Source organism: Corythoichthys intestinalis, chromosome 21 (assembly GCF_030265065.1).
Source record: "Corythoichthys intestinalis isolate RoL2023-P3 chromosome 21, ASM3026506v1, whole genome shotgun sequence".
Classification (NCBI taxonomy): Eukaryota; Metazoa; Chordata; class Actinopteri; order Syngnathiformes; family Syngnathidae; genus Corythoichthys; species Corythoichthys intestinalis.
In genome coordinates, this window is record NC_080415.1 from 12,856,847 (window position 1) to 12,928,935 (window position 72,089).

Below are 72,089 nucleotides of genomic sequence, written 5' to 3' on the forward strand. Positions count from 1 at the left end.
ATCCCGAGAGCAGATCGCAAGATGCTAAAAGAAGTCTTCAAATACCATAAAATGTCATCACAGGACCTAGAGCAGGCTCTTGCGACTGTAGATGTGAAAGTGCATGCCTCTACAATCAGAAAGAGACTTCACAAGTTTACCCTTCATAGGAGATGTGCAAGGGGGAAAACCTTAGCTCTCCAAAAAGAACATGAAGGCCAGACTGAAGTTTGCCAGAGTGAATGTGACCATGGGTGTCCAAACCTGTCCTCAAGGGCCGCTGTGGGTCCTGGTTTTTGGCACAGGCAGTTTAACCAATGAAGTTTGTGCCAAAACGAGCAGCACCTGACTGCAATCAACGGATTACACTTGTGAGATACCAGATTGGTGAAAGGTTGTCCTCATGATGGGTTTGAATAAAAACCCACACCCACTGCGGCCCTATGTGGAATAGTTTGGACACCACTGATGTAGACAAAGACCAGGACTTCTGGAATAATGTTCTTTGAAAAATAGAATTATTTGGACAACAGAACAGAGGACATTTGGCGTAAACCCAATACAGAATTCCAGGAAAAGATCCTCATACTAACTGTGAAGCATGGAGGTAGAATTGTCATGGTTTGGGGATGCTTTGCTACAGCAGGACCTGGCTAGCTCACCATCATAGACTCCACCATGAATTCTATCGTGTATGAGATGGTGCTTGAGGAACATGTGAGATCATCTGTTAAAAAGTTAAAGCTGAAGCGAAACTGGACTTTGCAACATGACAATGACCCGAAACAAACCAGTAAATTCACCAAGGACTGGCTGAAAAGTAAGAAATGTAGAGTCCTGGAATGGCCTAGTCAAAGCCCAGGTGTTAATCCAATTGAGATGCTGTGGGGTGACTTGAAATGGGCTGTACATGCAAGAAACCCATCAAACATCTCACAGCTGAAAGTATTCTCCATTGAGAAGCTTCTTCAGACTGATGTCAAAGACTGGTAGACGGCGACAAAAAGTGTGTCACTGAAGTTATTTCAGCCAAAGGGGTTAACACCAGCTATTAAGTGGTAGGGTGTCCTAACTTTTTCCTCAGATAGAATATGCATTTTTGTTGATATATTTGGTTTAATGAGCAAAACAATGTTAATTTTTGTTGTTTACCGGAAATTATTTTTTATTTTCCAGAGACAAGGAAAAACAAGATCAGACATTCATATGTGAACATTTCTTAATGAAGAAGTGAATATTCAGTGGGGTGTCCTAATTTTTTCACATGACTGTATATGTATACAAACTAGGCCTGAACGATATATCGTTTGGACATTGTCATTGCGATGTGTGAATGCACAATACTCACATCGTAACAATGTGCAATATATACAGTATTTATATTTATATACTATATTAGTGATGCACGATAATACATTTTTCAACCGATACCGATAACCGATAATTTCCTCCTCATTCCTACCGATAACCGATAATGTCAAGCCGATAATTCTATTAAAAGATTTATGTAAAATTTTAAGCAAAAGAAAATATTACTGTGCAAAAATATAATTTATTGCTCTTTTTTTTTTTTCAACATAAAATATGAACAAGTCGTCAATTCCAACATTTAAATAATGACATTGTCTGACATTGTGTAATGGTAAACTTTTGGCAACAATTACTTACAGAGTAAATACCTAAATTGCACAAAAATGCCTTTAAAAGTAAGCCATTCCTAACATAACATTAATACACTGCAAAACACACTTCCTTAAAACTAGTCAGTTTTAAGTGTAAATCTATTGGAAATGAGTGAAATTATCTGCCAGCGCTTCAGGTGTATTTCTCTCAGATTTCTTGGAAGAAAAATAGCTAGCTGAAAATAATCTTAACAGCCTTATTTTAAGCAATACATTATTATACTTAATCCTAAAAAAACTTGGAAGAAGAAAAGATTTTGAATATTTGTGGCTACAGAATATTATTGTTATTTCATTACAACAGGAATGTGCATATTTAAATTAATAAGTGTTAATAAGTGCCAATAAGTTTAGATTATCTACTGTGACTGTAATTGAGCAGACAAATAAGTTAAATTAATTTGAAAAGTGATTGCTAATGTTATATGCTTTGTTGCACACTGTGAAAATGATTAACTCAAAAGAGCGAAATGTCATGTACCCATTCTGCAGCGCTTTGTTTACATTTGCGGCACTCACGAGTCGCGACATTTGCTTTACAGCAGCTAAACTGATAAACGGCAGTACTATTTGGATGCAGTTGGAGCTCGCATCTCCGTGCGTGTTGTTTTGTGCCTGAGTTTTGTTAAGCCGAAAATAAAGGCAGCATTACAAAGTCATCTGACCGCTCGTCATTTTACATACTGAATGCATTATTGACGGGCTGACTTCGTTTTCTCCATGTTTAAATTATCATCTAACCACTGTGCCGTCATGATAAGCTTGCTTACTGGACATCACTTTTCCAAATATAGTGGTGAAAATATGATTGGCATGTTTTTCATGAAGAATGGTGGTCGTATAAACTGCCTTTTATATTTTTTCTTTGGCTCTCGGGTCATTTCGGTAAAAAAAAAAAATCGTGTCTCGTCTCGGCGGCGGCTACGTTCGTACCGGATAATCCGCCCGCACCGGCCGGTTTGCCGCGGCGTATTCGGGGCCTGGCTCTGCTCACACGCCGTGAGGGAACGCTCGAGAAACCGGGGTGTTCGCCGGAGGTCCTGAAGCCGGGGAACCGGGCTCTGCCCGCCCCGCCAATGGCGAGGCGGCGGCGGCCTGCCGGACCGGCCAGAGCGGCGGGCTCCGTCGGAAGACGGCTACTTGCCGACTATCGGTCTCCAGTCGTGCTGGTGTTTAGCCTTAGATGCGAGTTTACCACCCGCCTTGGGCTGCTTTCCCAAACAACCCGACTCTGTATCGTCACAAGCCCCTAGTTTAACTTAGTGTTTACAATAGCTTTAGCATTCCCGCTAGCAGCAGCAGCCTGGTATTCGTTCCAAAAATCTTTGTGATGCAGTTTTAAATGGATGCTGGGTTAGTGGTTTTGAATGAGGACGCTTTCTTTCGGCCTCGTGGAACTTCTGCGGTACATGTTTCGCAAATGGCGAGAGCGTCGTTTTTTTAGTAACAGCCGCCATAATATTAAACTATTTCTTGTCATGTAACTCCGCCTCCTCAACCCCTCCTTCCTCAGGGGCTTCAGAGAGGGGAGGGGTTGAGGAGGCGGCATGCTGAATTCTTCGGTTGTGCACATTTGGAGGCTAAATCAAGGATATAATTATCGGATTGCATTATCGGTTGAATTTTTTATTATCTGGATAATCTGTGTGACGTCATAATTGCCATTATCGGCCGATAATCATCGGCCACCGATATTATCGTGTATCTTTATACTATATATGCTGTATATATATGTATATGGCGGAAAACACAGACAAGACTGAGGGGCCGTTTACATGGTGACTCTCCGAGAAGACGAAACATTTCAAATGTGCATCTACATGGTTTCGTTTCCATTCGAACAATGTTGCAATTCCGCATGAAAACGATGTAGTATTCATGCCAGGCCCTAGGGGGCAGTACAGATTTACAAGGTGACACCGAATGATGCACTTTGATCCCAACAACCTCCTCAGCCTAGAAGAAAACAATCGAAGCAGTGGCATTTTCCTTTTGCTCCAAAAGGCACAAAAATGGAAACATTAAACATATTTAAATGTAAAAATATTATTAAAACAATAAATAAAAGCCGGCGTTCCGCCATTTGCAGTTTTTAATGTTAAATAGCACCGCTGTACACGCCCAATGTGACGTGTACGAGTGCTGACGTTATCGTCGCGGGTCCGGCGCGGCAGTAGCCTTTGATACGCATGCGAAGCAAGCCCCCCTCATTCCCCCGCAATCGAATTCTTCCACTTTCGAGGCAGGATTCAGAATTTTGCGTCTTCGCCTTCCGTCTCCGCCGACACCATATGCACGCGAGGCGAGTCCGCAACTCAGTCATTGTGTCTTTGTGTCGCAGAGTCGCCATGTAAACTGCCCCTGAAAAAGCAGTTTCTGCTCTTGCAACCCTCTTTAAAATAAACTGCTGTATTTTAAGCCGAAAAAAACAGTTGTGTTTGAAAGAACAATATGTCTGTATGCTGCCATAGCATATTCATGGCACATTAAGCCACCGAACTATTTTTAATTTGTCCGTTTTACCCTCAAAACCCCCGTTTACAGACATCACCCAACCGCTTTTGTTTCAACCCAGCCATATAACGTAGGTAATTAATTATATTTATGATTGAAAATGTCATTTTTAGCTTAGAATCATTAATTGATGTCTAATATTTTGTTTAAAAAAGAAAACGACTTCAAAAAAATTTTAAACTTTTAAACAAATGACGTCACAATGAAAAAATGGTGTCTGTAAAAAAGTCACAGATATCTACCTCTTAACTATCACTTAATTGTATTTTTGTTTTGTTTTGTTATTATTGTATTTTCTCAGATATTTTAGATGATAAATCATCGATCCAAACAAATAAAATTTGTCAAACAACTTTTAAACGGGTAAATATATGAAAAAGAACATCTCAACCACTCCTTGATGTCTGCGATTTCTGAATAGCGACCCTTGTTATATTAACATGTTTCACCCATAAAATCCCCCAAAAATCCAGCTGTGGCCATTCCCAGCTGTGTCTTGACACTCAGTGATACATGCTACATGGAATTATTGGATCAAAACAAGGTAGGTAGGTGATAATATTTCGTTAAAGTCATAGTGTCTTTAATTCTGCTCTCGCGTACTCTCACCTCCAGATAAGGTTTTGGTGTTTAAAATGTATTTTTAAAATTTATTTAAAACCATCTCTAAAAGTCTGGATGTTCATCAATCGACAGTCAGATAAGTTGTCTACAAATGGAGAGACTTTGGCACTGTTGCTGTTCTCTGAAGGAATGGCCGTCCACCAAAGATGGCGCCAAGAGTTCAGCGCAGAATACTCAGAGAGGTAAAAAAAGAACCCTAGAGTGTCTGCAAGAGAATTACAGAAATCACTGGCACGGTCCAATATCTATGTGCCCGTATCAACTATATGTAAAACTATGGCCAAGAATGGTGTTCATGGAAGACTCCACGGAGGAAGCCACTGGTGTCTAAAAAAAACATTGCTGCTCGTTTAATGTTTGCAAAAAGGGACTTGGACATCCACAGTTTTGGCAAAATATTTTTATGGACTGATGAAACCAAAGTTGAATTGTTTGGGAGTAACACACAATGTCATGTGTGGAGGAAAAATGGACTCACCAACATCTACACCTCTTCCCCATCGTGAAGCATGGTGGAGGGAGCATCATGATTTGGGGCTGTTTCCTGCCTCAGAGCTTGGATAACTTGCAATCATTAATGGAAGAATGAATTCAAAAGTTCATCAAGATGTTTTGCAGGAAAACCTGAGGCTGTCTGTCAGACAGTCGAAGCTAAAAAGAGAATGGATGCTGCAACAAGACAATGATCCAAAACACAGAAGTAATTCAACTTCAGAATGGTTTCAGAAGAACAAAATACACGTTCTGGAGTGGCCAAGTAAAAGTCCAGACTTGAACCCTAATGAGTTGCTGTGGCATTACCTAAAGACAGCGATTCATGCCAAGATTAGTCCTGATCGATGTGCCAGACTGATCTGCAGCTACAGGAAGCGTCTGGTCGAAGTTATTATAGGGCACAAAATATTAAATGTGATGGTTCACTTACTTATTTTTACCCTTCTGTCATTGTTGGCCTACGATCTTAAAATATGAAAACCATTGAATGATTAGGTTGTTTTATTTGAAGCAGACTTTGTTTTTTTCATCTGAGTGATTTTGACAAAGATCAGATCGCATTTGATGGTGATTTTATGCAGAAATGTGAGAAATTCCAAAATGTTCAGATGCTTTTTCATACCACTGTATTTGAAAATAAAACAATAAGTAAGATTCCAGCACAATCATGTGGATTTTGGTTATTAAAGCTAAGCATAAAAAGAAAGAATGAAAGACAAGATGATAACAACAACAAAAAACTGATGGAAACAAAGCACCACCGTCTGATTATTGAGACAAAAATTACTGCAACTGCTCAAATGTTTTCATTTGCGTAAGGTAGGCACATTGATCTTTCACATAGTATCAGGCATTGACGTCTTTGTTCTGGCACATCACAAAGCAAAAGGACTGTTTGTATTTGGAAGCTTTAAAACTTTCTAGACTTAATATTAGTCAGATTTGTGTTTTGGAGGATCAGAGCGGCTCTTTGGACGTGAATAACAAAGCTTCCTAACGCTACTGCTTCCCCCACCCCTCGTCTGCCCACGACAGCTTTTTGATTGATTTTTCATTCGTCCCAGATATTTCATTTCATTCCTGTCGCAGCTTTTTAAATGATTAAACAGCAGGACTCGCTTTTTTATGTCTTTCTGTGGCTTTCATGTCTTTTAAAACTGTGTGTTTATGACGATGATCAAGAGTTTGCAGTGCAACTCAACTCAAGTCTTATTTATCCATTTTTGCCCAATACAATGCTTTAATCGACGGGTGTTCATTAGGAGATGAATATGCAAAGTAATTTAGATATTAATAGATCCATCAGCCAAGCTTAAGTGTGGCATTTATAAACGTCCTTTAACCTGTGCAATACCGTTTTTTATTTATTATTTTTAAAGCCGTATTGAAATGCTGATGAGAGTTCTAATGAAGTGCTAAAAAACAAACACGCTAACAATACATTTTAAGTGGTGCTTAATTAAATCAGATGTATAAATAAATGTTTATTTATGGATGTAATGTTTCATACGCGCTCATGAGTAATTAGCCGCAGCTTTCCAGTCTTTCAGTTAATCACAACGACGGCGCGCATGTGGGAATTCAGATTTTATCTCGGTGTTTGTACAAGCACGGCGCTTCAGTGATTTATTGATGCATCGCTTGTATTAGATGAGAGCCAAAAATGTTTTGAAAGAAGACGGTGGCATCTGTTTGCCGTGACTGAAATTGGAGGTTTACCGAATGATTAGATTAGTAAATAACTAGGAAGTGAAACCGATACTTATGTAAAAGGTTCGAACAGTTGAAACGCTCAATCATGTGACATGACTATAATTTCGAGTAATTTAACCCTTAAACGCCGTGGGAAGCGCCCATGTGTCCCCCGCAAATGTCACATTTGAAGCCACGTCACGTTGTAATTCCGTCCGAAAGTGCGAAGTTGCGTTCACTCTCGTTTTTACTTGAAGTCAATCGACCAAGTCAAACGAGGAATAATGTCATTTGAATTTTAGAGTTTTACTGCCCTCATAAATAAACAATAAAACACTGGTCATGTGTTTATCTCCGTATTTCCATCATTTCTTGTCCTTTTTCAATACGGAAAGCTACATTTCCCAGGAGCCATTATTTGTGAGGTCACAAAGGACAAACGTAATGTGAACTTGGAGTGGGAACCTCTTGGTACCTCACGATAACGATGATCTGACGATATGGCGATACAACGATTATCGATACATAGGTCAGGAAATCATTCTAGGATATTGTAAAAACAACTAATTAACAGAAAAACAAGCTTCTGCTGTGAATTGGAATGAGTTTGTCACAAGTAAACGTCCAATCCATTTGAAGTGGGAGGGTGGCAGCGAATGAATTCATTCGCTGCCATCCCTCCCACTTCAAACGGCTTAGATGATATATATATATATATATATATATATATATATATATATATATATATATATATATATAGATTAGGGCTGTCAAACGATTAAAATTTTTAATCAAGTTAATTACAGCTTAAAAATTAATTAATCGTAAATAATCACAATTAATCACAATTCAAACCATCTATAAAATATGCCATATTTTTCTGTAAATTATATATATATTCTGTAAAATGAATGGTACATAAGGACTGTATTTGTTTATTATAGAGCTGAAACGAATAACGAGTAACTCGAGTTTAAAAACTGATCCGAGTAATTTTATTCACCTCGAGTAATCATTTATTTTGACAGCTCTAAGCATCACGTTTTGCTCGGACTACTTTTAATGCGGGACAACGCGCTGATGTCACGTGCGTAGAGGAAAAAGAAAAAAAAAAAAAAAAACTTACTGCAGCCGACAGCCGCTACAAACGACGCCGACGTTGCTAAATACTAGCCCGCACGATGCTACGTTGGTAGCAGGTAGCGTCTGATGAGTCTCAGAGATCACATGTATGTTGAACTAGATGCGAAATGACAGACTCGGCCCCGTCTGGGCAGCGTTAGTAAACAGCCGCCATCTTAAAGCAGTAGAGCGCTGGCGCTAATAAAGCGCGCTAAGCGCTAATAAATAAGATTAATGTTACTATCACTAGCTCACATAACGGTAGCCCTGCGGAGGGCTAGGTTTCTATTAATTATGACCACTGTCGATGCGTGGCTAACGTGTCTTGCATACAGGCTTTAACATAACATAGTGATGTGGAGGGATGAGGGTGTAAAATAAAAACTCAATAATGCTAACTATCAATTTTAGCTCAGTAGTCATTGCTGGATAAAACACCAAGTAGCACTGGTCCCTAATGTGCTCCAATACAGCCTGTATCATACATTTATTTTGAACACTGCAAAAACTCAAAATCCTAACAGGACTTAAAGTTTAGACTAACTTAAAACTTAACTAGAACTTAAAAATGTCTTGTCACAAATAGAAATTCAATTGAAACACGTGGGAAAAAATCCTAACTTTTAAGTGATGTGTGTTATCAAGCGTAACGGCATTTTTAGGTATATATATATATATATATATATATATATACAGTATATATATATTTTTTTTAATAAGATCTAAAGGTTTTTTGAGTGAAAGCAGTGAATTAATCTTTTTTTTTTTATTCTAGTTACAGTGGGGAGAACAAGTATTTGATACACTGCCAATGGGTTTTCCCATTGGCAGTGTATCAAATACTTGTTCTCCCCACTGTACATCTGAGATGCAATTGTTTGCTGTTTTTAACAATATACATCGAAAATAAAGACATTGATTGACTGAAAATGGTTCAAGATTAGATGAAATGTCTTGTTTTCTCACGTATATTTATGATTGCTCTTCACCTTAAAATATATTTGTTTTATACGATTACTCGATTAATCGATAGAACTTTCAGTCGATTACTCGATTACTAAAATATTCGATAGCTGCAGCCCTAGTTTATTATAACAATAAATCAACAAGATGGCATTAACATTATCAACATTCTGTTAAAGCGATCCATGGATAGAAAGACTTGTAGTTCTTAAAAGATAAATGTTAGTACAAGTTATAGAAATTTTATATTAAAACCCCTCTTAATGTTTTCGTTTTAATAAAATTTGTAAAATTTTCAATCAAAAAATAAACTAGTAGCCCGCCATTGTTGATGTCAATAATTACTTACACAATGCTCATGGGTGCTGAAGCCTATAAAATCAGTCGCACCCAAGCGCCAGCAGAGGGCGGCAAAACTCCATAAAACACAATTAACAAGTTGGCATTTCACTCTACTGTCATTTAAATCTGTCTGAGCGGGACATGTGTGTTAATTGCGTCAAATGTTTTAACGTGATTAATAAAAAAAAAAAAAATTACCGCCCGTTAACGCGATAATTTTGACAGCCCTAATATAGATATATAGAACATATAAAAAGAACTAGATGCGAGAGGACAGGCTTGCCGTTTAGTAGTTGCCGCGTTGTAAACAGCCGCCATCTTAAAGAAGTAGACTTCTCTAGAAGGCTCTGTTGTAGCGAACCTAATTAACTTTTTATCTGAAATACTCCTAAATCAGCAAAATCTTGACTTGAATCTATCTTTAAATAATGAAACCGTTTTAAAACTTTGACATATTGTAAGTAGACAGAAGGGAAATTATGGAATAACGGGAGCAATTTTATCAACTTTAACGGTTGATTCACATCATTAAATTAATTGAATGAAGTTTAAAGCTGCTGATACAGAATGGGGACTTCAGTATTTTATTTAATGTTTTTAACTGTTAGCTTGATACTTAAATATTAGTTTGGGTTAGCCTAATAGGATTTTTAAACTATTTCGGAACTAATGTACAAAACATTAAAAGGGGGGGTTTGGGTGACATCAATAATCGATTTATAATCAAATCGGAGCCTCTGAATCGTAATCGAATAGTTAGGTACCCAAAGATTCCCACCTCTACTCATAGCTATCGCTTGATTGTATTTTTTTTGTTTGTTTCTGTCGCATTTTTCTAATATGTTAGATGATAAACAATCGATCATATCAAAGAAACGTGGAAAAAAAAGTTTAAAAAGGTAAATATATGAAAAAGAAAATCTCAACCACTCCTTGATGTCTGCGATTTCTGCATCGCGACCCTCGTTATCGTACCATGTTTCACCCATAAAATCCCCCAAAAATCCAGCTGTGGCCATTCACAGCGGTGTCTTGACACTCGGTGATGCATGCTACATGGAGTTTTTGGATCGAAACAAGGTCAGTACGCAATAATATCTGGTTAAAGTCATGGCTTCTGTAATTCTGCTCTCACCTCCAGATAGGGTTTTGCTGTTTAAATGTTTTTTTTTTTTTTTTTTTTTTTTGTAAATGACCTCCTGTTCAAAATGTTTCTTCCCCCAGAAAATTGAGATTTTAAGCTTTCCAATGATGTATCACACGTACATATCGGACAATTTTGAAAATTGGTTAAATAGGAGGTCTCAGAGCGGAACTTTAAGTCACCCGAGTGTTTTCCGCCATAAATATTATCAAGCTTCAAAACGGTTTGCTGAGCATGTTTAATTGTCAATAGGTCATCAATATTACACATTTTGAAGATATGGAGGATTTTTTTGTCTTTGGGTCCAAAATGCCTATTCTAGGTGTCCTGAAAAATAGGGACACAACCAGGCCATTGTGAATACTTTTTTTCTTTGAAATATAAAGGCAATATCAAAGGCATGCAAAATGGGAAACCGAAGTAACAATCCAAACATATCTTAAAAGAATGCTAAAACACTCCCAATAATGTTTTTTTTTTTTTTTCATACTTGCTAAAATGAGGTCAACTGAGGTGCTCTTGAGTTATAATGTTATGTTACAACTGTTTTGCATTGAGAATATTTTTAGGAGATTTGTAGGGTAGCCACGAGTGAACTTCCAAAGAAAACCTCTTCAAGGCAGGATTAATGTGGCAGATTCAATTTGGGAACACAGGAGTCTGTTTCAATCCAACACACAAAAAAGGGGAAACGTCCGTGTTAGAGGTTGATTCGTGGTGGCCCCCTCGTGGGTGGTCCAACTGGGATAGGTGTTATGACTGGAAATCTTTCATCCAAACACCAGGTCACCCAAGAAAGGAGCAACTGCTTTCAATGTGGTTGGTTCGCGGGGGTAAACAACTGCTTTTGCGGGAAATTGTGGGCACGAGTGTCAACGCCCGAGAGTATCTGGAATGTCAAGCCCGTAAAATAAAGCCTCACACACAGTAGGTAAACCGAGAAGGCCTTTGTGATAGTGATTATGGCAGCATATGTTAGAGAAAATGCGGTGGAAAAATGGAGGAAGTTGCGGGGGCTCCAGACGCATAAGAGCCACAATAAGGCCCCAGCTGTTGCGACTTGACTGATGAACATGAGCTGCTCCGCGCCAACAGTGGAAGGTAGTGAGTCAACTGTGCCAAACGTCCCTACGGTGCATCCGTTCTGTCTTGGTACCCAGTTGGCACTTGATGCCACAGGAGGCCTGATGTTGTCAAGTAGCCTGCCAGAACCCCCTGAGATTGTTTACAACACGCAAGTATGCCAGATTGCGACACGTAAAACACCAAAGGTTAGGCTCAGTCGACCTACTTTGCAAAGAAGATTGCGAAAAAAGAAAAAAAACTACTTCTAATAGACTGACGAATGGAATTGTGACCGCCCCTACCAGGGAATTGTTGAAGGTTACGAGGCGTCGCTTGTAAAAATAATACATCGAGAGGAAGTGCAAATTCCAGGTGACGGGAGCTCATTTGGTTCCCCGGAACCTATGAATTCATAATGCCCCTCACATGGGCTGTTGTACACATCAAGAGCGGAAAATTAGGTAGACTCTCTTTCTTTCTTTAGAATAATCTTACATTTCACTTTTCCATGAATCTTTTACACAACAATGTCAATTCAACTAATTATGAACACCCATAACGCATTGTGAAGCTTTCCCCATGCCAAATGAGCTGAACTCAAGGTGTATTCATCCATCCATTGTCACGGGTGCTGGAGACTATCCCAGCTGACTTCATGTGAAAGGCGGACTACATCTTAAACTGCTTGCCAGTCAGTGATAGGGCACACAGAAAGACTGAAACCATTTCTATTCACAATTACCATGCCACTGAGTGTGAATCAATCCCACACTGCTTGTACTGAAGTAAGGCGAATATGTCATTATGAATGACTTAGGTGCATTACTCTAGGAGAAAATTAAACATTTTACAACAATCAGACTTTTTTTAATTTACCAGCATGGTTCCATCATGGCAGGTTAATACCATGTGTGGCATACACTGCTGGCCAAAACCATTGGCACCCCTGCAATTCAGTCAGAAAATACTCAATTTCTCCCAGGAAATGATTGCAATTACAAATGCTTTGGTAGTAATAGCTTCATTTATTTTGCTTGCAATGAAAAAGCACAGAATGGGGGGAAAAAATAACACTAGTAATTATCATTTTACACAAAACTCCAAAAATGGGCCAGACAAAAGTATTGGCACCCTTTGAAAAAATGTGCTGCTTCTCTAATTTTCGAAATTAACAGCACCTGTTACTTACCTGTGGGACATAATGGGTGGTGCCAATAACTAAATCACATGTGCAGCCAGTTAAAATGGATTAAAGCTGATTAAACTTCTGTCCTATGTCCTTGTGTATACCACCAGAAAGAAGACCAAAAAACTGTCTGAGGACTTGAGAAGCAAAATTGTGAGGAAGCATGGGCAATTTCAAGGCTACAAGTCCATCTCCAAAGACCTGAATGTTCTTGTGTCTACCGTGCGGAGTGTCATCAATAAGTGTAAAGCCCATGGCACAGTGGCTAACCTCCCTTGATGTGGACGGAAAAGAAAAATTGATGAGAGATTTCAACGAAAGATTGAGGATAAAGAACCTCGACTAACATCTAACAAGTTCAAGCTGTCCTGCAGTCCAAGGGTACAACTGTGTCAACCCGTACTATCCGTCGGCATCTGAATTAAAAGGGACTCTATGGTAGGACTCCAGGAAGACCCCGCTTCTGACCCAGAGACATAAAAAAGCCAGGCTGGAGTTTGCCAAACCTTACCTAAGAAAGCCAAAAACGTTTTGGAAGAATGTTCTCTGGTCAGATGAGACAAAACAAGGCCTTCAATGAAAAGAACATGGTCCCCACAGTCCAGTACTTCTCAAATAGTGGGGCGCGCCCCCCCCAGGGGGACGCAGAGCGATGCCAGGGGTGGCACGTGTGACCTCGGGGAACATTTTTTTTTTTTTTTTTTCCGTACTAGAATAACGTGTACTTGCACATCCACTCAGTGGGTGGCAGTGGCGCTCTCATTTTCAAAGTGTGCGCAGTATTTTTGAAGTAAGCAAGAGCACACGGATCCATGGAAGAGACTCATGAAGAGCTGGAGAGCTGTGCGCCGTTTTCTAAAGCCGTTTTCCGGCCGGACTCATGCAGCGACCCACTGTCTTCCCCGGTTCTCACGTGTCTGCCGAGAAGTGCCATTTTCGGCTTGGGATCGTCACGACAACCGCCCTTACCTACGGTTCTCCCTCGGCCGCCGAGAATGCGCTTTTTTCGGGCCGTTTGCCTTTTGGCTTCGACATTTAATACAGTGGTAGACGAGGAAAGACCACTGTTTACTGTGTCTAAAAATGATTATAGCGGACAGCCAGAAGCCAAATCAATTTAGACGCCACTTAAAGACATTAGACCCCAATGTCATTTACAAGCCGCTTGATTGTTTTTTCAGCGAAAAAGTGCCGAATATTGCCAACAATCGTCCCGCTTTGTCTGTGTGATATCAGTAAACCAGTGAGCACTGTTAGCATGCTCAGTGCAAAATAACCCCACATCATTGCAAACTGGAGGTTATACTGGGAGCAGCGAAAATAAAAACTGTCCTTCTGTCCAAAGACACTTTTTTTTTCTTCTTCTTCTTCGATTCAGTTTTGTTTTTTTGGTCAAATTTTTTGGCATATTGTCCTCATGAGTTAATGTTTCTAATCAATTTGAATGTTATTATTTACTGATTTTATTTTTCAGTATCACATTTTTGTTTTGTTTTTTTTAATTCAAGCAAACTGATGCGCGTTGTCTTTTCTGTTACAAACAAAACAATGTTAATAAAGTTATACTTTATAAGTTGATCTCTGTTATTTTCTCTAATAGAAAAAAAAGGATACAATGTGAGGCAGAGGCGTACTTATAATATTAATATTATAGACAAATGATACTATTTACAGTGGCGGCAGAGTTTGGGGGGGCACGAAACATTTACGTCTTCCTTGGGGGGGGCGTAACAGAAAATAATTGAGAAGCACTGCCACAGTCAAACATAGCAGAGGTTCCCTGATTTTTTGGGGTTGCTTTGCTGCCTCTGACACTGGACTGCTTGACCGTGTGCATGGCATTATGAAGTCTGAAGACTACCAACAAATTTTGCAGCATAATGTTGGGCCCAGTGTGAGAAACTTCGGTCTCCCTCAGAGGTCATGAGTCTTCCAGCAGGACAATGACCCAAAACACACTTCAAAAAGCACTAGAAAATGGTTTGAGAGAAAGCACTGGAGACCTCTAATGTGGCCAGCAATGAGTCCAGACCTGAATCCCATAGAACACCTGTGGGTAGAGATCTGAAAATAGCAGTTTGGAGAAGGCACTCTTCAAATCTCAGAGACCTGGAGCAGTTGGCCAAAGAAGAATGGCCTAAAATTCCAGCAGAGCATTGTAAGAAACTCACTGATGGATACCGGACGCCGTTGTCCACAGTTATTTTGTCTAAAGGTTGTTCTACCAAGTATTAGGCTGAGAGTGTCAATACTTTTGTCTGGCCCATTTGAGGAGTTTTGTGTAAAATGATAATGATTTTTTCTTTTCATTCTCTTTTGTGTTTTTTCATTGCAAGCCAAATAAATGAAGATATTACTACCAAAGTAGTTGTAATTGCAACCATTTTCTGGGAGAAATTGAGCATTATCTGACAGAATTTCAGAGGTGCCAACACTTTTGGCCAGCAGTGTATGGCTTTCAGAGTCACAAGATGGCATATTTTTTAGTCTTGCAACATGTTTTTTTCACTTTCTCTGTCGCTTCCATATGCGCCGTTCTTCCTTTTCCCTCCTACCTCCCTCAATGTCCTCACTTGGGTCAACAGCTGGTATAGCTTGCAAGCGGCACGCACATGAACAAATACAGTTTGTAAGCGTGACGTTGGCGAGGATCGAGAGCGAAAGTTTCCGTGTTGGAGTGAGCTCATCTGTGTCTAAATGTCAGAGGGGCTCATGTTTACCGGGATACTCTCCGCTTGTCACTCCCAATCTACCTGTGACAAAAGGAATTGTTGATCCTCATCCCTTGCTGAACAGAAGATATGAAACCATATTGAAAAATACAGTCTGTTTTACTCAGTCGTACAGATTGCAAAAGTTTTACTGTGATCCATTCAAATTTCTTGACATGCTTTCAATGTCAAGTAAATTTGGTCCAAATTTGAGAGTAATACTGACATAATATCTAAGGCAGGTTTTTGTATATTTGAAGCACACTTGGGAATGAACATAATCACCTTGGGACAGTAGTCTCCAACCTTTTTTGCACCACGGAACGGCCATGTGTGGCTGAAAATTACAGTTAATACAAAATAACACGACAACAAACATTAAGTGTAGGGAAAATGTAACTCACCATATACTGAATCGACCTTTTTTAACAGCAGCCTCTCCTAAAACTTGATGGCAAATATCATTGGTCGAAGGCATAATGAGTTCTTCTCCAAACGTGAAAGGTTTCTTTGCTTTAACAATACAGTTCGCCACGAGGTATGATGCTCTCAGTCAGGGGCGCTGGAAGTCATTCACAGCAGGGGGTGCTGAGGATCTTATTTTGTTTTTCCCGTCAAAGACAGCCGTTTCAGTCCAAATTTGTCATGCTCGCACTTTTTCTCCATACAATACGTTCACAATGGCAGTACACACGCATGCTGGATGGCTGAAATGCTACTACAAGGTTACTACAAAGACAGCATTCTATATCATCTACAGTGTGTGTTGGAGTTTTTTTATTGGAAATAAAACTTTTACTCGCTGGGCACAATTATAAACTATCACAATCATCTTCATTTTCAACCTCGAATTAAATTTTAGAAAATTGCAGTCCCCCCCCCCCCCCCCCAAAAAAAAAAAAAAAAAAAAAGAATCACTTATGTGTTTTTAGTGCCATATTAACGCCTCCTCTGTTAACAGTTAACATTTCCTTTCTAATAGGGCCTTATTCAACATAACCTGGTAGCAAACAAATTGTCAGGTGGTGACTATGTTATTAGCAATAAAAGAAAAAAACATTTTCAACATATATGTTAAAACCCCAAAGTTAAAGATGCTATTGTTTCAATATGTTTTATTAATTGATTTATTTAAAAAAAAATAATAATAATAACCTACCTTTACTACCTACTACTTTTTTCCCTCCCCAACACCAGGGGGTGCTGCACCCTCAGCACCCCACTGCTCTCAGTGCATTCGCTTTTGTTGCTTTTTTTGCTAGCTTTTAGCCGCACATTATGCAGAATGAACTTGGTTGTTAGTAGAGGTCGACCGTTACTTAAAAAAAATGTTCGGCCGGTTGCCGATATCCAAAGTCATTTTTCTAAGCCGATATTTGAGGCCAATAAATTTTCTTTTTAAAAGCAGGTAGGTTATGAAAGGAAATATTTAAAAATTAAATTGCTTCAACAGCTTCAAATTTGCAATGATGGCCTGAGACTTAAAGGATTAATGTGGTCTAGTGCTACCAAACCAAACAGTATATTATTTTCAAATGACTAAACCCACCAGGACGTCATGACGAGATGTAAACAAGTGAGAGTTAAAGACGATGCTCGCCGTGTTAAAGCTAATGCTAACGTGAATGCTACACTAACGCTACTAGTTATAGAGTGTAAGGATCACTCAGTAAGCACCTTAAAGGCTAAAGCAACATTTCATATTCTCTCATGCAACCTAAAAACAAAAAATCTTACAATATTTACAAAATAGGCAAGCCTGAAGCTTCCTGTTGCAGCCTGTAGATGCCTGATCAAAATCCTTTTTTATCGGCTTATTTTTTTTTGTTAATTGGCCGATGGCTGACGTTGGGAAAGAGTCCATTTATCGCCCTGATATATTGGCCGGCCGATTGATCGGTCAACCTCAAGTTGTAGGCTCCTTTTCTGGCTAAGCAGGTGGCCTTTCCCCTGTAAAAAAAATTGTCTAATGACGGCTGATTTTCATCTATCTTCACTAACGTGTTGGCTTATCATTTCCGGGAACAAATCTGATGCACCTCTATCATTATTGAGGACAAGCGCACATAGATATGATAAATAGATGCTAGTTCCAATTGATTATAATGACTAATCCGAGCAGAACGACCGGAAGTACCCCGTCCACCATTGCTGAGGTGTCCAGCCTGCAGTACACAGTCAACAGCAGCTAACATTACTGTTTACATTGAGTGATGCTGGGCTGCTATGGGTGTGCAAACACCCCAGTCATGGCGGCCAACCACTAGAGGGCGGCGTACACAAATCTCTACTCGGATTAGTCAATAGAGTACACAGGCATATTGATGTGTCAAGATGCATAGGCCAGATTGCGGTCGTTAACAAATTATTTGTTATTTCTCTGCAGCCCAGTAGCAAATGTGCCATTGTGGTTGGGGATACCTGCCTTAGGATATTCGCTTAAAATTCTGGCAAATTTCCTGTCTGTTTAGTCAAGGGTTCATGTCTCATCATTTAGCGTCAATCTTTCTCATTTTCAGATTGGTCTTGATTTTTGTATATATTCAACAAACTAAACGGACCCCTTGCTATGCTCAAGACAAGCAAGAACAGGGAGAGTGGTGACTCAAGCCTGCTTGATATTCAGCAGGCTGACGTTTAACGCCACAACATCCTGCGCCTGATATAGTTGCTACTCTGCGGTGGGAGTGCCTTTAAACGGTTCGTCTTTCCGCGTTAAGATCACGTTCAGTGAGAGGAGAAAGCAAGACCCATTGACCCGTCCCCCATTCTCCCGCTTGCAGAGTGAGGCACACCCCGGTCCAGAGCCAGACAGTCAGTCTGGCCTGAACATTGCGGTTGGCCTGCCTGACTATATATGGAGTTAAAATAGCAGGGTTGCGCCTGCAATCCCCCTTGTAAGGGCTTTGGAGACACAGACCTCAAAACCGAGTTAAACCTTAAAACAGCAAGTAAAAAAAAACCTATGTGGAGATGATTGCAGTGCAGAACAATACGAGAATGCCTGAAAAAGACAAAGTATTGAAATTCTGCTTTGTCTCTGGTTTATCTAACAAAAGATCATGAGTTGTTCCTTCTTGTAAAATCCCTAAGGGAAAAAAAAACTGAAGAATAGCTGTTGGTAAGAAGCAAAAATTCAGCTGCTTGTTTTGTGAGTACGTAACAAAAGAGCCCAAAATAACATCAGAAGGTGAGGTCTTTAAATTCCCCATCATTTGGAAATCTTACAAACGATACCTAGGATTATCCCTGAAAAAAATAAATAAATTAACAAAAGATTAACAGGTTTGTCTTGACGCACGATCCCTAAATGTTAGCTCTATAAAAAAGACAAGGTTACAAGAAAGCATTGGTGGGATGCCTGGTTTTATGAAAATCTAACAGAAGATACCTGGTAGTATTCTAAAAAAAAATAAAAATAAAAATAACAAACGTAGCATCAGCACCACGTCTTTTTTGGCAAGGAGCCAAAATCCTTGCTGCTACAAAAACACACATAAGATAGCAAGAACATGTCTGTTAGCAAGGAGCAGAAATTCTGCTTTGTCTTTGAAAAATCGAACAAAAGAACCCGAGTATCATCCCCAGAATCCTTAAAAAGTTAACAGGAACAACTCTGTGTGTCTTTGGAATATCTAAAGAAAGATCCTTAGTATTATCCCTAAAAATCTCTAAAATTACACCTCAGCATCGAGGACTGTGCTGTAGACGTATCAGCATAAAGTCCCTAAAAATTGCTTTACGGTGATGAATGGGGCTCATTTGGCCTTCCAGCTGCCCATCGGTTTCTGAGCCTCCCGGTCGTTGTGAAAGGTTGGAATATTATTACCCCAGGACCCTGCTGGGAAGCGGAGGAGTGATGTGGCCAAAGACTGCAGGCAAGCTGCGACTAACTCAATATGTTCCGGCCTGTGTTTGGTCCTTATGGTGCCAGTAGCCCACATGTAGCCTATGAGGAATTCAAGAGGTGGTTTGGCAAAGCAAAAAAAAATAACAACGTGTGGCCAGAAGTGCACTCTTATGACAAACAATTCTGATACCATGCCTGTGGTCTTTGTTTTTATCAGAATCAGAATCCGCCACACAGGGACACTTTTGTATGTTCATGAAAACAGTTCAATACCAGTGGCAACTCCTTCAGGGCATCCGAGTGGAATAATGACTTGTTGCGCAGAACGGCTCTGTGGGACACTTCTCACTATGGGGCAGTAGGGCGAGTGAGCCAAGGGGCTAACACTCTTTAATTTTCCACTGAAAACAAAAGCAATTCAAGCGTGAAAAGCCAATTGGCACTGCTCAGTTTGTGTCTGTGAAAAGTCAACAATGACAAAAACCTGCCACACGGCTACAAAGACATTAGGATGGGGGTCAGCAACCCGCGGCTCTAGTGCCACATGCGGCTCTTTAGCGCTGCCCTAGTGGCTCCTTGGAGCTTTTTTAAAAATGTTTGAAAATGGAAAAAGATGAGGGAGGGGATGTACAGTGTATCACAAAAGTGAGTACACCCCTCACATTCCTGCAGATATTTAAGTATATCTTTTCATGGGACAACACTGACAAAATGACACTTTGACACAATGAAAATTAGTCTGTGTGCAACCTATATAATAGAGTTAATTTATTTTCCCCCACAAAATAATTCAAAATATAGCCATTAATATCTAAACCCCTGGGAACAAAACAAAAGTGAGTACACACCTTAGAAACTACATACATCCCTAAATGTCCAAATTGAGTACTGCTTGCCATTTTCCCTCCAAAATGGCATGTGATCCGTTACAGGAGGTCAGCATTGCTGCAGAGATTGAAGAGGTGGGGGGTCAGCCTGTTAGTGCTCAGACCATACGCCACACTCTACATCAAATTGGTTTGCATGGCTTTCACCCCAGGAGGAAGCCTCTTCTGAAGACGGTACACAAGAAAGCCCACACGTCTCATCAGACCATAGGACATGGTTCCAGTAATCCATGTGCTTTGTTGACATGTCTTCAGCAAACTGTTAGGGGGCTTTCTTCAGCACTACAGATGTTAAATAACAATCAAAATTCATGTTCTGTGGTAATTATTTCTTCAGTTACTGTTCCGTTTGTTTCATTAATTGCTGGGTATGATATTTGGTAACACTTTATTTGACAGTGGCGCCATAAGACTCTCATAAGGCAATCATAATTATGACATGAAACTATCATGGGCATTACTGAATGCTTATCTCATTAGGTGTCATCAGTCAAATTATGTTACTAACACCATTTATGTCCACCTTGGATCTTTCACATCCATTCAAAAGTGAGATCATTTGAGAATGACACTAAATGACATCTGTTATAAGCATTCATTAATGCCCATGACATTGTCATGTCATAATTATGATTGTCTTATGAGTCTTATGGCGTCACTGTCAAATAAAGTGTTCCCAAATATCATAACTAGCAATTAATTAAACAAATGGAACAGTAACTGAAGAAATAATTACCACAGAACATGAATTTTGATTGTTATTTACATCTGTAGTGCTGCAATGCATGCTAGAAAGCATGTTGGACAACAACAGTGTTGAAAGCAGGTGGCAGCAGACGTTGACTGTCTGCCCCAAGGGAGAAGTGATGGCCAAATTAAACTTCTTGGAACAAGAAATCTTTGCAGCCAATTGGTTCAAAGCTCCATGGTGGTTCATTTGTCTTATGACAGTCATATGAAGCCGCTGTCAAATAGTTACCGGTTAATATCTTTTGGTGCAAATATCCCATAAAACAGTGAGGACAGATGCGGCTTATAGTCCAGTGCAGCTAATCTATGAACAAACGCCGTTTTAGTGCTAAATTTGGTGGGTAGTCAGTTGCGCCCTATTGTGCGAAAAGTACAGTAATTGCATTGTAGAATATCGTATCGTCATTTCGTGAGATCATCGTTATCACGAGCCGTCACGAATCGTACCATGAGGTACCGGAAGTTTCCACCCCTAATGGTGATGCATATGTCTAAATCATTGTCAAAATGTCAGACAACATGAATTAAATGAAAGGGTTTAGTTACTGGATTTACAGTTTCTTCCACTTTAGTTTATCAACAAGCCGATATTTTCTTTTGTTATCATTAGATATAAAATGTGCTGAACACACACAATTCAGTGCCAACTGTTGGCTGAACTGCTCCCAAATCTGCCTCTTTCTTAAGTGAGTGCACAAATCCCACCTGCCTATCAGAACGGTATTGTAATACACCAGGGTTTGACCCCCGCTGAGCTTCCCCGACTTACCTCCATCGATCCGCCTTTGCGCTCGATGTTCCACAGCAGTGAATATGCAGTTCTTGCGGCATGAGGTGGATCAAATCTACAGTATGTAAATATATGTCCCTTATTAATGCCCCATGGATTTATTTTCTTACATCTATTCACCCATACCATATGAACAACTGTCTTATGTGCTGTACAGGGAAATGTTCGAACACTCCACATGATAAATGAAAGAACACCAATTCATTTATTCATAAAATGTGCTTTAGGTAATGACTGTTCGCAAACTTCAGAAAGAGTGGAAAATATATAAAAGTGCTGATGATGATTTTATGAACACGAGGGCCAAACAATAATTTATTGCTCAGTCTAATTAGTCCGAGTTCTACGTCAGTCAAATTTAAGCAAATGTTATGCACGTAGAAATGACCAACTAAAATAGCTTGAAAAAAGACATACTGGACATTTTCCAAGCAAATTTTCTCATGAAAAATAACTCATAAAACATATTGCCAATACATACTGTACTTAAATCAGTCAAGTGATCTACGTAGTTCATAAGTCAAAAACACTCAGAGTTACCTCTATCTCCGGCATTAATTGGTTCTGGAAGTCGTCTCGTAACCCGAACATTTCTTATATAGAGGCACGTTTTATGTGTAAATTTGCTCTTTGTGAGACAAAAACACGAGGAGCCTTGTGCTCATTTGAAACGCTGTAGCATTAAATACACCGTTACATTGTGACACTCAAATTGAAACATCAACAATAGGCTAATGGGAGAGCAACATACTGAAAGAGATGGGGATGGGAAAGATTATGACCAACAGGGCAGCAGGACTTTTGGAGTGACATTATTAGCAGAAAGCAGGAAACATATACATATCTTTTGCAGTATTGTTTAGGGTGGAAAACACGCAGGTGACTTGAAGTTCAGCTCTGAGACCCCCAATTTGCCCAAATTTCAAAATTGTCCTATATACATGTGTGATACATAATTAGAAAGCTTAAAATCTTTTTTTTTTTTTTTTCTACAGCAAAACCCTCACTGGAGGTGAGAGCATGAGAGAGCAGAATTAAAGACGCCATGATTTCAACGAGATATTATCGCGTACTTACCTCTTTTTGATCCAAAAACTCCATATAGCATGTATCCCCGAGTGTCAAGACACAGCTGTGAATGGCCGCAGCCGGATTTTGGGGGGATTTTATTAGTGAAACATGGTAATATAATAAAGGGTGCGATGCAGAAATCGCAGACATCAAGGAGTAATCGAGATTTTTATTTTCATATGTTTACCCTTTTAAACGTTTTCTTCAGTTTTTCTTTATTTTGATCAAATATAGATATTTGTGACTTATTTACAGACGCCTATTTTTTTCATTGTGACGTAACTTGTTTAAAAGTTTAAAATATGCGAGTGAATAATTTTATAAAGTCTTTAAAAAAAAAAAAAAAAAATAGATATCAATTAATGCTTCTAAGCTTTGCAGACGCGGTGGGACCGTCGGATCCAGAAAATAGACGGATCCCTCACTTGACTGAGGATGCAGAAAAAATGTTCGGGCGCTAGTTGTAACGCGTGGTGGGTAGGATACATGCATACAGGGACCAAAAAGGGGGAGAAGCTTCCACTTATGCACATTTATTCACTAAAAATAATAATTCCACCTTGACCACTCACTTCACTCCCCTTGTTTCCATTTGACTGGAAATTGCATCCAAAAGCAGCACATCGTGGCATTTTACTTCGTGAGTTTAGGCAGCAACAAGCAATTGTTGAACACGAAAGATACCAATGACGTCATCACTGTGAGCCCGCAAACCATGGCACCAACTAACGGTCAAAATATGGACTAAATATTATAAAATATTGCCATTGATTTAACATTTTATGTGTTTCTAACAACATATTTTAGTACAAGAGAACAATTGTGGTTTATTAGAGCCTACATGTATTTAAGTTAGAGGATCACTTTAAAAACAATTTGGAAATACCAAATCCATCTGCCATCATCATGACAGTGGAGGACAACATGTTCATGAAGGCAGATGTGGAATCAAGCTAAAGCCACCACGAAGACCGGGGGATTTTGTAGCCATGTTGCCGCTGATATTATGGACGGTATGTTGTTCCGTTACCTGCATTTTCATGTGTCCTGTGCTAAAAAAATACTAAAGCTAAAATCTTGCGCATGAAACGACTTGTGGCCTTTGATATTGTTATTAATATGATGATTGTATTTATGATGAGTTTTAATATTACTTCCTACAACTACTGTATCTGTTGCTAGCCTGTTGCTAATCAGTACGTATAGATGGCACAATTATGTCAACGCTAAATGCAAGTGTTATAAGTTTTTTGTTCATTTTTTTTTACAGGTAGAAAACGTTGTTAGGCAAGGAAAGATAAGTTGATGTGCCTCACAGCAACACTTACTGTACATTGATGGACATATCGAGACTACATCGTTATACCCAGGGGTGGCCGAGAGGCTGGAGGCGGTGGCTCGCCGTCAGCTCGATCCCGAGATCCAACAAGGAACTTTTTAACTGCAGAAACTTTAAGATACGCTATTGGAGCTGGAATTTCTAAGGAAAGCGGGAGAAAGCCCGTCTGGATGCAGCCGAGGGTCTCTGTAACGTCGGGAGCTCTGCTGTCTGATAACACATTGCTCGTATGCTCAACCGTCGTTAATATTTTTCTAATAATTTTATTAAATGTTATATATTGACCTGTTTTGCACATGCACCAATCGTTAAAAATAATAAAAAAAAGAAATGGAATCATGTTGTCCAAATGTTTCATTGCAATCGATATCTGCAATAAAAAAGATTGACATACCATTTTTGTTTGTATGTACATACCTTGTAGTATGTCCTTGTAACAACGAAATCCGGAAATGCAATTTGTAATTTCACCTCATTTTGGTCACTCAAGTGGCCAGCGTATCAATCTCCACCTCACGTCAACACAGGCAGATAGGTTGTTATAATTTTGTCCACGAATGATCAACGAAGCGATAAGAACAATCACGCAATCTCATCTACGTCTCATTTACGTCACGCTGATTTCATGTTTGGAGATTCCGTGAGTTCCTCTGCTTTAATTTTGCAGTTTCAACTTTGTCAAAACACTGCTTACTACAACCGTAATTTAAGTTGTTTTTTTTTTTTAACCGGAAGTTCAAGGCAGACATTTTCCAAGATGGCGCTGCCTACATTTCGCTCAGGCAACTTGTCTATAAACGTGCTGATGATGATTATGTGAATATGAGAGCCTAACAATAATTTACTGCTTAGTCCAATTTGCCCAAGCTACAGCATATGCAATACAATTTAAGCAAGTGTTAAGCAAACAAAAATGGCCAACTAAAATAGATTGAAAAAAGACATTCTTTCTGTAAAATAATTAATAAAAAATGTATGGTCAACTTTAATATACTTAAATTAGTCCAATGAGCTAGTTCATAAGTTTTTTTCCCTAATTGTCCAGATAAAATCTCCAACTTGTAACAAATCCTATGTTTTAATGGAATTCTGCAAAAATAACATTGTGTAGCACATAATGTAACACTAAACGTTGCTCGCACAGGACACAGGTGCCGCTGTCAATCAATTCATTGTCCTGTATGATTCTGGCAGAAGACACATCGATTTGTTATGAAGGAAACATCAAAAGCAACAGTGGATGTCCCGCTTACGGCCGTTTTCACGCTTTGACGTGATAAAACATTGTCATAGACATTCTGCCACGTTTGTGGCGCCCATCAATCAAGCGGCCTTTCTTATTGTGACACAATGACAGCGATTGTGACTAAGGAGAAGGGCCGCGTTTCGGCGAAAGGAGGCAAATGTAAGACATCATCCCTCATCCATAAACAAATATGTGCTCCACTTTAAGAGTTTTGCCTTAGGGGAGGCGGGGCGGGGAACTTGCGGGAGTGATGAGGCACAATGGGAACAGATCACATCACAAGATGTGTCGTCTTCAGAGAAACGTCTTTGCTTGGCGCTCACAAAAAAATAAAAAATAAAAGTGTCTGACGCTCCCACGCGCCGCACCCAGAGGAGCTGGAAAAGGAAGTATTTAGCACTTGGTTTGTCGCCACTCTCTGTCTACGCTGCAAAATATTACGGCAAGCTAAAAAAAGACAAGGATTGTGAGATGAATATTCCATTTTCATGCTTGCCATTAAAGACCACATTTTCCCAATGTGTGTTTCTATGCGTAGAAAAAAGGATAAAGTCAAAGATGCTCTGTGTCTTAGGTCTTTGTTATGTTGCACAACAACTTTAACGGTTGATTCACAACATTAAAATAATTTAATGTAGTCTAAAGCTGCTGATACAGAATGGGGACTTGAGTATTTTATTTATGGTTTTGAACTGTTAACCTGATACTGAAATAGTAGTTTACGTAAAGTGATCCTCTAACTTAAATAATTGTAGGCTCTAATAAACCACACTTATTCTCTTGTACTAAAATATGTTGTTAGAAACACATAAAATGTTAAATCAATGGCAATATTTTATAATATTTAGTCTATATTTTGACCGTTAGTTAGCGCCATGGTTTGCGGGCTCGTAAATGGTATCTTTCCAAATGTGTAGGATGTTAAACAATTGCTTATTGCTGCCTAAACTCGCAAAGTAAAATGCCATGATGTGCTGCTTTTGGATGCAATTTCCAGTCAAATGGAAACAAGGGGAGTGAAGTGAGTGGTCAAGGTGGAATTATTATTTTTAGTGAATAAATGTGCATAAGCGGAAGCTTCTCCCCCTTTTTGGTCCCTGTATGCACGTACCCTACCCACCACGAGTGAGTAAAAAACGCTGATTTGGATTACTATGGATTACTATATATTTTATGTTGACTGTTCTTCGTGGGAGTTTTCCCCAAATCATACTAAATAATTAAAGCCCTATGGCACGCTACAGTGACGACAGTGACTCTGACGTGGACCTCACAACAATATTGGGAGTTCGTCAGGGAACGCGTGTTTGCGTACTGCTGAGCTCCCGAGTGAAGAGTGGTCAAGGTGGAAATATTATTTTTTGTGAATAAATGTGCATAGTGGAAGCATCTCCCCTTTTGGTACTTTCATACACGTATCCTAGGTACCACGCGTTACAATGTACAAGACATGGATTACACAAGGTGTGCTCTTGGCTCTTGGGATAAGTTTGGAAACGCAATATGGTTACCTTGACTATCTGCTAATAAAACCGGACAGCATACACTCTCGCTCCCAACTGGAGTTCCCAACAGGACTTTCTCGCATCACCAGTTTTGCCCAACTTTTGTCTTATCAGGTATTTGCTGCACGCATTTTTCCCTGACGCTCATCTTGTGAACGACCGACAGTGCTGTCCTGCTCTTCACTTTTCAGATCTGGTTCAAATAGGAAGGGTAGAACTGACGACATGTTGGGAAAGCTAACAAGTGACACGCTGGAATTTCGGCAACGGGACCAGTGACGTCACGCACTGCGACGTAACAAGAATGGCGACCTATCACTTAAAATCATTTTACAAACTTTATTAAAACAAAAACATTAAGAGGGGTTTTAATATCAAATTATTATAACTCATACTAACATTTATCTTTTAAGAATTACTTGTCTTAAAAATAGAGGATCCCTTTAAGCCTGAGAGGATTTTTGTACAATTTTCGTAACTAATGTACGAAACATTAAAGCAGCTAATAGCTGGGGGCTAATAATTGATTTATAAATCGAATCGTAGCCTCTGAATCGTAATAGTAATCGAATCGTTAGATGCCCCAAGATTCCCACCTCTTAATAACTAAGCAGCTGTTTTGTTTCAACTTTACTTATTGGAAAGCAACAATCACAATCTACTCCATATGCAAAAGATATTTTGGGTGAGCTTGCTTCAACCCTGTGTTCAATGTAAGGCTGCAACAACTAATCGATTAAATCGATTTATAAATAAATTTAGTTGCCAACTAACTTATAAATCAAATTTTGCCGGCAGCTATGAGCAGTCCCGTTTGGGTCCTTGTGTGTGTGTAATGTGAGGCTGTGTGCACATACCAGTGATTATAGCAAGAGAGAGAGAGTTCACTGCCACACTCAGGTTGAGTTGCTGAAATAATAATATAATAATAATAATAATACAAAGTGTGGTTAGATTGTCTTTTGCTTTGTTAGATCCAGTGTGCCTCTGTCAGAGGTGAGTCAGTGATGCCAATTATATTTTTGGTATTCTTTGCTGAAGAGACGTTACTGGTTAGCTAGTTAGCGATTATGCCATTAGTGTCTGAAGTGTCCATTTGTATTGTGTTTTGGAGAAAATTATTACTTTAGTTATTGTTAAATAGTAAAGTTGTCTCATTTCATTTAAACCACACACATAAACCCATTTATGTATAGTAAGTCTGATTCCAACACAAACTCTCATTCAAACTGTAAATTATCATTCAAGAGAGTATACTTTGAAATTGGCCTGCCTTCTCATTCGATTTTTTTGTTTAGTTTGTTTAAAGAAAATAAATGAATCATTGACACATTTTATATCAGCAGTTTGCCCACAAGAAAAAAAAAATGTCAATGGCGTACCGCAAGCAACACGTCACTTTCGCTCATTAATATTCATGACATTAGCTACTGTTGCTAAGTACGGACAAGCCACCGTTTGTCCCTAATAGGAAATGAATGGAAATCGTGTACGAAGGAGATGTTTGCAGAGCTAAACCTACCAATTCTCTCCGAAAATGATGTGCCTGGTGCCAAATTGACTGGCAAAGATGTGGAAGAACATAAAAATGTTCAGTTAAAGAGTTGGCTTTAGTGTTGAAGGCTGAAAAAATAAGAAAAAACGAGTAAACCTATGCATAGCTTTAGCTTTTTTATCGACGCGACTGACAATGACATTCTCCTGTTTCAACAAGCTATCCTTTACCATCAGCCCCGTCTTTCTAATATATCCTCTGGTTGTCCTACGTCTCTTACCGTCCTTGGGGGTAATTTAGTTAGCTTTGTGTCGCGATCGCAAATGTTACTCAGTGACAGCCAACGAACTTTTATTTTTTTCATTGATAACACATCTTAATCGTATAATTTAGTTACACTTCCCCCTTACTAAAGTTTTTTTTTTTTTTTTATATACGTATATATAACAGAAACGGTAACAGTGGCAATCAGATACCATTGTAATTCTTTTCAGGTCATTCATTGTCAGACAGAAGCAGTACGGCACAACGTTACGCTAAAAAAATAAGTTAAAAATACAAAAATGGCTTACCCCTTTGTCCTCTGAAAGACAATGCCAACCCAACATAATGTTTACTGCATATGAAATGTGAATGGATTCGCCGAGCTGGTGTTAAAGTCCGCGCAAGTTGATTCTGTCTTCACATTTTTTCCACCCGAGTTTTTGGTTTCTGGAAACGTATGAAGAAAACATCCTTCATGTGTCGTAATGTCTAGAGTCGTTTCTACAAGTTCCAAAAAAGCAATGCGTGATCGGCATGTTCGTTTTTGAAAGCTTACCGGCGAAAAGTAGCACTAATTACGTTGAGTCTATGCGAAGGCGGGTCTATAATGTCCCACTTCGGCTTTACTTCCGCTTTACGATGCTACGTCACGGTCTAAAAATAGCCTGCATGCGGTACGCCATTAGCAGCACTTTTTTTTTATATTTGAGTGAACAGGACTTTAGTCTGATTTATGTACGGAGAAATTATTTGTATGTTTTATATTCAAAACCCGTATTAAAAACTTTAACATGTTTTATGCACTTAAAACAGTAACTGTAATTAAAAAAAAAATGCAACAAAATATTATTTTTGGAGGAAATAGTCATCCATTTTGTCTTCACTGTTACTTACAACATGCCAAAAACAACTTCAAATTAAATTTTGAAGGTCATTGAAAAAAGTGACATGTTTGGGTTAATCGTTTAATTAATCATCCGATTAATCGATTATAAAAATAATCATTAGTTGCAGCCCTAGTTTAATGAGCAATACCTTTCACACACAAGAGCAGAAACAGAAATATAACTAGACGTGCTGGACCACGAACAGAATACCAAAATCCATACAATACACACTAGGACATTACTACTGTAGGTTTAGTGCTCCAAAAGGTTTATCATTTTGTGCTGTGAAGACATGAAAGTATTTTGAAATTAAACATACCTTCTGATGACACGCACTAAAGATATGTCACCAACTTGACGCAGCATGTGATTTCATTTTGAGGCGGCTCTGACGTCTGATGGCATGAAAGCAACCATAATTGGAAAACGGACGTCACTTCTTTAATGTGTGCTGCATAGTCAAACCAGGCAGGTTGCAGATCAGTGTGTATTCAAACCGTCTCTCACGGCATATAACCCGAAGGGAGGCTCCGGGAAGGACGAGGATGCTCTAAGGTTTCTTTACTAATGAATGTCACTTTCTGAAACGAGCTATTATCCCGGGAAATTGCACTGGGATTTGATCAGAGCTCCTTTGTCTTCCATTAAAAAAAAAGGCTCAATCCATACAATTGGCCTTGAGATAAAAGTTTCTCAGGTCAGAACGCTGTCATGAAACTCAAAGTGACTCGTGATGTTTGGATTTTTCATCAGACACACGAGAGATGAAACGGCAAGATCACGCCACGATACAACAAGAGTGACAATGCTTATGTACGTGTTATCCTGATGCTGTATTGGCAAAAGAAATGGGCCAGTGATTAGCTAATGGGACGCACACAAATCAAAACACGAACTCATTAATACTTCAAAAGGTAATTGGGGGAGAGGGTGCTTTTGAAACAATTAGGCAAAGCATTTACTATTTAATAAAATATATGATTAAAAACTATACGTTGAAAAACAAATACAGTGCAAGAAAGAAAAACACTTATTTAATGGGAAAAAATAAATACAAAAAATAAATAATAAAAATATTGACAAAACAATCCCCAAAATTAATAATAGAATAATATTAATAGTATAATTTAAAATACAATACAATATATATATATATATATATATATATGTATATATATATTTATATATATATATACGCGTATATATATATATATATATATATATATATATATATATATATATATATATTAACTACATATGGCGGAAAACACAGACAAGACTGAAAATGCAGTTTCTGCTCTTGCACTCCTCTTTAAAACAAACTGCTGTATTTAAGCCAAAACAACTGTTTTGTTTGATAGAACAATATGTCTATATGCTGCCATAGCAGATTCATGGCCCCGACCTATTCTTAATGTGTCTGTTTTACCCTGGAAACCCCCGTTTACAGATGTCGCGCAACCGCTATTGTTTCAACGCAGCCATAAAATGAAGGTAATTTTTTTTTTATATTTAGTCAAAATTTCTGTCATTTTTAGCTTAGAATCTTTAATTGATGTCTAAAATTTTGTTTAAAAAAACCAAAAAAAATGTTTTTTTAATTATTCATTCGCATATTTTAAATTTAAACAAATTACATCACATTAAAAAAAATGGCGTCTGTAAAAAAGTCACGGATATCTACTTCATAACTATCGCTTAATTGTTTTTTTTTTTTTTTAATGCTGTCGCATTTTCCTCGTTATTTGAGATGATAATCGATCCAAACAAAGAAAAAAATATTTTTAAAAAAGGTTTAAAAGGGTAAATATATGAAATAGAACATCTAGACCACTCCTTGATGTTATATTACCATGTTTCACCCATAAAATCCCCAAAAAATCCAGCTGTGGCCATTCACAGCTGTGTCTTGACACTCAGTGATACATGCAACATGGAGTTTTTGGATCAAAACAATACGCGATAATATCTCGTTAAAGTCTGTAATTCTGCTCTTTCATGCTCTCACCTCCTGATAGGGTTTAAATGTATTTCATTATTTTTACAATGCCTTCCTGTTCAAATATTTTCTTCCCCCCAAAAATAGAGATTTTAAGCTTTTCAATGATGTACCACACATGCATATCGGACAATTTTGAAAGTTGGCCAAATTGGGGGTTTCAGAGCGGAACTTCAAGTCACCAGAGTGTTTTCCGCCTTACACACCATACACTTCATAATGTATTGATGGGACACGAAGCGTGGGGCCGATTCATAGTGGGCCTTTCTCCGTCAAAGCTGACTGAGTGGAAACACAAAGAACTTTTTCCATTGGAACTTCTAGTGCATAAATGCTTAAATCCCTTAATTCTTTAAAGATATAGATGTAAAGCAATCTCAATTCTTGGTTAAAGTATGTACGTATTGCGAACTATGAGGCTAGTAAGTAACAAAATTAGCGGCTGCCATACTGTATGTAAACAAAGAGCTTTTTCCGTTGAACTTGTGAATAAATGCTTAAATGCCTGAATTCTTTATAGATATGGACGTAAAACAGTGTCGATTCTTGGTAAAAAGCAAAAAAAAAACGTGCAGGTAGCATTTGTTTTACGTAAATATTGCGAACTATGAGGCTAGTTAGTAAGGAAATTAGCGGCGGCCATATGTAAACAAAGAGATTTTTCCGTTGAAAATTCTTGTGAATTAATTATTAAATCCCTGAATTCTTTATAGATATGGACCTAAAAGTGTCTCGATTCTTGGTTAAAAGCAAAAAAACGGGCAGTTAGCAGTTATTTTACATAAATATTGCGAAGTACAATGCCAATGCTTTAGCTGCTAATTTCTCCCATTGTGTCCAAATGCATGCATGGTATGGAAAATATCATAATTACAATGAATCCTCGAACAAATCAGTCCTGAGACAATCATTCCTGTTTGTATGCAGTACAGCTTTTGTATTTTTTCAACCTAAATCTGGCGTTAGATCGCTGCATGTGACCGACGGCCAATAAATGAAGCAGAGTGTTGGACGGCCCCCTTCGGGAAGGTGTGACACAGTGAATGGGGAATGTGTCAGGTCAATACATTATGAAGTCTATGTATATGGCGGAAAACAAGAGTGAAAAAGCAGTCTTGCAACACTCTTTAAAATAAACTGCTGTATTTTAAGCCAAAACAACTGTTGTGTTTGATAGAACAATATGTCTATATGCTGTCACAGCAGATTCATGGCGCATTAACCCCCGAACTATTTTTAATTTGTCCGTTTTACCCTGGAAACCCCTGTTTACAGACGTTGCACAACCGCTTTTGTTTTAACCCAGCCATAAAAAGAAGCTCAGTAATTGTATTTATTATTGAAATGTCTGTCATTTTTAGCTTAGACTCATTAATTGATGTCTAATACTTTGTTTTAAAAAAAAAAAAAGAATAAAAAATTATTCACTTGCATATTTTAAACTTCTAAACAAATTACGTCACAATGAAAAATGTGGTAGCTGTAAATAAGTCACGGATATCTACCTCATAACTATCGTGTATTGTATTTTTTTTGTTGCTGTCGCATTTTCCCCGTTATTTGAGATGATAATCGATTCAAACAAAGACGTTTAAAAGGGTAAATATATGAAATAGAACATCTCGACCACTCCCTAATGTCTGCGATTTCTGCATCACGACCCTAGTTATATGACCATGTTTCACCCATAAAATCCCCCAAAAGTCCGGCTGTGGCCATTCAAATCTGTGTTTTGACACTCGATGATCCATGCTAGACTTAGTTTTTGGATCGAAACAAGGTAAGTACCCGATAATATCTCGTTAAAATCATGGTGTCTTTAATGCTCTCGCGTGCTCTCACAGTTAGGGTTTTGCTGTTTAAAAAAAAATGTCCCTCCTGTTCAAAATGTTTCTTTCCCCAGAGATGTTAGATTTAAAGCTTTCCAATGATGTATCACACATGCATATAGGACAATTTTTAGTGTGGCCAAATTGGGGGTCTCAGAGCGGAACTTCAAGTCACCTGAGTGTTTTCCGTCGTATGTATATTAGATAAGAAAGAAAAGAATTAGAAAAATTGTATGTGCAAACAGCTATTTGACATAAGATGCTACAATAGAAAGAAAAAATAAGCCTAACTACAATATAAGACAAATATCAGGTATCAATCATTTTGATTAAGTCACTTGCGGTACATTTGCTTGAAGAAGACCGTCAGAGATGCCAAATATTAATGACAATCAGAATATGAAATGGCAAAACTAACCACTTGAAGTTTGATCATCTATAAACCGTTTGATCCAGAATATCATAGCTCCAAAACTCCAGAAGGAGATGACTTCTGAATCCAAGCGCACTTGATGTCTTACTCGCATCTGTCTTTTCCATATGGAGCCTGGAGTGTTTGGTGTAACAGAGGCAGGTGGTCTACGGTAATGCTTCCAGCACCTGCTAACTCACCTCCCAAATCTCTTGTCGTCCCGCCTCATTCTTGCTGACATTTCGACGTCCTTTTTACACACTCTCACCAAACCTCCACTCAAAGCACAAAAACCCCTGACCTCTGGCATCGACATCATAATCCAGGTGGGAGAGCTGAAAAAGCCCTGTGGATAAAACCGCCTTGTCGTATGAAGAGGACATAATACCAGGAGTAAATCTACTACACAGTAGTGCTTAAAGCCAGTTTCAGCTTTGTTCTACTATGAAACATTTTTGGAAATAGCTAGTTAGAAATTGTGATCAAAGTGTGCTTTGGTTTTGAATCCCTTGATGGTTGTGCGTAAGTGTGTATGGGAGTCTATAATGAACAATAAGATGGCTTTGGAGGCAATTTGAATTGTGATTTCCTTTTTGAGTATTGTTTCCGTGCGATTTAGAAAAAAAAAAAAAAATCCTCATCGATCACTCAATGTGATGTAATTTGTTTCAGTCTGTGCCTTCTACATAGAGCTTGAAGAAGCGAGATATTGCAGTGTCTGTGTTCACACAGCTGCTCTGGCTTCCCACACTCAGTCTGTTGTGACAGCAACACTTTCTTTCAATGCTGCAGGGCTTGGAGAAGTGAATCTCAGGTTCCCATTCATCCCCACCTTCCATGATCCTCCTTAAAATAACCACTGTCCCACTGTCCACAACCACCTGTTAGTGTCTCAGAAACCAGGAAAGACACCAAGAGCTCAAAGTTAACTGCTTTCCGATTGCCCAGACCACAACATAAATGTCATAGACAAGGTAACATCATCAACAACAACGTTCCCAAAACCTGTCGTTGCTTCGCAACCAGTGCCGAATTGAAGCGTATTAGCTCACCTTGCATTTTCAATTAAAGGGCAGATGAAGAGTTTGTCGGATTTCGGTGTAGTTTGACAAATTTAAGCTGTGGACGAGTTCGGCAAAACGACTATGTCATTTCTAACGCGTAACTGCGAGAAAATATGCGGGGTTTTTTCGTATGTTTTTTTTTAGTATTTTAGCTCTCCTTCAATACTGCCTTCCCAAACCCGGAAGTGTGACATCATTTACAGGAGGCAACAGAAGACATGGCGAACGGCACCGCCGATAGTGATATTTCCAGCGAAAGTACTCGTTCAGGATCGCGTTTTCATGACGTTAACGATGACGAGGGCTCCCAGGAAAGATTATTTACAATTAATCCTTAAATGTTTGAACCTGAGGCGTCAGATAACGTTGATTTACTTGGCAGAGCAGACGGTGGTGATGACGGCGATTGATCACACATCACGAAAGGAAGAGTGGTAAGCCTATGTCTAGTATTGTGATTTCTCTCTGAACCTTTCTTTCCCCAGTCATTCTTAGATATCAGTAATTCCAGAAACAGACTAGTAGTTATATAGATCTAGGAATAAATGTATCAAATTCACATGAATAGACGACCTGTCAGCTGCCCTATCTACTTATGAGACTTCAGCGAACAGACAGTGGGATTTGCCCTACCATATAAACAGATTTGTATGAAATTTTAGAATTACAAAAGCCAGTAAGGGTAAACCACGGTTGTATTCTCCTAGGGACCTAGGCTTTGAAACCTGTTGAAATGTTGAAGACAAAGAAGCAATCGAGCAACCGGGGAGAAGTTCCTTTGCTTAACTGTCAGAAAAGATGTCCAAATCCTTGCAGAAGAAGGCTTTTAGGGCAACTGATTCTCTCTCGTCTGAGTCTCGAGCCTTCGTTCGAGCAATTCATCACTACGAATCGAGATTACATGACGAAAATCCCGAGTAAGACCCAGGAACTCTTGCAATATATGGCGAGGATATCGTAGTAGTATACTTTCATGTTGGAGTGCTGGCGAGGTCTTATGTACATTAATTAATCAGATAGTGGCTGGCAGCAAGGCACGTCCCTCATTGCTAAGGTATTGCTATGGCAGTAACTCAAAAAAATACACTGTCAATTATTATTATTATTTTTTTTTTGTAATATGAGTTTCGACACAGCGAATAATGCATTCAATACAATTTAAACGAACAAAACGCTCAACAATTGAACTCTTCATCTGTCCTTTAACACTAGAACTACCAGGGGTGGATCAGTTGATACAAATCCCTTTTGTAACCAGAGAAGGGTCATCTGACCCTAATCAACATATCTTTTGTGAGCACTGAGGTCCTCATTATTCATTCCTATTCACACTCCCAAAACCACAGGGTTGGATTGCTCCAATTACCATCTTGAGTGTTTGCAGGGCAGGGCTGCCTTGGCTTTGTTGGACAGTGGACCGCTCAGGCAGGCAGTCGGGGGGACAACCTTTTTACATATTCCAAAAGCTGCAGTTTGCCTATCGTATGTACAGTATACTGAAGCTTGTGTTTGCTGTGACAAAACAGCTGTTTGAGCTGCAGTGGAAAGTTCTTTGGTTATTGTGTGCTTCAACATAATAAACTGTGAACCTTGACAACAGAATGTTGGACTTGTCAAGACAAAGTAAAGGTGGTTGATGGGATTTGCCCTACTTGTTGTAACACTCAATTTTCTAAAATGTAGACAGTCTGGTTTAGCTACAGTTATGGATGCTAGTCATAGTTTCATGCCACATAACCATTTCATCATTTTTACACTAACCCAGGAGTTAACAAGTCTGGATTTGCAAATATTCAAGATGCTAATTGCAGCTATCCAGGGTGACCCCCCCCTTCACACCTAGGCTGCTTGATTGCTTGTTTGAGTGGTCTATTGTTTGACAAAACCAAGTAGTCAGTTTGGTATTGGGGTCATTTGACACCTTTGTGGGATTTCTTTATAGCCAAAAAATCCCAGGACTTCCAGTGTTCGCCAGCATGTATTACAATTCACGGTCGTTCCTGTTTATCAACAAAGAAGCCACTATTGGAAAAAAGCAGTTAGAATAAACCCTTTTTTTTTTTTTAGATTTTAAAGCTTTCATGTTGATATCGTAACACTGCAATATTTTTGCTCAAGGTTATCATACGGTCAGAATCTGATGTCCGCCCATGCCTACAGTACACATAAGCAACATTTCACCTCTGTTAGAACTTCAGAAGCCAGAAAACGCTTCCTCTGGAATTGTTAGTATATTCTTTAAGGCGTTACAGTGCCAACTTCAGTTTGTTTCTTATTTTGGTCCAGGAATGAATTAAAAAAAATAATAACCATGGACATGAGCAACCCAGAGTGAAGCGGCGTAAACAGCAGCAGGGGCTCAGCCAGCGATGCCATGTGAATAAGAAGACGAAAACAAGATGAGGGCTGCGAGGAAGCTTCTGGCAGGACTGTAGGCACGCCTTTAATTGGCAGGCCGATGTACGCCTGGATGACCACCACCAAGCCAAGGCAACCGAGGGGCAGAGTGGGCGACCCACCACATGGCACCATCTTCCTACCAGCCATCCAGAGACTTGCTAGAATCCCACGGGCCGTGCCATCTGGCTGTGTTGGCTTTCTACTCCCATTTGGAGGAGGTGAGTAGAAGATTCCGTCAAAACACACCCAACAGGAAAGGTGCCAAGTACAAAATACACCGCTGGGTCATGCCTAAATATGCCTAAAGTTGGGATTGCGAGCCTATCATTAGCAACTAAACACATTCATCTCATGAAATTTTTAACACCACTTTAATGAAATTCAAGGGAAATTGTACTTATATTTCATAACTGTAAATAGTGCATTTCTTACATATAGTTGTATATACAGCTAAAGTGCTAAACATGATTGAAAAATTAATTGCTCCCATTCACCAATGGAGGAGGGAGACTTATGCTTACTATGTTTATGTTAATTTTTTACATTTTCAGTATTAAAATTGGTGGTATCACTCATTGTGATGCATGGTGCAAAAAAAGTGTTTTTTTTCTAAAGAACTCTGATCATTTTAAGAACCACTTCAATCAATTTTACAATGTTTAAGCAGATGAATATAACCATTCAGCAAAGGTAATTTGGGTTATACCTCGTATCAATTTCTTTTTTGTTTTTGAAGAAATGTTACAATGTTTTTGAATAGATTATTTTGATGGGACTGATGGCGGCTCATTCCAAACTGAATTAAGTTAAAATAAAAATTACAAAATAGACTAGTTTACAATAACAAGTAAACAGATACTATAGCAATATTGTTCCTATGTGTTATTTGAATACTTTGTGGCATTTTTCATCAACTTCATCAATGTTTTCCTGAATATAAATATTGTCAAACTCATATACAGTGGTACATCGACATACGATCGCTTCGACACACAATCTTTTCGACATCCGACGTAAAATTTGACTCGCCATTTGTTTCTACATACAACGACATGCTCGGAATACGACGATTTATGACAGCGCCACAGTTACTTTGTTTTCCCACAAGACTGACGCACACCGGATATTCTTGTGGGAGAAATCAACATGGGTTCCAAGAATGTTAGTGCAGGTGGCAAAAAAAGGAAAAAGGTGTGGCTTACCATGGAAATTATACAAAACTTGATAATACCGCCGTAGAATGTCTAGAATCTCAACGGTTCTCCTCTGACCTTCATTCGCCAGTCTTTATAAGTTAAGGTTACAAATCTTATTGTGGTAACATTGGCAAAAAGTCCGCAGCTTCATCAGGTTTTTAATCATTCATTCCAGAACTTGTGCAACAAAACATGCCTATTGTCCGCCGCAGCTGGACGAAGTGAAAGTCATAAGTCCTCCCTCCCTTCCTCACTCACTCTGTCAAGTCAGCCACACCACATTAGAACCCCATTCGTTACATTATTACAGCTATGATTATTATTATTACTAGAGATGTCCCGATCGATCGGCATCCGATCACGTCCTTTTCAAAGTATCGGAATCGGCAAAAAAATATCGGACATGCCTTTTTTAAATATATATATATATTTTAATTAAATCGTTTTCTAATTGTATTTAACGTTACAGACATAATATGTTACACTCATCCAGAGTCTTTAGTTTAGGCTTAAGGTAGGGTTATCAAATTTATCCCGATAACGGCGGTAATTAATTTTTAAAAAAATGTATCACGTTAAAATATTTAACGTAATAAATGCATAAGCTGCACGACCCACTCACGCATTGTCGCGCTCAATCTGTAATAGCGCCTTTTTACCTATATAGAGACCTAAACGGCAGCGTAAAATGAGTAGAGTGAATCTTGGTAGCCTTTGGAGCTTTTTTCTTAATTGGATAAAGCCTTACAATCCATCTCCCTACGATTAGAAATATTGTGGGAAGCAATGTGGGGAAGCAAGGTAGTAATTGATCTTTTTCTTAACACCCTAGGTTATTTCCCAACGCAGAGAAGATATATCAATTGGTAGCACTACGCACAGTCATGGTTGCACTTCCCATCATGCATTTGGGCATGGCTACAGTATCACTTACTGAAAGCTCAACAAATACACTAGATGGCAATATTTAGTCACAATATAAAAAGTCACATTTATCTTTTAAGAATTACAAGTCTTTCTGTCCGTGGATCCCTCTCACAGCAGGAATGTTAATAATGTAAATACTTTCTTGAGGATTTATTGTCATAATAAATAAATACAGTACTTATGTACTGTATGTTGAATGTATATATTCGTCCGAGTTTTATTCATTTTTTTCTTAATGCATTGCCAAAATGTATATGATCGGGAAAAATTATCGGGAATGATTGGAATTGAATTGGGAGCAAAAAAAAGCAATCGGATCGGGAAATATCGGGATCGGCAGGTACTCAAACTAAAACGATCGGGATCGGATCGGGAGTAAAAAAACATGATCGGAACAACCTTAATTATTACTATTATGATATTATTATTTGGAGATTTATTTATAATTTATTTGTTTTGCTCTGCGTAATTGCTATTTGCAGTAGAACCAGCAGCATTTATTAAGGATTTAGTGTAGGTTTTCAGGCTGTGGAACGAATTAATGGGATTATAATGTATTGTCATGGGGAAATCCTGCTCGACATACGACCATTTCGACTTACAAACAAGGTCCTGGAACAAATTAACTTTGTATGTAGAGGTACCACTGTAGTGCTTTATCCTCACCTATCATTGTGAGAGGAGATACATTTGAAGAGTTTTCACACTCGGGCCTCCGTCATGCTTACCTGCAACGCTGGCATCCTGTAAAAACAGGGAGTTTCACTTGGGTTTATACAAATTCAACCGCAACAGTGGAACTATTGATGTAATGGCATGGGACAAAGGCACCAGTGTACTCGTCAAATGACCGAAATAGCAGCTACGGAAGATTTGTCCAAATGCAACGCAGCAAAAAAGGCACATGTTTAACATTCCCCAGTTGCGGTCTAGCAAGCGTCTATCACAGCATGTTTATTCAACACCACAAGACCAGACCAAACAGGATGTCTTCAAGGTCGCTCGCTTTGGAATGAGCATGTTTGGATTTGGGAAGTACAGATGGGACACATATTTAAAATTTTGTAGATATGTCCATATGAATGTATCCGTTGACTGACCAGACCGGAAAAAAACTTTTAGTGCTAAAGCTACTGTTCAGATTTTTTTTTCTCACTATTTAAACAGTTCTGTAGTGTTTCATTAAAAGTTATTTGACACTTTCTGTCAAAATACAACTAAGGATAAAGAATTACAATGCAAAAATTACAGTATCAATGAGTCATACACTGGTTTAATGTGCCTATGACAGAAAAAAGCATGTTTATTTCATATTTCACGCGGTATTTTATGCTCCTGAATGAAATGGACTGCTTGGATGTGTGTTGAAGTGATCGATATATTTATTCAATTTTTTTAATCCTCGCCATGAAAATGAGTGACTCCCTGGATTTATGAAGAATGCGGATGTGACGTCAGCGGGATAAACATCTTCAGTATACGGCCAATACTACAGTATGCAGAACGACTGCGGATTCAGCTGATTTTGCGGATTATTTCGTTTATTTTTCGCATCACGCCAGCCCAGTGTGTTGCAGGCTTTTGTTACTGCACCAGGGAGAGGCGTGTGAGCCTTTTTGGGTTTCAAAAAGTTCCCGTTCACCGCTGATAATGGCCAAAACAAGTCCGACAACTGTGGGACCATTGTGAGGTGAGTACGCTACGAGTTTTATATTATGTCAAATACTGGGGTCATGGCACACGTTTTAATAAGGAGGTGGCTTGCATTTTGTGGTTGAACTGAAAATACTTCCTGTCCACCGAGATGGCCACACGGCCGACGACTGGCGGCTTGTCCCACAGCATGGTCACCGGCCGATAATGGCGTGCCCGCCAAGAATGCGCTTTTTTTGGCTTGGCCACAAGCCGCACCCCGCTCCGACGTCGGCCGGTTTGGCTGGCCTTGTTGAGTGGCTGCATGTCCACCGCTATTTTGTTTATTAAAAGTCTCCATTGCAAGAGCCGTCCAACGTGTCTGTGTGTTTTTAATGCACTTTGCCATCTACTCGAGGGAAGAACCGGACGGAGCGACGATGAACGAGCCACAAGAATCGCCGGTCCACTCCTTACCACAGTTTGGAGTTGTGAGCACCGCCATGACCAAAAAGTCAGATTGGTACCACACAGTATCTTATTTTTTAGATTATTTTATTAATATGATGTATAATACATGTCTTTGGATAGTTATTTTAAAATTTAGGGGTGGTTACGTGGTAATTCAAGTTACATTGCCAACTTAGAATGGAACTCATTCGTAACCCAGGGACTAACTGTACTGTGTTTTTGCCAGTGCTGGCACATACAGTGGATTCTTGTACAAAATTTGGGTTTTATATTCACCTTCAGGTCACTGCCAAAAATATTTGACTGTTTTCAGTGTACTTGTTCTCACCAGGCCACCTTATTAGACATTATATAGAACACAAACAAAATAAAAATGAAATACAACAAAAACTGTTTGATTAAGATATTAGGAAAAATAGTTTACAACCTTGCATCTGAATAAGTGCCAATTATCAGAATACATCTAACATGGGTAACATTGTTAGCCCATAGTAATTGTTGCTAACACAGCATATTTCCTTACTTGAGGCTTTGACATTAGACTTCATGTAAAGTCCGACAGGCAAATTCAAGGTTGAATCTTCGCCCAGCCAAGCTGCCAAATCTTGGGCAGCAAAACTCAATGTGGGAGCAATATATTGTGTCTTATGGAAAGTGTACTGTACAGTGACTGGCTTGTTCCACGTTCGATTACACATTTGCAGAAACAAGTAGATGAAAAATGTATTCTGTTGTCTAATATCCCAAATCACAATTCGTGCATGGAAAGGCACTCATGACGTTGATCCCTACTGTATACTGCATTTAGAAACAAGCCATTAAAAACTCAAATTTCCACAATATTGTACCTTTTAAGTTCAACATATACTGTACATATAAAGATTTGAACATGCTCAGGTTTTGATGCAGTTATTAAAAAAAAAAAAAACACTGCTCCAATTACTCCAGTTACTCCTTACCGTTGCTTCAATAGTATAGTTTAGGCCTCATGGGGAATTTTTGAAACGACATAAAAGGCAAGACAAACAAAAGAACAACAGAAAGTTCAGATATTTTTATTCTACCTTAGAATGTTAGGCCGTATGACAGCTAGACAGCCGCTAGGTTAATTAAAATTCTTACAACTCCGCGAAGCGCAGCCTTTAAAACGAGATGAGCCGTTGGCATTCGAACTCTACCTGTCTTGCTTTGAGCTGAGAATGCGTGCACTCATTTTATTGTTTAAGAAAAGAAAATAAGATAAGGATTTCTATTTTCTCGTCCTTTTCTCGCTCTACTGCGTTTGTTAAAAGCATCTCAGACAAATGGCTTTGCAGGCCGAACGCTCATGAATGAATAACAATGTTCATCAGTTTCGGCATTGTTCGAGTACACCGGCAGCTCACCTGATGCCTTCAACGAGTCGACACAATGCCTGCCCGACCACCCATCCTCCCACCCCTACAATGGTGCTGCATAGACGAAATTACAAACAAAAGGTTTTTAATCACCTTACCCTCAGACCCTTGGCAGTCCAAAACAAGCAGCTAGGGATTTGTGTCGAGGATGCTCGAGTGTGCGATCGGGGTGAAGAGTTACACAGCTGCGGCTTAGCTAACATTGCGGCCTCTTGTTTCAATTAGTGAGTCGGCATCCAAACCGCAAGAGTACACCACGATTTGAGGAAAACATCCCTGCCTTTTCCATTCATCTCCAGGTCGCCGAAATAGGCCACTCTCGTTCAGTTAGCGGAAGGCGGGGGGCAGGTTAGATAGTTGTCCAGATGATACCTTTGTATATCCGGGTGTTCTCAAAGTACAATGATTTATTTTGTGCTAGTACCAGGCATTAAAGCAATTCTTTTGAGTCAAGAACAAACAAAGTGCATTCTAAGGAGTCCTTTGTTAAAGTCATGATAAAAAAAATAAAAAAAAACACACATAAAAGCAGTTTAAAGCAAAGCAAAGAATAGTAGAAAATGAAAAGTGGGTCCAGAGCCAGCAAATAAGGCAAAGGAAGAAGGAAGGTAAGAGGGGGAAAAAAAGGAGGTTGTGAAAAAAAATATATATTGAACAAAAAAATCAGATCTGCGATGGAAACAAGGTTTAAAAGCTGGTTTTAGTAATGGAAGAAAAGAAGGAAAGGGGGAGGGCAGGACGGAAGGAAGGAAAGAAAGCAGGCTGTTATTGGCCTGATACATGTGACCAAAGGAGGTTTTTAAGCTTTAAATAGAATAGAATAGAATAGAATAGAATAGAATAGAATAGAATAGAACAGAATAGAATAGAAATTGTCATTAAATGTCATCCTGCAAATTTTGTCACTAAATCCATTTATGTCCAGTCCACATCTTTTACACCCATTCAAAACTGACAACATTTGCAGGATGACACTTTACTCATTTGCTCCCAAAAACATATAAATACGTTCTATTTTTTATTGTTTCACTGTCCCAAAGACGTATGTATATGTCTTTTACATTTTTTTTAATTTTGTTTTTTTTATAAAAGACATCTCTGGGTCCTGATTCAACTGAGCTCCAAAGCACAAAGCTGAAAATCAATGTTAAAGCATTAAAACTGGCCACTGGAGGGCAGTAGCGCATTTGGTAAGACCCACAACCCGATTCACCGGCAACGAACGGCTAGGCCCCACGGTCGGAGCGCCAGTGGAATGATGCCAAACGGCGGACGACCAAGCAGAACAACCAAGAGGATGCCCGGGATGCCAGGCGGTGGACAACCGAGCAGAACAACCGGGACCACCGGTTCAGCGGAAGATGCTGTTTCCGTCCGTGCTGCTCGCCAAACAGACCCCGCAGAGACTCAAAAAAATCCTCTTTATAAGACAGGCAACAATGAGGGAAAGGCTTACCCGGCTGTCGCGGCGACAACAGCGTCATCTCGGCGACAACAGCGTCATCTCTCAGTTAGTTGCGTGTAAATAAATTGTTACTTTGTTATCAAAAGCTCTATTTGTCTTGTTCTTTATGATATTTTGTAAAAGGAAAACATTATTCAGATGTTTGGGATGTAACTAAAGCAAAAAATAGCTATGTTAAAGTCAAAGTTATGTTTGAAATGTATGCTTTCACAAAAAGCTCAATTTCTCTGTTTTTTGATCAGAAATTGGAAAATTGCCCAAACTAAGCTATTTTCTAATACTGATTCGTAAAGAATGGAAAAAGATATGAACTTACTTTTTTCTGTTGAAAGAGAGTCTAATCTTTCTTTTGGTGGGTTCCATGTTTATATAGCAATAGAACAGAATTTTCTGTGGGCCTTGTAAAATCAGTCAAAATCCAGTAAAACATCCGGGAGCGAAGGGCCTTGCTCTGGTGAAAATGGCTGGGAGTGAATGAGTTAATGACATCCAGAGTTTACAAAAAAAAAAAAACATTGTGGCGCACTGCCACACCAAAATAAAAGCCACATTTCCATGCTAAGATTTTTTTTTAAAGATACATTATAATGTATTATTTGTATAATATAAAAATACGTCTAAATGAATATCTATAGCTCATTATTTACACACCATTTGCCAGAAGGCGTATGAAATAGCACATCAAATAAAAATTGTTCCTTTACACACTTTATTTTGTAAACTACATCGGTTCTCCTGTTGCAAACGTGAGTCTGACTATGTTGGCGCGGAGTCAGGAGAAAAATCCACAGAAAGGCATTTCAAGATAAAGAATGTACTCTGGTTTAAACCTGTGAAAACGACCTTAATATTGACATTGACATGACGTTTAGGTTCTTTTTGGCGTGTGTTTTACACGGATCGTCGCGTCCTAGCATAGAATTTGTTTGTTGCTGATATCACTGGTAGTAATTTCAGATGAGGGTTTTGAAGTATTTCGAATAGATTTACGTTGCCATTGAAAGAGGGTCCGTTAACAGAAGGACTATTATTGTTGTGGTAATGCATTGCATATTCAGGCCAAATAAAGAAAAAGAAAAGCAATGTAAGTCGCACTATTGCTACGAGGAAAAACAGGCTAATATTCAGTAGGGGTAATGTCACTGAAATCAGCTACACATTTTACGTACATGTAACGGAGCTGAGTGCGACGACAAGCATTAGTATAAATCCTTCTATTGATCATAATTTGATGTAGATGAGGCAAAATATTAAGGATTTCCTTATTTGTTAAACCGATTCTAAAAGACAAGATGCTTTCAATATTGTTGATTTTAAAGGAGGCGGCAACGCGCAACGTGAAGTATGTAGCTGCTTATTCAGCTACATTAGCCTTACGTAATAATACGATTTTTATTCTCATACTATTAATCCGACATTCATTCTCGTAGTAATAGCTCGACTTTTTTTCTCTTGCCTCATCTTCATCAAATTATTATCAATAGAATGAGTTATGCTAATGCTCTGTCGTATCTCCCAGCTAAGTTTGATGTTTTATTTAGTTTTAAATTTTATCTCGTAATAATTTTATTTATTTATTTATTATTTGGCCCCTTTACTCCTTCCTAAATGTAGACTGTCACGTTTCAAAATATTTTATTAGCCTGGCTAATAAAATATTTCAAATAGATTTTTGTTATGTTTTTTCTCGGACAAAATTAATGTTGTTAAAAAAAATTCTCATTAGTCATTAAATAAAGCAATTTCGCAGCAGCACAACATGTGAGGCTGTCCGACTTCGGCCATACCACCACAGCTTAAAAAAAAATCCTACACTGTAAAATATTAAAAGTTGACTTTACTAAAAAAATATATGCAAACTTGCTGCCTTAAAAAAATTAATTTATGTTGACTTAGATGAATTAGATTTGATTAACTTAATTATTGTGAGTTGGCAGTACTCAAATTAACTTAAAAAATTTGGATTATAGTCACTTGTTTTTATTGAGTTGGCAGTACTCAAACTAACTAAAATAACTGGTTTACAGTAACTTGTTTATTTTGAGTGCACAGTACTCCCATCATATTCAGGTCAACTTAATTTTCTTGACCTAAAAGAATTCCACAATAGAAATTACATCTGCACATACTAATTTCATTAAAAACACATTATCTAACAGTAATGACCCCCAAAACACAATAAATGGAGAACACTCATTGGATTAATTCAATGGAATTAAAATTTACTTTAAAATGCTCAAAAGTGCATTTAATGAGAGACACTGGCTCCTGGCAGGCTGAACGGTGTTTGGTTAATGCTCAGTATCAATGAACAATCAGTGGATTAATTATAAACCTACTTTTGCAAACATTTTGCACCTCATACAAAGTATAAGTACCTAAAATAACCTTTTGCTACAGAAATTACTGAATAATACCTGAACTGCATCAATGTCCACTCCTATCCTGTAATTTCCAAAGACTAACAGGCGAGATCCTATTATCATAATTTCAGGACATTAACTCAGCATTGAAGACATGGCGTCAAACTAGTTTCCCATTACAACATGAGCTTGAGCTCTGGTAAAGCTAACAGTTCTGATTTCTCCAACAATATTAGTGATCAAAACTGGAACTACAATCAACATTGTGCCATGGTTTAAACTGTGCAGCAGTGATAAAATAAACATAAAAATACAGAACTCTTTTTAAAACACACAACTCAGTTCAAATTCAAATTTCACTTTAACACCTGATACAGTAAACAAGATACTTGTTTTTTTTCACATCACTAAAAGAGTAAATGCAAAACGTGTACTGGAGTTATACACCTGAGAAACCTAAAATCTTACCAAGAATATGTGTCTTATTTTTATTCAAATTCTAATTTCATATTAAGCTTTTTCCTCAAAAAAAAAAAAAAAAAAAAAAAAAAAAGTAATTTCTATTCAAAAATATTTCATTAGTATATATATATTATTATTTTTTTAATCAAAGAAAAAGTCATGTCAATCAAAAAAAATTGTTTGAATGCAAAAATAAATTTGTAAGTCAAAAAATATGTTTGAAAACTATTTTTCTTTGAAATTTTTTTTTAAAAATTTAATTTTTTTTTTATTGAAACAACTTTTTTGATTGATGTAATTCTGCGTTTGGACCACATTTTGGCTAGGACATTTGTGTCTTTATTATTCAATCCAAAAATAAGTTGCTTCAAACAAAAAATGTATATTTTCAAAATAAAATCACTTCAATTTAAAAAAAAAAAAAAAAAAAAAAAAAAAAAAAACAATTGTAGAAAAAAAGGTTTGAATGTGAAAAAATATTTGAGACTCAGAAATTTACGCTTTATTTTTCATTGAAACTGTTTTCTTTGATCGAAGCAATCCTTTTTGTTTTTGAGCCATATTATGGGTAGGACATTTGTGCCCAAATTATTCAATCCCAATAAAAGTTGCTTCAATCAAAAAACTGTTTTTAACCAAAGAAAAAAAAAACTTTTGCAAAAATATTTTTTTGAAAAAAAATTTTTTTTTTAATTTTTATTTTTTAATTGACGTGTCACTTTTTTTTGAAAAGCAAAAAGTTTTAAACTTTTTTTTTTTTTTTTTTTTTAAAGGTGGAAAAAGTTTTGAAGGCACTTTTTTTTTTTTGAAGTGGAAAAAGTTTTGAAGGCACTTTTTTTCGGTTGAATCATTTAGACACGAAGATCCAACTTCAACGCTACTTCTGACATGTTTGAGTGGCAGGTGATTACGCCAATGGCATAAAAGCAGGAAGCAAAAATAATGGCCACCAGGGCTCCATCCAGCCATCGGACTCTGCTCGAGTCCAAGCCGAAAATAGGGTACCGGTACGGGGGTGTGACATCGGCATCTCACCGGTGTGCCGGCGATGGTACGGTGCCCTGTTGCGGCACACTGGCGGACCCCGATATCACTACCCCGGCGCGGAGGCCGGCTGTTGAGTAGACGGCCCGCGACTGACACGACACTCATTCAAAGCTGAAGCGACGGGGCTCCCGGCGCGGGCTACTGGGCAGGCTAGTGTCGGGCCACTCGTCGGCCACTCCCATACCGGCGCGTCGCGACACTGCGGTTGGACCCCGATTGCCAACCGTCACGTCAGGGCAGTGGGTGAAGTTCCCCTCTTGAATCACATTAAGCAGCAGCGCACCATACCAGCGCGGGCACTCCGGTGAGATGCCGATGTCACCCCCCCGTACCAGTGCCCTATTTTCGGCTTGGACTCGAGCAGAGTCCGATGGCTCGATGGAGCCCTGGTGGCCATTAGTCATTCTTTTATGCCATTGGTGTAGTCACCTGCCACTCAAACATGTCGGAAGTAGCGTTGAAGTCGTATCTTTGTGTCAAAATGATTCAATCGAAAAAAAAGTGCCTTTAAAACCTTTTCCACTTCAAAAAGAAAAAAAGAAATGCGTTCAAAACTTTTTCCACTTTAAAAAAAAAGTTTGAAACTTTTTCCTTTAAAAAAAAGTGACACGTCAATAAAAAAAATATATATTTAAAAATATATATATTTTCAAAAAAATATATTTTTGCAAAAGGTTCTTTTTCTTTGATTAAAAATAAGTTTTTTTTTATTAAAGCAACTTTTATTGGGATTAAATGATTTAGACACAAATGTCCTACCCACACTATGGCTCAAACACATTTCACATTTCTTTGCTTTTGTGTGCAGTGAAGGTCGAATAAATACTGCTCTGAAAGTTAGTCTTGATATGGGCAAGTAACCATTTGCCTCAGCTTAAGATGTCCTCGCAAATGGGTAAAGAAGTCTGCTCCTGAGCAGGGCTCCACAAAGTTGCACAACTGACGGTCAAATGCAGTTTCTCCACTTTTGCCTGCATCTTTTTGAGAGTGCCATGTCGATAGGTGTACTTTGAGTGCATTAAAAGATTTAAATGTGCAGAGGCAGTCCTTATGAAGACATGGGAGTAGGGATGTCCGAGTGTGGTATCCATGTTTTAAGCGGTAATGCTTAAGCAAGTAGGCTCTTTTCAGCAGAAAATGTGCAGTACTTGCAAGTCCACTGCATTAGAGAATACTGCTTTGGTTGACCTGAAAAGACATGATAATTTCAGCATTGAGAACTTGTTAGAAGAAAAAAAAAGTTAAATTTTTTCTTAACAGTCACAAATTAAAATGTCCAATTATTTTTAATCACAAATTAAAATCTGCAATAAATTATTTTAATATTCACAAACTAAAATGTTTAACAATGAGTTATTTTTAAATTAACGTAATTGATTATTTTTGAACATTCAAATTGAGATGTACAATTAATTTCTTAATCCATCTGTAAAAACATTAATGCATGTTTGTTATCCCAACCCATGAAACAAATACAAATATTAAATGATTCATTGATCAGTGTATGAAACATACCTGTAATTGCTGAGACTGAGGTATGTGTGGACTTTTGACCATTTGCTTCAGCCTGATTGGGGGATGGTGAAAAAGAACACAAAATTAAGGCAACAATTTCAAAATATAGGCACATAAATGACCAACCTTAAACACACCAGGTTGTTATGGCGTCGAGTGTGATCTCTGCACTCTTTCTATCTGTATTCCTATATTAGGTTAGACCAAAGTTAAAGTGGTGAAATAACTGGGGGAAATGTGATCTAGTCCTCTGATTTTTGCGATTAATGCATTTTAAAACAATTTCAAATTTTCAGTGCAGTTTGATCAAACATGGAGGGGGAGCACTGCACATGAAGAAAAGCAAATGGAAGGGCAGATGACAAACACTCTAAAGCAGGGGTCCCCAAACCTTTTCCTGTGAAGGCCACATGACTTTTCCCTTCTCTGATGAGGGGCCGGGTCAGTTTGTAACAGAAAAAGTGTGACGATTGCAGCAGTGCCTAAATGTAAAAAAATTATTGTTTTTCAGAAAGCCATAATTAAATAACCCTTTCTGAATTCTTCTTGGAACAAAATAAAATAAAAATAATTATAACATAATATAATTTCATATAATAATGAATAATAATAACACAATTAATTAAATAGATAATAACCAAATAACCCTGTCTGGGTTCTTCACAGAAAAAAGCCAGGAAATAATAACACTATTGGGGGGGGGGTTCAGGGGGCCGGACCAATTGTGGAGGCGGGCCGTATCCGGCCGGCCCGCGGGCCGTAGTTTCGGGACCCCTGCTCCAACGCAAGAACCGATTACGTTGGCGCACATAAGGTCTGACTGTGCATTTAGCTCTTACCTGAGCCGAAATAGACAGGCTGAAGCTGACTTAATTCTAGCACTAACTCTGTAAATAAATCACTTTATCGACATTTCTAACATTTTTACGTGAGAAAGTAGCCATTTAGATCCACAACGTGCAAATTCGGCGCTACTCAAGCTAGCCGTAGTGATTAAGGCACTTCCTGTTAGTTTCACAAAATAAAACACCCGCTAACGATAGAATTAGTGTTTTTATTTTTAAAACAGGAAGCGAACCTCCCCTCGGTCTACCTAACTTAAAACCGCTCGGTAACTGTTTTAAATCGGTTTTAAAAACCTCTCCCATCGCCTAAAAACGTTACGAGCCCCGTCTGTCAAGAATTCAAAACGCCGGCCGGCATAAAATGGGAGTCTACCATAAACTGTAGTCTACATTTGTTTCTGAAAATGATGAGGTTCCTGTCACGGTCATATAGCATGCTTGCTAGCGGTGATATTTGATGTAATTGACACTTCTCCTCCCTGGCAGCACACAGGCTACTACACTACAACAAGACAAATCGACGGTTTACAAAAGAGTAAAATATGTACTTACCAAATCAGTGTGCTGAGGACAAGTAAACCCACAATGGCGAAAATAACTGAGAAAGGTGTTGGAAAGAGCGCGAAAGTGGGCAGGGCAGATCTGCGCATGTCTGATAGAACGCCCAAAGGACACTGGGTACAAGAAATTATTTTTTCTAATTTGACTTAACTTGGATATATCAAGTTCAGCAAGTTCTCCAACCCCAAATTACTACTTACTTATTTAAAAGTAGTGTTCACAACAGGTTGATGAAAATTGAGTTTAGTTCACTTATCACATTTAATTAATTTGAATGTTAGCATTTACAGTGTAGGGAAAACCCTGGATATCTGTTAACCCTTTAACACCTAAGCCTATTTTGGCCGAATTTGCATGCCTTTGATGTTGCCTTTATATTTCAAAGAAAAAATTGTTCACAATGGCCAAGTCGGGTCCCTTTTTTCCAGGATACCTTGAACTTCATGTCCAAACTGTTTGTTGTCTTCACTGACCAATTTTAATCCAAATTTTGGACCCAAAAGACAAAAGAATCCCAAAATCTGTTTTTTAAATTTGTAATGTTGATGTCCCACTGACAACCAAATGTGCTCAACCAACCGTTTTGAAGCTTGATAATATTCATTTAACTTGCTAGGATAAACATTCAATAGAAAAATATAAGATTGAATAGTTTTATGTTTGACAATTCAACACAAGCAGCAGGTATGGTAATAGGCGTTTTTGGCCTTTACACATACTATGGTCAAAACAGGTTATATACAGTGCAAAATAGTGAGTTTTTTTTTATATATCATCCAATACAAAACGGGTTTGTGAAGTTAGGTATTGTACCCATCACCTTATCAAAGGTATATATGAAATGCAATCAAGCTTCTCGAACACACATCTATATAAAAATTGAAAAGATTCATAGTGAAGAAAAAAATATATAACATTGAAAAAAAGTATTTTCAAAAATATTGACAAGTAGCTCAATCAATTCAATTTTTCAGGCATGCGACCCAATAAAGTTTTTTTTTTTTTTATATATATATTTTTTTGCGCACTCAATAAAGTTTGTTTTTGAACAGGTCACTGAGCTGCGTCACATACAATGTCACACAGCCTACTCTTTCGCCGTTTGAGCGCTGCTGTTACTTCTACTCGCCGATACGCCGACTAATCCGAAGAAAAGAACGACAAATACAGCTCATCCTATTCTTTGAGTTAATGAAAAAATGCATTAGCTTGCGCTAAATTTAGTTTTCGATTCATTCTGCACGTTTCAAAGTCGCTCGCGCAATCCAACCGGTGTTCATGCCTCCTTTTCCTTAGTTGGCGCCTAGCTCGGCAATTTATTAAAAATGTTCACATTAGGTTCGTCCTTCTTGACATCACAACGGCTCTTGGGATATGTAGTCTTTTGTGCTGCTTTCGGTTTTTAAAAAGGACAAGAAATTATGGAAATATGGAGATAGACACATGGTCCATGCAGCGTTTTAATGCATATGTATGAGTGCAATAAAACTATAAAACTCAAATGACATTATCTCCCGTTTTACTTGGTCAATTGAGTTCAAATAAAAACTGGTGTGGACATCAACTTCCGTACTTTCAAATGAGAGCAACCAGGGGCATGTGCGTGACGTAATTACAGCGTTACGAGGCTTCAAAAATGATATGCGTAAACGTGTCGCATCCGACACGTTCGGTGTTAAAGGGTTAACAGTGCAATGACAGTGACATTTCAGTACTATGTATTCAAAAAGTTGTAACACTGCAGGAAGTTCTATTACGACGTACACTCACCGGCCACTTTATTAGGTATACCTGTCTAACTTCTCGTTAACACTTAATTTCTCATCAGCCAATCACATGGGGGCAACTCAGTGCATTTAGGCATGTAGACATGGTTTAATACAATGTCCTGCAGTTCAAACCGAGCATCAGTATGGGGAAGAAAGGTGATTTGAGTGACTTTGAATGCGGCATGGTTGTTGGTGCCAGAAGGGCTGGTCTGAGTATTTCAGAAACAGCTGATCTCCTGAGATTTTCACGCACAACCATCTCTAGGGTTTACAGAGAATGGTCCGAAAAAGAAAAAATATCCAGTGAGCGGCAGTTCTTTGTGCGGAAATGCCTTGTTGATGCCAGAGTTCAGAGGAGAATGGCCAGACTGGTTCGAGCTGATAGAAAGGCAACAGTGACTCAAATAACCACCCGTTACAACTAAGGTAGGCAGAAGAGCATCTCTGAGCGCACAGTACGTCGAACTTTGAGGCAGATGGGCTACAGTGGCAGAAGACCACGCCGGGTGCCACTCCTTTCAGCTAAGAACAGGAAACTGAGGCTACAATTTGCACAAGCTCATCGAAATTGGACAATAGAAGATTGGAAAAACGTTGCCTGGTCTGATGAGTCTCGATTTCTGCTGCGACATTCGGATGATAGGGTCAGAATTTGGCGTCAAGAACATGAAAGCATGGATCCATCCTGCCTTGTATCAACAGTTCAGGCTGGTGGTGGTGGTGTAATGGTGTGGGGAATATTTTCTTGGCACTCTTTGGGCCCCTTGGTACCAATTGAGCATCTTTGGAATGCCACAGCCTACCTGAGTATTGTTGCTGACCATGTCCATCCCTTTATGACCAAAATGTACCCAACTTCTGATGGCTACTTTCAGCAGGATAATGCGCCATGTCATGATGTTGGAATCATCTCAGACTGGTTTCTTGAACATGACAATGAGTTCACTGTACTCAAATGGCCTCCACGGTCACCAGATCTCAATCCAATAGAGCATCTTTGGGATGTGGTGGAATGGGAGATTCGCATCACGGATGTGCAGCCGACAAATCTGCACCAACTGTGTGATGCCATCATGTCAATATGGACCAAACTCTGAGGAATGCTTCCAGCACCTTGTTGAATCTATGCCATGAAGAATTGAGGCAGTTCTGAAGGCAAAAGGGGGTCCAACCCGTTACTAGCATGGTTTACCTAATAAAGTGGCCGGTGAGTGTATAACCACTAGTGAATCTTGTTGCAGTCAGATTTTTGGTTCGCAAAGCTTCCTGGATAGGGACCGCCTCTCAATTTAACATTCCGGCCTCGGAGGCCACGGGTGATGCCGCCTGCGTCTAGCCGGAGGGCAAATGTACAAGCACTCATACATATTTCACACAGCGAAGACAGATGATGGCCGCACGGGGGGCTCATTCTTAAAAGTGGGAGAGAAGAAACCGTAAGGAAGAAGCAAGGAGAATGATGAGGTAGTGCATGTGGAGAAAGAAAATATGCCTGTGGCAGGAAAGAGAAACCAGAGCAGCTCATTACTGACCCCAGAATACAAGGGTGTGTGTGTGTGTGTGTGGGGGGGGGGGGGGGGGTTATGGAAAATAAAACACGCATTGCTGCACAAAGCAGACAAAAAAATGGAGGAATGATAAAAGATACGCTCGACATATTTTGGGGTTTATATCATTATGCCGATTTCATCAGAGAATGACAGCAGCATATTTTGGAGTGAGGCGTCACGGAGGCGGTCGGCAGGTCAGTTAAGCACAAGGCAGATAGTCGGCGGGGACAGTAATGAGCTGCGAACCAAAAGAAGCCAACTCTTGAGTTGCTTTTTCAAAAAAACGTTTCCTGACTTTTTATCTTCTCTGTCCTTGGACAAGCATACCAGGCCGAGGCTGGCTGTTTTATTTATTTTTTTTTTTTTTGAGGGGTGGGGGGGGGGGGCACCTGAGCAATAAACAACACGGGTGCCAGGGTGTGTGAGGAAAACATCGGGTCATGACTTCATTGCAGCCGTCTACCACCGCTTTTATTTGGTGAGCCGTGACTTAACACCTTTTCACTCATTGACAGTGAATTTGCAGCCAAGGCGACTGAGCAGAAGGGCGGTAAGCCAAGCCAAAAATGACAAGTCAACAACGGCTTCAGAGTAGGCGAGCGTCAGCTAATGAAATGGTAATAGTCTCCGGCTGCTTGGATGGGAGGCCGGAATGCAAATGTGGCTTTCAACGCGTGTAAAATATGGACTTAGTTTAGGTCAATGTTTGTTTCAGCAACGGTAAGGCTGTCAGATTCCGACGCAAGTTATGAGACGTCTCAGCAGATGTGGCACTATCAGAGGAATTCAACCATGTGACCCTATATCAGAAAGAAGAGCACTACGTAGATATATGGGCTATTATAAATTGTGAAGGATTACAGCCCACATTTTATGACCTCGTTGCAGCCTTTGTTTATAGTTTTATTTTTTTCTACAACTCAACTAAAAGAAAAGCTGTTGAATCATGTAATCAACAGGAAGTCGACCAATTGGGTTAAAAGTACTGATCTGTCTCCGATCCCCACATAACAGTTAGGGATCGAAATTTCTACTAATTTCCCTGCCGACTAGCTTCAGATTTTATTTGTGACCAGTTGACTAGTCTATAAAAAAAGAAAACTAGCAATTTAATACACATATTAAACAAAAAGTTAAAATTGCTAAAGTTTTGTGTATTGTGTTTTGTGAGCTATGTTAGCCCAAACATTCAGGACAAGTTGTTTATTCAAATTTTATTGATGTAACAAAAACTGACTGAATAAAATATTTCCCCAAACTGTGTCCCAGTCGACTTGTACGTGTGTGTGTGTGTGTGTGTGTGTGTGTGTGTGGAGGTTGGTGGGACGGTGCTCAGCCTGTTTAGAGAAAAAGGCAGAGGCGTGAAGAAGAAAGTCCCTTTTAGATTTATATCCTGCTAAATTCGGGATTTACCTGTGACATACAGTTGTGGTCAAAAGTTTACATACACTTGTGAAGAACATAATGTCATGGCTCTCTTGAGTTTCCAGTTATTTCTACAACTCTGATTTTTCTCTGATAGAGTGATTGGAACAGATACTTCTTTGTCACAAAAAAACATTCATGAAGTTTGGTTCTTTTATGACTTTATTATGGGTGAACAGAAAAAAGTGATCAAATCTGCTGGGTCAAAAATATACATACAGCAGCGCTAATATTTGGTAACATGTCCCTTGGCCATTTTCACTTCAATTAGGCGCTTTTGGTAGCCATCCACAAGCTTCTGGCAAGCTTCTGGTTGAATCTTTGACCACTCCTCTTGACAGAATTGGTGCAGTTCAGTTAAATTTGATGGCTTTCTGACATGGACTTGTTTCTTCAGCATTGTCCACAAGTTCTCAATGGGGTTTAAGTCAGGACTTTGGGAAGGCCATTCGAAAACCTTAATTCTAGCCTGATTTAGCCATTCCATTACCACTTTTGATGTGTGTTTGGGGTCATTGTCCTGTTGGAACACCCAATTGCGCCCAAGACCCAGTCTTCGGGCTGATGACGTAAGGTTATCTTGAAGAATTTGAAGGTAATCCTCCTTCTTCATTATCCCATTTACTCTCTGTAAAGCACCAGTTCCATTGGAAGCAAAACAGCCCCACAGCATAATACTACCACCACCGTGCTTGACGGTAGGCATGGTGTACTTGGGGTTAAAGGCCTCACCTTTTCTCCTCCAAACATATTGCTGGGCATTGTGGCCAAACAGCTCGATTTTTGTTTCGTCTGACCACAGAACTTTCCTCCAGAAGGTCTTATCTTTGTCCATGTGATTAGCAGCAAACTTCAGTCGAGCCACTTTTGGAGCAAGGGCTTCCTTCTTGCACAGCAGCCTCTCAGTCCATGGAGATGCAAAACACGCTTGACTGTGGACACTGACACCTGTGTTCCAGCAGCTTCTAATTCTTGGCAGATCTGCTTTTTGGTGATTCTCGGTTGAATCTTCACCCTCCTGACCAATTTTCTCTCAGCAGCAGGTGATAGCTTGCATTTTCTTCCTGAACGTGGCAGTGAAAAAACAGTGGCATGCACTTTATACTTACAAACAATTGTTTGCACTGTTGCTCTTGGGACCTGCAGCTGCTTTGAAATGGCTCCAAGTGACTTTCCTGACTTGTTCAAGTCAATGATTCGCTTTTTCAGATCCATGTGTGTATATTTTTGACCCAGTAGATTTGATCACTTTTTCTGTTAACCCATAATAAAGTCATAAAAGAACCTAACTTCATGAATATTTTTTGTGACAAAGAAGTATCTGTTCCAATCACTCTATCGGAGAAAAATCAGAGTTGTAGAAATAACTGGAAACTCAAGACAGCCATGACATTATGTTCTTCACAAGTGTATGTAAACTTTTGACCACAACTGTGGCTTTCAGACATGAGGAGATGTACCTGGAATTACCCGGGTCTGACATTTTCAGACTTCTCCCGTGTTGGCGACTCGGCACTGTCCGTGCATGTAGGGCGCGGGAAGGGATTTTATAACCCTGACATTCCGTCATTTTTGGTCAACATTTGCAACAAAACAAACCACAAAGATGGACGATGGGCTGTCTCTTCCTTGGCTCAAAGATTAAGTAGCAAATTACTTTAGTTATTTTTTTAGTTTAATTTTGCTATCTTTTCACCTTGCCATATTGATAATTGCGATGTTTGCTCACCGTTTTTTGTCTGACTGCGAAGACTGAGGAAGTAACGATCGGCCCGCCATCTTATTTACGTCATCAGGCTTCGTGCTGTGACCGGGGAATTAAGCAGCTGCTTTCATGTATGCCGCGTCCAGATAACGTCCCGGACATTATACTAAGATGCGATCTGGTTAATGTCCATGTTAGTCCACCCAGGAAATTGCTTTCAGACATAAGGGCCACCCGATTAAATCCCAGGACTTAACCAGAGTTAAGCCTATGTCTGAAAGTGGCTCAAGATGCATGATGCTGTTTAAAAGACTAGTAAAATACAAAATGTTAAATTAAGAGTAGATGGTTAAACAATTAAATGATTGGCCACAACCTTGATTACTAGGGCTGAACGATATTGGAAAAAACTTACATTGTGATTTTTGGGGGATTTGCGATATATTACGATATGTATTGCAATAAAAAAAAACTACAAGAGTTTTCACCTTACTTGAATAGCTCTGTTTGGGAAGAGATTGGTTAACTTACTATGACCACATTGTATTGATTAGAGATGTCCCAATCCGATCACGTGATCAGAAATCTGGCTGATCGCGCCATTTTTCTGAAGATCAGAATCGGGTGAAAAGGATCAGGTTTTTAATTAAAAAATATATATATTTATGTTTTCCTGCTTCATCCTCATACAGCCTCTCACACTCCCTTCTGAAAAGCAGTGTGACCAAACTTTATTTCTTGTTCACCAGTGCAGCTGCCGTTTGGTACTTTAATTTAATGATGATTGACAGGTTTGTAGCTTTGATCTGGTCAAAGATGCCTCAGTAGCTCCATGATCAAAGGCACAAATGTGTTAATCATCGTTAAACTTCATACATAGTCTGAAGTGTGCTGTGGCAACACATTCATTGTGTAAGTGAGAGGCTGTTCTCGGCAGGGTGAGCGTCAAACCAAAAAGACACCTTTTTGTTTCGGTATTGGATCGGGACTCAGTCTCGGCAGATTCTCAAACTCTGGTGACTTGGACTCGGGTGCAAAAATATGCGATCAAGACATCCCTAGTATTCATATAATACTGTTTAATCAAGGCTAAGGGGTTTTATCTATGAATGATGAAGATTGGTGTATATAAAAGAGATACAGGAAGCCTTGTCTCTGCACAATTGCTGCTTTTATGAAAAAAAAAAACTGAATTTTACATTAAAAACAATCCCACGTCCTGCGATGGGACTACTGCGCATGTGCACATTGCAATGGCGATGTTCAAAGGATCTATTGTGTAGGCCTACTGATTACCATCTTAAAAAATGTACCTACCCCCTTGCCAATAGGTATGTCAATCAAAACAAAATATGAAAAAAGGCTAAAGGAGTCAAGCTCCCATGCCCTAAATGTATTTTGAATCCAGCCAATTTGAGTAAACGTGATAATTCCTATTCCCATACTTGCCATCCATCACCACTAGCCTCTTTAATACATCTTAAATGTGGTGGATTTATCTAAAAAAGTCTGAAAGAGCGATTATCCTGGTTGACAGTGGTCATTTTTGTTAATTTCCCTAATTTGGCATCCTAAAAACAAACACTCCATTGTGATCAGCTTCCTTGGTCAACATTAGATATTTCTATCCTGAAATCTGACAGACCTGTGAGCTAAAATAAAACACAAACTCAGTCAATTTAGTCCCAATTAAGCACAGTCGTTCTCACTTGTGTGCCATCACAGCGCAGACAGAGTCACTGCGAAGAGTTCCTGCGCGTAATTTTCTTCTCCGTAAATCGATTTTGCCGATGTGTCTTTGAAGGGCAGAGGGCAAGGCAATAATCCCCCACGCAGCTCCATACCGACAGCTCCCCGCCTCTGCCCTCCCACTCAAACTAACAACTTACATGGGGGCTACTGAAAGTACATATTAATGAGTAAACAAAAAGCTGTTTCATGAGGTCCTAAAGGAAATAACAGCCCTTGGGAAAGCAGAAATGTGTTTGGTTTAAATAGTAGTCCCGCACATCGACTGCAATATCTCATTAAGGGCGAGCGGTGCTCCCTGAAGGTGCAAACCACTCGGCCCGACAGGAAATATTTGTTTTGGTGTAATTCATGTAAACACACATAAGTAGAATTAAATTAAAGACAAGTATGAAGCTATTAGTCATGGGTGAACCAGTCTGGTGTGATCGTAGCCTTATTTAACAGATATACCACCACCCGTGTCTCATTAATCATTACGGCATCAGTAGCTACAACTTAACTCCCGCTGTGCACCCTCTCCCCGCCACAAAGACCGGAATCTCGGCCGAGAGGTCCGACAAGACGACCGTTCCGACCGACTGGCGTCTCCAAACTCTCTCAATTAATGTCACTTTGATAAAGCACAAAACAGCTTAAGAGCTCCCCGATCAGACGTAATCCTAGCTAATAAGACTATCTCTGGTGCTTTCAGATAAAGGATGAGCTAAATATAGAGAGAAAAGAAAGACGCGTCTTTGCACAGTGAATTCATTATGCAGGGAAGATGTCATTGACACAGATTTTAGGAGAATGGAAACGGGAGGATTTGTCATTGTGGGAACTGCGGTGAAAGTTATTTCGGAGATACTGAACAGTCTGATTTCCCCCTGCACCCCCATTTCATTCCGCTTTATCCTTCAATCGCTTTACCTTATCTTATAATATCGCTTAATGCATTTGGAGACAGTTGAATGATTTATAGTTTCTCTGCAGACTAGATATATTACACTACATTTTACATGTATTTTCCTCCACAGGAAGCACAAGAATACCAATAAAAGGATCATTGTCTTCACATTAAACAAGTTCAGACCAAGCCCTGTAATTTCCTGGCAATCACTTCAGGGTTTACTGCCCCCGATGGTCTGCTGGAATAGGCTCCAGCACCCTAACGACGCACGTGAGGATAAGCGATACGGAGGACGAACGAATGAACAAAAATGTTCTGATCAAAACTGTATTAAATTGTAAAAAGTGAATTTCCCTTGCAGATGAATTAAGTGCAGTATCTGTCTCTCTAACCGTCTATAGCTAGCCATATATACATCTGCACCAGGGTTAGGTTTTTTTCTTTGATGGAAAATCATTCATGCGGAGTAAAATTGCAGTTGAAATGTCCATCACTTTAAAAGGATATTTCTGTGGAAAAATATGAATGCTGAGCACAGTGGATGATAGGGAGTGGGAAGTTGAAAAGGAGTAGCCTGGAGTACAATAATGTGAGTGTGAAGTGCATTTTAGTGTGTACGTGTGTGTTTCACTTATTTAGGTGTCTCTCACTGAACCGCAGGTATAAAACATCCATTTTGGCAGCTCATTTCAATATAGCCATGTGCCTTAGCTCGATTTAGAGAACAAGCCTGAAAATGGTTTGACTCATTTGGCCATTATTGTGATTCATTTTGAAAATAACAGCCTTTCGCAACATTTATACGAGTCGAGTACACGTCTGAGCACATGAAAAACTGAAGGCATTTTTAGAAGCGCAATTGAATCAATATATTTAAGAATTGGGAATGGCAGGCTAATAGCTCTTTGACTTGTCTAGTGCACTATGTGGAAATTTGGTAATAATCAAACAATGCATTTGACCTTGGATATAGGCAAGTTTAATGACAAACTTAATTCCGCAACTTATTTCTACTTCGATGCAAAATAAAAGGGCTCCTGTGTCTTTTTAGGCATGGATTTTGATGGTTTTCAAATATCGGAAATTCCATAAATTTCAGAACTACCTTTAAAGTGCCTGTGACACGAAAAAGCATGTTTATTTCATAATACACGCGGTATTTTATGCCCCTGAATGATATGGACCGCTTGGATGTGTGTGGAAGCGATCGCTATATTTATTTAGTTTTTTGAATCCCGCGCCATGAAAATGAGTGACTTCCGGCTTCGGTCTTGCATTGAGGAGGCGGGCGCTGTGACGTGTACGGTAGAAGACGTTCTCTTCACTATACAGTGTACTGTTGTGTATGAGGACGAAGGATTCAGCTGATTTTGCGGATTAATACTTTTATTTTTTGCATCACGCCAGCCAAACGGCTGCAGAAAAATCATTCTGTATGCGGGAGAGGCGTATGCGCCTTTTTGGAGTTTCAAAAGGTTCCCATTCACTGTGGATATTTACTGTGGGACCATTGGACTTACAAGGAAGTGAGTAAACATCTTGTTTTGTATTATGTCAAATACGAATACAGTGATTACAAAGTAAACACTATAAAATTCCTTTAAATAAAGGACTACTTACGTTTGATCATTGATAGGCATGTAAAAAGCTATCCTCATGCTCATTAGCAGTTAGCTGTTAGCGCGTTAGCTACACAACAACTCCAGCCACCCTCCTCCAGGGAACGAACTGTAAATTGCTCTCCGCCGGGCGGTTTGCCGATCCGCAGAGAAACTCGACAACCGGGTCGTCATGTCAAATAATCCAGGCTAGTTATGTGTGATTTTCCACTTCGAAGACTTTGAAACATCCCTCGGTTCGGGTTAGCATGTCGGCTAGCTGTCACTCCTTCTGGTCTGTTTACATTCTCCGAAGCCGGGGAAGGGAAATTACATATGTCCGATTTAGGTGTCATAAAATATCGTTCGGGAGGTGTGACAGTAAAGGTGAAGTCGACTGTTTTGACCATTATGGAGTAATTTTGCCATTTCGTCTTGAATAAATGGATTTTTATTATTTTATATTCCATTTAGCACAAGATTGTTATTTGTCATGACCATGCCATTTATTTAGCAATTGGGGAAAGTACTTGGGTAAAAAGAATATCCTGTAAAAATATTGAAGTAAAGAGACAGAAACAATGACATTTTGCCGCTCTCTTCGTCGCGTTTTCCTCATTGTGAATAGTTCCCCCTCGACGGGCTGACTGGTCCTTCTCAAGCCATTTATATAGCTATTGGGGAAAAATACTTGGATAAAAAGAATATCCTGTAAAAATATTGGGAGTAGAGAGACTGAAACAATGACATTTTGCAGCTCTCTTCGTCGCGTTTTCCTCGTTCTGAACAATTCCCCCTCAATGGGCTGAATAGTAAAACCGATGAGCCTAGTCTACCGCTGACGTCATCCACCTGTTGGGGACGCTAAAGCCCTATAATGGTAGGCGTGGCTAACCGGCAGATTAAAAGACTAATTTCTCCTCATCTGCGCTTTGCTAAATTGTTGTATATAGTCGAATCGTCTCAAAATATGATTCTAATTCACATAATAATGCCATTTAAGACTTTTTTTCTGGTGTCATATGCTCTTTAAGGGCTTAATTTCCCCTAAATGATTGAGGCTGATTCATGTTTGGGTTTTTACAGCAAGACATCCAACTACGCCACCAACACTCAAAGATGTCTGAGAGTTTAGTATCACCCATTTGTCTAGTATACTGGCACATTTGTCCGAAAGAAATGGCCAGAATAAGCACTATAAAGCAAAAATTGGAAATATTCTTGAGACTTTTTTTGTGTGTCTACTTCTCATAGGTGAGGTTCATACTGCAGGTCTTAGTGCAAGAATCCGATTTTTTCGTGTTTTTCCGACTCGAGTGAGGCCTTAACTTGACGGTCTAAACAGGACAAGTCTCATAGAAGTGGATCATTTTAACTCCGATCTGGGTCACTTTGGCTAGGTTCATCCCACAGATCTTAATGCACAATTCGGATTTTTTGTCATCTCTGTTTTTATTTTTTGACGTGCCCTTACAGACTACCTTTGTCCATTGAGCACGTTCAAGTATCACGCGTGTGCACTAATTCGCAGTCCGAGACGCGCTGAACAACTGACCCGCGTGCGCGGGAGCATCTAAACAAATGACTACACATGACGCACGCACACACGTATGGACAGTTTGCCCCGACTTGCAGCCGTGTAAGCAGTCTTGAAATATTGCTCATTTGGAGCAGAGAGAAAACCGCGCATTCTCAGGCTTATCCTCAACCCATTTTATTTTGTTGCCAAGTCCGCTCCTTCCCCAAAAGCCGGGTTCAAACTAGGAGCTAACGCTAGTGCATTGCTGCACCTCTACCGTAGCGCCGTGTTTATGTCGCTGTTTTCTGACGTAATTGCTGTATGAATTCCGATTTGGGAGACTTGAGTGTTTAGACCCCCGCCACATTCTGGAAAATTGTGGTCCAGATCGGATTTAAACCACATACGAAAGTGACCCATATCGGATTTTAAATGGTCCACTTCTATGCGACTTGTCCCGTTCAGATCGTCAAGTTAATGCTTCACTCGAGTCTGAAAAACATTAAAAAATAGGATTCGTGCATTAAGACCAGCGGTTTTAACCTAGCCTTTCTTATGTAATTCAAATCCGATCTAGGCCACATTTTTCCAGAATGGGGCGGCACTCTGAACTGTCAAGTCTCCCAAATCGGAATTCATGCAGCAATTATGTCAGCAAAGAGCGAGAGCAGCACGCAAGACTGCAGCGATGTAGCTGTTCATTAGCGTTAGCGCCTAGCTTGAACTCTGCTTTTACCACGCAGGAAAAGGGCTTGACCGCGGTCATAAAAAAATACAACGAAGAAAAGTATAAGCCTGATAATGCTTGGTTTCTTACTGTGTGCCAAATGAGCAATATTTTAGTATTGCTTACATACCGACGTAAGGCTTATGTGTGTGTGTCATGCACACGCAGTGCGTAGTTATTTGTTTTGATGCTTCTACGCATGTCGGTCAGTTTGCTCAGTGCGTTTCGGACTGCGAATTAGTGCGCATGCATAATACTTGAATGGGCTTAATGGACAAAGGCAGTCTGAAAAAACATATGACAAAAAATCGGAATTGTGCATTAAGACTTGCAGTATGAACCCAGTACCCATAGTCATGCTTAACAAATTTAATTTTGCTAAGTGAAATTTACTTTGTTGGTTGAATTTAAATATACTGTATATTAGTGCAGTGACATTATTGATCTTTGGGATCTACAGACCAACTAGCTAACATAATTTGAGCATTGTGTTAACAGAACATTCCATTAACTACCCAATGTCATATCTGTATGCCTTCTCAGTTGTTTTCTCTTTCCAGCATCTGATTCAGCTGGATGGGCGGGGCCGTGGCCGCACACCTGTGGCGCATTAGGAGCGCTCATTATTTAAGGACTCCTGTCACCGTCTGCGAGTGTCGGACTATTGCATTTGCTTGTTACGGCTTTGCTTACTTCTGTGTGCTCATCGTCACCCTTGGTGCTTCCCGACATTCTTCGATCGTGTTCTGGTTTGATCTCATTTACTTTTGTGTTTTATTGGGATTTTGTAATTGTAATTTTGTACTGTTGTATTCACGCCGTTTTAGCGTGCTCTCTCAGTTATATTTTCTTACCCGCGTTACTTAGCGTGCTCTCTCAGTTGTATTTTCTTACTCGTGTTTTAGCGTGCTCTCTCAGTTGTATTTTCTTACTCGCGTTTTAGCGTGCTCTCTCAGTTGTATTTTCTTACCCGCGTTACTTAGCGTGCTCTCTCAGTTGTATTTTCTTACCCGCGTTACTTAGCGTGCTCTCTCAGTTGTATTTTCTTACTCGCGTTACTTAGCGTGCTCCCTTTGTTGTACTCATTAAATACTAAATTCGCTCTCTGATCTCCTAGTCTGTGTTTTGGATCCACATTAACGGCTTGCCGTTCGTAACAGAATAGTCCGACCATGGATCCCGCAGACTCCGAGGCTATTCGCCATGCGCTTGCCGGTCATGGCCATATGATCAGCAAGCATGAACAATCATTAAATGAATTACTGACCGTGATCACCGCGCTAACCACTAGAATCGAAAATATGGTCCCACCTGCTCAGTCCGGTGGTGTTGATAACGCAGCCGCGGCACCCGATCACTCCGCCCCGCCTCCGGTTGTTCCACCGTCTTCTTTTCGGGAGCCGGTGTTGCCACACCCAGATCGTTATGAGGGAGAACCCGGCGCTTGCCAACAATTTTTGCACAAGTGTTCCCTTGTATTTGACCAACAGCCGTATACATTCGCGAGTGACAGGTCCCGTGTAGCGTATACTATGAGTCTCCTCGCCGGTAAAGCGGCAACTTGGGCAATGGCGGTAAGCAACGCTAATCCCGCAATCCGTCAGTCATTCGAGACTTTTAAAACAGAGTTTGTGAGGGTTTTTGATCACCCGGTTAGAGGCAAGGAGGCAGGCAGCCGCCTGCTGGATTTTTTTCAAGGCGATCTTAGCGTGGCGGACTACTCCATTCGTTTTCGAATTTTGGCCGCGGAGTGCGGTTACGACGAAGCTGCGCTGTGTGGAATTTTTCGACGGGGGCTGTCGTCTGCGGTGAAAGACGAGCTGGCGGCCCGGGAGGATTCTTCGGGCTTGGAAGAACTGATTTCTTTGTCCGTGAAATTGGACAATCGACTGAAGGAGCGCGAGCGGGAACGAGCCTTGGAGCAGCGGGGTCGTCGTGGGTCGTCGTTGCGGAACGGCCCAGCAGCGCTGCGTGCGGACGGCTTCGTCGGATCACCATCTGCCTCTACGCCGACGTGGAGCCCGGTCCTGACGGCGGAGGAGCCAATGCAACTCTGTGGCGGTCGTCTTTCTGCGGAGGAGCGACGGAGACGGATGAAGGCAGGCTTATGTCTTTACTGCAGCTTGCCGGGGCACCACGTCGCCACCTGTGACGCGATCCCTTCACGTCGTCCTGGATCTTCGGCTCCTGGGGTTCCCCTCGCTCGAGGGGGGGCCAGGTTCGTACATAATGGCAATCAGTCGAATGAATTGCCTCGCAGCGAGTTGAATGAACTAAAACAAACTCGAGCTGAAATGAGACTGCAATTGCCGGGAGAAGTTTCGCATGGTGGGGTTCAAGTTAAGTTTACTGCTCTAATTGACTCGGGGGCAGATGACTGTTTTATGGACCAGAGTGTTGTTGACGCTCTTAAATGTCCATTAATAAGACTTGCTAGACCTAAAAGGGTTTTAGATCTCGATGGGCGACCCCTGGCGGACGTGAAATTTATTACGCCCCCGCTCAAAATAAAGTTGTCCGGGAATCATTTTGAGGCCCGTAGCTTTTTGGTTATGCTGTGCAAATCTGCTCCCGTCGTGCTGGGGATCTCTTGGTTAAAAGTGCATAATCCTAATATCGATTGGGCAAAGACTCAAATAATTGCTTGGAGTACGTTTTGTTATGCACATTGTTTACGTTCGGCGTGTCTACTTCCCGGTGAAGCAAAAATGGCTACCGAGCCAGTTAATTTGAAGAATGTTCCCGTCGAGTATCATGACCTCCAGCGTGTATTTAGTAAAGAGCATGCTAGTACCCTGCCACCGCACCGACCTTATGATTGTACCATTGAATTGCTGCCCAATGCCCCACTACCCAGCTCGCGCTTATACCAAGTCTCTAAACCGGAGCAGGAAGCTATGAGGGAATACATCTCCTCTTCCTTGGCTTCAGGCCTCATTCGCCCTTCGTCTTCTCCTTTGGGGGCGGGGTTTTTCTTCATTGGCAAGAAGGATGGGGGTCTTAGACCGTGCATCGACTATCGGGGTCTCAACGATATTACTGTTAAAAATAAATACCCGCTACCGTTGTTGGATTCGGCTTTCGCGCCGTTAAAATCAGCCACCATTTTCACCAAATTAGACTTGCGTAGCGCTTACCACTTGGTCAGGATTCGTGAAGGAGACGAGTGGAAAACCGCCTTTAAGACCCCACTTGGGCATTTTGAATACTTGGTCATGCCTTTCGGTCTAACAAATGCACCTGCAGTGTTCCAAAGCCTCATCAATGATGTATTGCGTGACATGCTAAATGTGTTCTGTTTTGTTTATTTGGACGACATCTTAATTTTCTCCAGAAGCTTGCAGGAACATCGCCAACATGTCCGCATAGTTCTGCAAAGACTTTTGGAAAACCGGTTGTTCGTTAAGGCCGAGAAATGTGAGTTTCACTGTGAGTCAATGCAGTTTCTTGGCTTTATCGTGGAGAGAGGGCAGCTAAGGCCTGATCCGGCAAAAATTCAGGCGGTGGCAGAGTGGCCCACCCCCACTTCACGTAAGCACTTACAACGTTTCCTCGGGTTTGCTAACTTTTACAGACGTTTTATCCGCAATTATAGTATGAGGGCCGAGCCCCTCACCAGGTTAACCTCTAACAAGCGGCCATTTGTTTGGTCCTCGGCGGCAGAGGCCGCATTTTTAAGCCTTAAACGAGCGTTTACGAGCTCACCTGTCCTTGTTCATGCCGACTCCGATCTTCCTTTTGTTGTCGAGGTAGATGCGTCGAGTTCCGGAGTGGGGGCCATCCTGTCCCAGAGGTCTACAGTCGACCAGAGGCTGCACCCCTGTGCTTTCTACTCCCGCCGCCTCAGCCCTGCCGAGGCAAATTATGATGTCGGCAACCGGGAGCTGCTCGCTATAGTCCAGGCATTGCAGGAATGGAGGCACTGGTTGGAGGGCACCGAGGTACCGTTCCAGATACTAACAGACCATAAGAACTTGGAATACCTTCGTGCTGCCAAGCGCCTCAACTCACGCCAGGCCCGCTGGGCATTGTTCCTGACCCGTTTCAACTTCCTGATTACTTACCGTCCAGGGTCAAGGAACGGGAAGCCCGATGCGCTGTCAAGGATCCATGAGCCGGTTGAGGAGGGGCCATCAGAGGAGTCTGTTGTTCCTGGGAATCTGATCGTTGGCGCCCTACGATGGGAAGTTGAACGTCTTGTGGAGGAAGCCCTACGAGGTGTTAGGGTGCCTGGGGGCTGCCCTGCCAGCAAGTTATTCGTCCCAGTTGCTCAACGTGCAGGAGTGCTGAAGTGGGGCCACTCCTCAAAGTTTGCCTGCCACCCGGGGGTGTCCCGCACATTCTTCCTCGTGTCCCAGAGGTTTTGGTGGCCAGGCATGCGCAAGGACGTCATGGACTATGTCTCCGCTTGTTCCATCTGCGCTCGGGGCAAGCCAGTCCATCGTGCTCCAGCGGGCTTACTCCATCCATTGCCTGTTCCAGCTCGCCCCTGGTCACATGTGGCGCTCGATTTTGTCACTGGTCTTCCACGATCCAGGGGTTATTCGGTCATCTTGACGGTGGTGGACCGGTTCTCCAAGATGGCACATTTCATCGCACTCCCCAAGTTGCCTTCAGCCCTGGAAACCGCCGACCTGCTGGTAACCCATGTATTTCGTGCTCATGGCATCCCGTGTGACCTTGTCTCAGATAGAGGGCCCCAGTTTGTCTCACGAGTCTGGGGAGCGTTCTGCAAAGCTTTGGGGGCCACGTCAAGCAAGTCTTCAGGTTACCACCCACAATCCAATGGACAGACGGAACGGGCCAACCAGGAGCTGGAGGCCGCCCTCCGTTGTGTTTGTGAACTGCATCCGGCTTCCTGGTCGTCACACCTCCCGTGGGTGGAGTATGCACATAACACCCTCGTTTGCTCTGCCACTGGGAGGTCACCATTCATGACTGCATACGGGTTCCAGCCTCCACTGTTTCCTTCCCAAGAAGCCGAGGTCGTCGTGCCGTCTGTACAGGTGCACCTGCGGAGGGCGCATAGGGTCTGGAGAGACGCAAGGGCTGCACTAGTCCGAACGGCGGCCCGCAACCGGCGGATAGCTGATCGCCACCGACGGCCCGCTCCAGTCTATCGCCCAGGCCAGATGGTCTGGCTTTCGACGCGGGATTTGCACCTGGCTGGGACTTCAAGAAAACTGGGCCCTCGGTTCGTGGGTCCTTTTGCGGTTGACGCGGTGGTGAACCCTGTGACTGTCAGGCTGAAGCTTCCCGGCTCGATGAAGGTTCATCCAGTTTTCCACGTCTCTCTGCTCAAGCCGGTCTCCACCTGTCCCCTGAACCCTCCATCAGTGCCTCCTCCTGCTCCTCGCGTGATCGACGGTGGGCCGGTGTACACGGTGCGTGCCATTCTTGATTCTAGGAGGAGGGGTAGGGGGGTGCAGTACCTGGTCGACTGGGAAGGTTATGGCCCTGAGGAGCGCCAATGGGTCCCCCGCTCCTGGATCCTCGATCCGTCGCTTCTGCGGGATTTCCACTCCCTTCATCCCTCGAAACCAGGTGGTCCGCCAGGGGGCGTCCGTTGAGGGGGGGGTTCTGTCATATCTGTATGCCTTCTCAGTTGTTTTCTCTTTCCAGCATCTGATTCAGCTGGATGGGCGGGGCCGTGGCCGCACACCTGTGGCGCATTAGGAGCGCTCATTATTTAAGGACTCCTGTCACCGTCTGCGAGTGTCGGACTATTGCATTTGCTTGTTACGGCTTTGCTTACTTCTGTGTGCTCATCGTCACCCTTGGTGCTTCCCGACATTCTTCGATCGTGTTCTGGTTTGATCTCATTTACTTTTGTGTTTTATTGGGATTTTGTAATTGTAATTTTGTACTGTTGTATTCACGCCGTTTTAGCGTGCTCTCTCAGTTATATTTTCTTACCCGCGTTACTTAGCGTGCTCTCTCAGTTGTATTTTCTTACTCGCGTTTTAGCGTGCTCTCTCAGTTGTATTTTCTTACTCGCGTTTTAGCGTGCTCTCTCAGTTGTATTTTCTTACCCGCGTTACTTAGCGTGCTCTCTCAGTTGTATTTTCTTACCCGCGTTACTTAGCGTGCTCTCTCAGTTGTATTTTCTTACTCGCGTTACTTAGCGTGCTCCCTTTGTTGTACTCATTAAATACTAAATTCGCTCTCTGATCTCCTAGTCTGTGTTTTGGATCCACATTAACGGCTTGCCGTTCGTAACACCCAAAGATCAAAGATGTATATGATGAAGCAACATTTGTGAGGTTTAATAGGAAAGGAAGGACAGGAGTACAATCATTAGCGAGAACTCAAAGGTTTCTTGTCATGAGAGTGGACCAAGAATGGAAGTAGGACACATGAGTGGGCCGGAACACTCATCTATGTTCTTATCAAGGAGTGCTATGATAATGACCACCAGCTACAGCACTTAGGCTCCATTGTTAGAGGCAACATTCAATTTTCCCTCACATAAACACTTGTTTGGAGAGGACTTGTTCTTTGTGGGTTTTTGAAAGACTGAATTTGGCTGCCAGCTAGTTCAGGGTGCACCCCACCTCCTGTCTGACAAGGTCACGGGGGATAGGCTTCCATATATCTGCAATCTTCAAGAGGATATGGTGTATAGATCATGGATTTAGGGTTCAAAGAACAGAATTCCAGGTAAGGTAGTCTTCTGTTATCTATTCTAAGATTATGTCATTGTTTTACCAATTACTGGTGTAGTTTCTTTCTGTGGCAGGTGATAGATCCCAAAGATAATATCAGTTGATCACATCCTCGTTTGGCCCGTAGACCACAAGATCAAGTGATCACCCATTAACTTCTATCTGGAAGGCAAGAAAATGAATAAATACCAGCTCTACAGTACTGTTATGTGTCTGTGATCTTGCAGATATGGTGTGTGAAAGGTGCAAATGTAAATTAAGTGATCGTGGATATGAGGGGGCGGCGGTAGGGGCTTCTTCACAGCAGGTGATCCGTCAGGGCCTCCCCTTCCATATCACAGGTGGCGTACAGCAGCAGCAGCAACAGGCCTGGCGGCAAGGTGTTACAGCTCTATTAGCTAACTAATCTGAGAGAACTTCACTTTATTAGCCCCTTAAGACTCCTGCCAAGGCCTCTTTTCATCCTTTACGGACCCCTGGGCGACCCCCTCCCCTTTCTCTTGCCTGTCTCTTTCAATCTTTCGCAGCCTTCGTCTCATACGCTTCTACTGCATTCGAATAGCACCAGTTGAAAATGCGAGAAAAACATGGAGGCCTTCATTGCTGAATATTCTACTTGAACAAGTCATATAAAATAGTGCTCACTATCCGTCTTTCGGCAGGTTTCAAGAAGCCCAACAGAATACTTTCATGCTTTTTTAAGGCCACTTTAACGGTCCTTGAAAAACTTTTAAAGCAGCAACAAACAAAACTAAGGTAGCGCCGGTGCCTGACTGGTTAGAAGGACACGCTGTAGCAGTGCTGAGATCAAGGGTTCAAGTTTGCATGTTCCCCTTGGGCCTGGGTAATTATTTTTTGGGGTATTCTGGTACAGCCGTCATTTTGGGAAAGTGCTTCAAAGTACCTCTTTGTTGAGAATTGATTTACAAATACAAAAGGACAATCTTGAATTCACATTAATGTTCCAGGCCATTTTAGGACATTCGAATGGCTTTGAAAAAGTGTTGCACTTACTGGTTCATACATGCCAACTGGAAACTTTAGACCGACAGATCCCTTGTACATATTTATTTAGTTAAATCATTAAAAACACCAAAAGTTAACTGTTTTTGTGATCTTCCGCGTATAAACTGAATGACAAGTTTCATTAATTTTAGGGAAAAGCTAGGGCAGCGCATTCTCGCACCAAGCCAGAGGCGGTGTTGGTTGAACGACGAAAGCAGCACAAGGCCTCAGGCCGGAGGAGAGGATGGGTGCATGGTCAGAATGGTTAATAATACCGCGAGAGGTAAAAAGAACAAC

At 40.2% G+C, this 72,089-nt stretch overlaps 2 long non-coding RNA genes across 3 annotated transcripts; both read right to left on the reverse strand.

Annotated features, from left to right (window-relative positions):
* Window positions 1-30,903: 30,903 nt before the first annotated feature.
* On the reverse strand, window positions 30,904-46,171 carry LOC130909192 (uncharacterized). Its single transcript, XR_009061714.1, has 3 exons — window positions 43,029-46,171; window positions 40,097-40,174; window positions 30,904-37,506 (listed from the first exon to the last, which is right to left on the reverse strand). It is a non-coding gene; the product is annotated as an uncharacterized LOC130909192 (long non-coding RNA).
* Window positions 46,172-48,951: 2,780 nt separating this feature from the next.
* LOC130909191 (uncharacterized) lies at window positions 48,952-57,189 on the reverse strand. 2 transcript variants are annotated; one of them, XR_009061712.1, is made up of 3 exons: window positions 51,180-57,189; window positions 49,783-50,264; window positions 48,952-49,455 (listed from the first exon to the last, which is right to left on the reverse strand). It is a non-coding gene; the product is annotated as an uncharacterized LOC130909191 (long non-coding RNA). The 2 variants fall into 2 exon arrangements; XR_009061713.1 differs by having other exon boundaries at window positions 48,956-49,455; window positions 49,783-49,970; window positions 51,180-57,171.
* Between the last annotated feature and the right edge of the window lie 14,900 nt (window positions 57,190-72,089).